This window comes from Ambystoma mexicanum, chromosome 9, assembly GCF_040938575.1.
Source record: "Ambystoma mexicanum isolate Mex_15411 chromosome 9, UKY_AmexF1_1, whole genome shotgun sequence".
Taxonomy (NCBI): domain Eukaryota; kingdom Metazoa; phylum Chordata; class Amphibia; order Caudata; family Ambystomatidae; genus Ambystoma; species Ambystoma mexicanum.
The window spans coordinates 1,371,959,060-1,372,031,148 of record NC_090931.1 but is presented as its reverse complement, the minus strand read 5'-3'; positions in this window follow the sequence as shown (position 1 = coordinate 1,372,031,148).

The following is a 72,089-nucleotide window of genomic DNA, read 5'->3' as shown; positions in this document are numbered from 1 at the left end:
AAGTCTGTTGGCAGAGGGAAATCTCAGACATTCTGCCGAGCGGCGCAACTTACAGATATGGGCCTCGGGTGTCCAAGCCACCGAGGAAAACAGGGAACCCCATGCATTTTCGAAAAGAGGACACCCGTGGGAATCCGCAGAGGTGTGATTTGCGCCCATCGCCCCAGATTTTTTTACCCAGACAGCCCTGCAAAGTCGGAAATGTGGGGGAAAAAACGCTTTTTCCGCACATTTCGCTCGCCGCACCCATCGAAACACGCCCCCCACAACACATGGCCTACCGTCCCGCGTTCCCACAGGTGTCCCGATGAAAACGGTACCTCACATGTGTGGGTGCACCTACCTAGCCGCCAAGGGGAAAGCCTAAAACACAAGTAACCCCAAGTCTGTTGGCAGAGGGAAATCTCAGACATTCTGCCGAGCGGCGCAACTTACAGATATGGGCCTCGGGTGTCCAAGCCACCGAGGAAAACAGGGAACCCCATGCATTTTCGAAAAGAGGACACCCGTGGGAATCCGCAGAGGTGTGATTTGCGCCAATCGCCCCAGATTTTTTTACCCAGACAGCCCTGCAAAGTCGTAAATGTGGGGAAAAAAACGCTTTTTCCGCACATTTCGCTCGCCGCACCCATCGAAACACGCCCCCCACAACACATGGCCTACCGTCCCGCGTTCCCACAGGTGTCTCGATGAAAACGGTACCTCACATGTGTGGGTGCACCTACCTGGCCGCCAAGGGGAAAGCCTAAAACACAAGTAACCCCAAGTCTGTTGGCATAGGGAAATCTCAGACATTCTGCCGAGCGGCGCAACTTACAGATATGGGCCTCGGGTGTCCAAGCCACCGAGGAAAACAGGGAACCCCATGCATTTTCGAAAAGAGGACACCTGTGGGAATCCGCAGAGGTGTGATTTGCGCCCATCGCCCCAGATTTTTTTACCCAGACAGCCCTGCAAAGTCGGAAATGTGGGGAAAAAAACGCTTTTTCCGCACATTTCGCTCGCCGCACCCATCGAAACACGCCCCCCACAACACATGGCCTACCGTCCCGCGTTCCCACAGGTGTCCCGATGAAAACGGTACCTCACATGTGTGGGTGCACCTACCTGGCCGTCAAGGGGAAAGCCTAAAATACAAGTAACCCCAAGTCTGTTGGCAGAGGGAAATCTCAGACATTCTGCCGAGCGGCGCAACTTACAGATATGGGCCTCGGGTGTCCAAGCCACCGAGGAAAACAGGGAACCCCATGCATTTTCGAAAAGAGGACACCCGTGGGAATCTGCAGAGGTGTGATTTGCGCCCATCGCCCCAGATTTTTTACCCAGACAGCCCTGCAAAGTCGGAAATGTGGGGGAAAAAACGCTTTTTCCGCACATTTCGCTCGCTGCACCCATCGAAACACGCCCCCCACAACACATGGCCTACCGTCCCGCGTTCCCACAGGTGTCCCGATGAAAACGGTACCTCACATGTGTGGGTGCACCTACCTGGCCGCCAAGGGGAAAGCCTAAAACACAAGTAACCCCAAGTCTGTTGTCAGAGGGAAATCTCAGACATTCTGCCGAGCGGCGCAACTTACAGATATGGGCCTCGGGTGTCCAAGCCACCGAGGAAAACAGGGAACCCCATGCATTTTCGAAAAGAGGACACCCGTGGGAATCCGCAGAGGTGTGATTTGCGCCCATCGCCCCAGATTTTTTTACCCAGACAGCCCTGCAAAGTCGGAAATGTGGGGAACAAAACGCTTTTTCCGCACATTTCGCTCGCCGCACCCATCGAAACACGCCCCCCCACAACACATGGCCTACCGTCCCGCGTTCCCACAGGTGTCCCGATGAAAACGGTACCTCACATGTGTGGGTGCACCTACCTGGCCACCAAGGGGAAAGCCTAAAACACAAGTAACCCCAAGTCTGTTGGCAGAGGGAAATCTCAGACATTCTGCCGAGCGGCGCAACTTACAGATATGAGCCTCGAGTGTCCGAGCCACCAAGGAAAACAGGGAACCCCATGCATTTTCGAAAAGAGGACACCCGTGGGAATCCGAAGAGGTGTGATTTGCGTCCATCGCCCCAGATTTTTTTACCCAGACAGCCCTGCAAAGTCGGAAATGTGGGGAAAAAAACGCTTTTTCCGCACATTTCGCTCGCCGCACCCATCGAAACACGCCCCCCACAACACATGGCCTACCGTCCCGCGTTCCCACAGGTGTCCCGATGAAAACGGTACCTCACATGTGTGGGTGCACCTACCTGGCCGCCAAGGGGAAAGCCTAAAACACAAGTAACCCCAAGTCTGTTGGCAGAGGGAAATCTCAGACATTCTGCCGAGCGGCGCAACTTACAGATATGGGCCTCGGGTGTCCAAGCCACCGAGGAAAACAGGGAACCCCATGCATTTTCGAAAAGAGGACACCCGTGGGAATCCGCAGAGGTGTGATTTGCGCCCATCGCCCCAGATTTTTTTACCCAGACAGCCCTGCAAAGTCGGAAATGTGGGGAAAAAAACGCTTTTTCCGCACATTTCGCTCGCCGCACCCATCGAAACACGCCCCCCACAACACATGGCCTACCGTCCCGCGTTCCCACAGGTGTCCCGATGAAAATGGTACCTCACATGTGTGGGTGCACCTACCTGGCCGCCAAGGGGAAAGCCTAAAACACAAGTAACCCCAAGTCTGTTGGCAGAGGGAAATCTCAGACATTCTGCCGAGTGGCGCAACTTACAGATATGGGCCTCGGGTGTCCAAGCCACTGAGTAAAACAGGGAACCCCATGCATTTTCGAAAAGAGGACACCCGTGGGAATCCGCAGAGGTGTGATTTGCGCCCATCGCCCCAGATTTTTTTACCCAGACAGCCCTGCAAAGTCGGAAATGTGGGGAAAAAAACGCTTTTTCCGCACATTTCGCTCGCCGCACCCATCGAAACACGCCCCCCACAACACATGGCCTACCGTCCCACGTTCCCACAGGTGTCCCGATGAAAACGGTACCTCACATGTGTGGGTGCACCTACCTGGCCGCCAAGGGGAAAGCCTAAAACACAAGTAACCCCAAGTCTGTTGGCAGAGGGAAATCTCAGACATTCTGCAGAGCGGCGCAACTTACAGATATGGGCCTCGGGTGTCCAAGCCACCGAGGAAAACAGGGAACCCCATGCATTTTCGAAAAGAGGACACCCGTGGGAATCCGCAAAGGTGTGATTTGCGCCCATCGCCCCAGATTTTTTTACCCAGACAGCCCTGCAAAGTCGGAAATGTGGGGAAAAAAACGCTTTTTCCGCACATTTCGCTCGCCGCACCCATCGAAACACGCCCCCAACAACACATGGCCTACCGTCCCGCGTTCCCACAGGTGTCCCGATGAAAACGGTACCTCACATATGTGGGTGCACCTACCTGGCCGCCAAGGGGAAAGCCTAAAACACAAGTAACCCCAAGTCTGTTGTCAGAGGGAAATCTCAGACATTCTGCCGAGCGGCGCAACTTACAGATATGGGCCTCGGGTGTCCAAGCCACCGAGGGAAACAGGGAACCCCATGCATTTTCGAAAAGAGGACACCCGTGGGAATCTGCAGAGGTGTGATTTGCGCCCATCGCCCCAGATTTTTTTACCCAGACAGCCCTGCAAAGTCGGAAATGTGGGGAAAAAAACGCTTTTTCCGCACATTTCGCTCGCCGCACCCATCGAAACACGCCCCCCACAACACATGGCCTACCGTCCCGCGTTCCCACAGGTGTCCCGATGAAAACGGTACCTCACATGTGTGGGTGCACCTACCTGGCCGCCAAGGGGAAAGCCTAAAACACAAGTAACCCCAAGTCTGTTGTCAGAGGGAAATCTCAGACATTCTGCCGAGCGGCGCGACTTACAGATATGGGCCTCGGGTGTCCAAGCCACCGAGGAAAACAGGGAACCCCATGCATTTTCGAAAAGAGGACACCCGTGGGAATCCGCAGAGGTGTGATTTGCGCCCATCGCCCCAGATTTTTTTACCCAGACAGCCCTGAAAAGTCGGAAATGTGGGGAAAAAAACGCTTTTTCCGCACATTTCGCTCACCGCACCCATCGAAACACGCCCCCCACAACACATGGCCTACCGTCCCGCGTTCCCACAGGTGTCCCGATGAAAACGGTACCTCACATGTGTGGGTGCACCTACCTGGCCGCCAAGGGGCAAGCATAAAACACAAGTAACCCCAAGTCTGTTGGCAGAGGGAAATCTCAGACATTCTGCCGAGCGGCGCAACTTACAGATATGGGCCTCGGGTGTCCAAGCCACCGAGGAAAACAGGGAACCCCATGCATTTTCGAAAAGAGGACACCCGTGGGAATCCGCAGAGGTGTGATTTGCGCCCATCGCCCCAGATTTTTTTACCCAGACAGCCCTGCAAAGTCGGAAATGTGGGGAAAAAAACGCTTTTTCCGCACATTTCGCTCGCCGCACCCATCGAAACACACCCCCCACAACACATGGCCTACCGTCCCGCGTTCCCACAGGTGTCCCGATGAAAACGGTACCTCACATGTGTGGGTGCACCTACCTGGCCGCCAAGGGGAAAGCCTAAAACACAAGTAACCCCAAGTCTGTTGTCAGAGGGAAATCTCAGACATTCTGCCGAGCGGCGCAACTTACAGATATGGGCCTCGGGTGTCCAAGCCACCGAGGAAAACAGGGAACCCCATGCATTTTCGAAAAGAGGACACCCGTGGGAATCCGCAGAGGTGTGATTTGCGCCCATCGCCCCAGATTTTTTTACCCAGACAGCCCTGAAAAGTCGGAAATGTGGGGAAAAAAACGCTTTTTCCGCACATTTCGCTCGCCGCACCCATCGAAACACGCCCCCCACAACACATGGCCTACCGTCCCGCGTTCCCACAGGTGTCCCGATGAAAACGGTACCTCACATGTGTGGGTGCACCTACCTGGCCGCCAAGGGGCAAGCATAAAACACAAGTAACCCCAAGTCTGTTGGCAGAGGGAAATCTCAGACATTCTGCCGAGCGGCGCAACTTACAGATATGGGCCTCGGGTGTCCAAGCCACCGAGGAAAACAGGGAACCCCATGCATTTTCGAAAAGAGGACACCCGTGGGAATCCGCAGAGGTGTGATTTGCGCCCATCGCCCCAGGTCTTTTTACCCAGACAGCCCTGCAAAGTCGGAAATGTGGGGAAAAAAACGCTTTTTCCGCACATTTCGCTCGCCGCACCCATCGAAACACGCCCCCCACAACACATGGCCTACCGTCCCGCGTTCCCACAGGTGTCCCGATGAAAACGGTACCTCACATGTGTGGGTGCACCTACCTGGCCGCCAAGGGGAAAGCCTAAAACACAAGTAACCCCAAGTCTGTTGGCAGAGGGAAATCTCAGACATTCTGCCGAGCGGCGCAACTTACAGATATGGGCCTCGGGTGTCCAAGCCACCGAGGAAAACAGGGAACCCCATGCATTTTCGAAAAGAGGACACCCGTGGGAATCCGCAGAGGTGTGATTTGCGCCCATCGCCCCAGATTTTTTTACCCAGACAGCCCTGCAAAGTCGGAAATGTGGGGAAAAAAACGCTTTTTCCGCACATTTCGCTCGCCGCACCCATCGAAACACGCCCCCCACAACACATGGCCTACCGTCCCGCGTTCCCACAGGTGTCCCGATGAAAACGGTACCTCACATGTGTGGGTGCACCTACCTGGCCGCCAAGGGGAAAGCCTAAAACACAAGTAACCCCAAGTCTGTTGTCAGAGGGAAATCTCAGACATTCTGCCGAGCGGCGCAACTTACAGATATGGGCCTCGGGTGTCCAAGCCACCGAGGAAAACAGGGAACCCCATGCATTTTCGAAAAGAGGATACCCGTGGGAATCCGCAGAGGTGTGATTTGAGCCCATCGCCCCAGATTTTTTTACCCAGACAGCCCTGCAAAGTCAGAAATGTGGGGAAAAAAACGCTTTTTCCGCACATTTCACTCGCCGCACCCATCGAAACACGCCCCCCACAACACATGGCCTACCGTCCCACGTTCCCACAGGTGTCCCGATGAAAATGGTACCTCACATGTGTGGGTGCACCTACCTGGCCGCCAAGGGGAAAGCCTAAAACACAAGTAACCCCAAGTCTGTTGGCAGAGGGAAATCTCAGACATTCTGCCGAGTGGCGCAACTTACAGATATGGGCCTCGGGTGTCCAAGCCACTGAGGAAAACAGGGAACCCCATGCATTTTCGAAAAGAGGACACCCGTGGGAATCCGCAGAGGTGTGATTTGCGCCCATCGCCCCAGATTTTTTTACCCAGACAGCCCTGCAAAGTCGGAAATGTGGGGAAAAAAATGCTTTTTCCGCACATTTCGCTCGCCGCACCCATCGAAACACGCCCCCCACAACACATGGCCTACCGTCCCACGTTCCCACAGGTGTCCCGATGAAAACGGTACCTCACATGTGTGGGTGCACCTACCTGGCCGCCAAGGGGAAAGCCTAAAACACAAGTAACCCCAAGTCTGTTGGCAGAGGGAAATCTCAGACATTCTGCAGAGCGGCGCAACTTACAGATATGGGCCTCGGGTGTCCAAGCCACCGAGGAAAACAGGGAACCCCATGCATTTTCGAAAAGAGGACACCCGTGGGAATCCGCAAAGGTGTGATTTGCGCCCATCGCCCCAGATTTTTTTACCCAGACAGCCCTGCAAAGTCGGAAATGTGGGGAAAAAAACGCTTTTTCCGCACATTTCGCTCGCCGCACCCATCGAAACACGCCCCCAACAACACATGGCCTACCGTCCCGCGTTCCCACAGGTGTCCCGATGAAAACGGTACCTCACATATGTGGGTGCACCTACCTGGCCGCCAAGGGGAAAGCCTAAAACACAAGTAACCCCAAGTCTGTTGTCAGAGGGAAATCTCAGACATTCTGCCGAGCGGCGCAACTTACAGATATGGGCCTCGGGTGTCCAAGCCACCGAGGAAAACAGGGAACCCCATGCATTTTCGAAAAGAGGACACCCGTGGGAATCCGCAGAGGTGTGATTTGCGCCCATCGCCCCAGATTTTTTTACCCAGACAGCCCTGCAAAGTCGGAAATGTGGGGAAAAAAACGCTTTTTCCGCACATTTCGCTCGCCGCACCCATCGAAACACGCCCCCCACAACACATGGCCTACCGTCCCGCGTTCCCACAGGTGTCCCGATGAAAACGGTACCTCACATGTGTGGGTGCACCTACCTGGCCGCCAAGGGGAAAGCCTAAAACACAAGTAACCCCAAGTCTGTTGTCAGAGGGAAATCTCAGACATTCTGCCGAGCGGCGCGACTTACAGATATGGGCCTCGGGTGTCCAAGCCACCGAGGAAAACAGGGAACCCCATGCATTTTCGAAAAGAGGACACCCGTGGGAATCCGCAGAGGTGTGATTTGCGCCCATCGCCCCAGATTTTTTTACCCAGACAGCCCTGAAAAGTCAGAAATGTGGGGAAAAAAACGCTTTTTCCGCACATTTCGCTCGCCGCACCCATCGAAACACGCCCCCCACAACACATGGCCTACCGTCCCGCGTTCCCACAGGTGTCCCGATGAAAACGGTACCTCACATGTGTGGGTGCACCTACCTGGCCGCCAAGGGGAAAGCCTAAAACACAAGTAACCCCAAGTCTGTTGTCAGAGGGAAATCTCAGACATTCTGCCGAGCGGCGCAACTTACAGATATGGGCCTCGGGTGTCCAAGCCACCGAGGAAAACAGGGAACCCCATGCATTTTCGAAAAGAGGACACCCGTGGGAATCCGCAGAGGTGTGATTTGCGCCCATCGCCCCAGATTTTTTTACCCAGACAGCCCTGAAAAGTCGGAAATGTGGGGAAAAAAACGCTTTTTCCGCACATTTCGCTCGCCGCACCCATCGAAACACGCCCCCCACAACACATGGCCTACCGTCCCGCGTTCCCACAGGTGTCCCGATGAAAACGGTACCTCACATGTGTGGGTGCACCTACCTGGCCGCCAAGGGGCAAGCATAAAACACAAGTAACCCCAAGTCTGTTGGCAGAGGGAAATCTCAGACATTCTGCCGCGCGGCGCAACTTACAGATATGGGCCTCGGGTGTCCAAGCCACCGAGGAAAACAGGGAACCCCATGCATTTTCGAAAAGAGGACACCCGTGGGAATCCGCAGAGGTGTGATTTGCGCCCATCGCCCCAGGTCTTTTTACCCAGACAGCCCTGCAAAGTCGGAAATGTGGGGAAAAAAACGCTTTTTCCGCACATTTCGCTCTCCGCACCCATCGAAACACGCCCCCCACAACACATGGCCTACCGTCCCGCGTTCCCACAGGTGTCCCGATGAAAACGGTACCTCACATGTGTGGGTGCACCTACCTGGCCGCCAAGGGGAAAGCCTAAAACACAAGTAACCCCAAGTCTGTTGGCAGAGGGAAATCTCAGACATTCTGCCGAGCGGCGCAACTTACAGATATGGGCCTCGGGTGTCCAAGCCACCGAGGAAAACAGGGAACCCCATGCATTTTCGAAAAGAGGACACCCGTGGGAATCCGCAGAGGTGTGATTTGCGCACATCGACCCTTGAATTCATTACCCAGACACCCCCGCAAGCGCAAAGTCCGGGGCACATTTCGGATTATTATGAATATTCAAGCAGGATTTTGAAGTCCAATATTTGGACTAGGTAGATCATTCTAAGATTTGGTTTCCATTTGAACATGCAAAAGAACATGAAATACAAAGAATGCCCTTTTTCATTACAGTTTTAATAGAGTCAATGGCAGAATATTAGTTTTCTTTCTATGACGTTGCTAGATGCTATATAAAGTATTATCAAAAAGGCAACCGGGAACATCAGAACACTGAATTCATGTGTGTATCGGGGCATGCTCAAAATCTTGAAATATTAGGTAAGGATATGATCAGAGGGGACAGGAAAGTGCTTGGGTTTGGGTTTTTAATTGCTATATCATAGTTAAAGGTTGCATTTTGAGGATAGAAATGTTGTCATATTGGAAACATTAGGTGACACAGATCACAAGAGAATTAGGCATTGAGGCATAGTGAATGGAGGATAGCACAGGTGGAAAAAAACGCTGGTCTTGGAAACTAGACCACACAGAGCAACCGAGTTTTGAATCCCTGATCCACGCGTACAAACCAAACTCAGGTACAGTGTTAAGCGCGTTATAAAAAACATTTAAATAAATAAATAGGTAAGTTGACAGGTATCAACCTCATAAAACATGGTATGGATTAATCTAACATTATACAGAGAAATAGTGGATATAATAAGGATTCTTTGGAGCTATATGGCTGTCTGTGCTATCAGGTCCACTCTTGAAATCCACTATTTAGGTGATATTGACAACATTAATTAAATGATTATGGAAACATTTACATCCATGAGTGATTGTTGGTTTTGCACATGGCAATCATTTATGTTTTTTTACATTTTTGTTTATTTCAGAATTGATGTGGGGTGACTATCAGGATTATGGATATGCAATTAAATGTTGAATTTGCCTTGAATAAGCTCACTAGAGGCCACGTGAGATGTTCTGTGACATTTAAGCAAAACACATTTTGGCACTAAGTGTATTTCTATGTATACCTAAAATATCTACTCAAGAGAAGAGGCATTTTGCATGAATGGTACCACTAAAGAAAAACTCTATTCAAATAAATCATTAAATATTGCAAATATATTTGATGTGAAAAGTTTTTGTTTTTGGTGCAAAGTGAAGTTTGTTGAGTTTTCAAAGGATCTAGACCAGGTTTGTTAAAGAAAGGGGTGATGGAAGCTGTTTTATAGGATAAGGGAAACGTGGAATTGTACAGAGATTAATTGAAAAGGAAAGTGAGATGTGGAGCAACACTTGGAGCTATGTGCTTCACATTTTGTGGGTACAATGGGTCAGTGGGGGCACAGGAATCGTTAGTATTGAGAAGAAAGGCAAGAATCTCATCAGGGTTGTTAGCACAAATGAAGACATAGGGCCTCATTACGACCCAGGTTGACGCTGGTACCTTACCGATTCCGCCATGGTGAATGGTGGAATTACCGCCCCATTCCAAGGTTGGCGGGGCGGTAATTCCCCATTCACCATTGGCCTTTCCCCATTCCCATTTTTGCCCCCATACGGCTCAATGGAAATGGGGAAGGCGGTAATTACGGTACCGCAAATTGCGGTACCGTAATTACCTCCAAGGTCCCTTTGCGGGTCTCATACGGCTGGTAAAACCAGCCATTGAGGGAGGACCCGCAAAGGGACCTCGGAATTGGGCAGTAAGAGATTACCAGCACCAGTGCCCTGACCGGTACCGGTAATCCCTTACCGGTCGGGTCGTAATGAGGCCCATAGTAGTTGAGAGGAGGAGAGGAGTGGTGGAGAAAAGTGAGCAGGAGGAGGGGATAGAAAGTAATCAGAGAGGGTGTTGTGAATGATTGAAATTTTGAAAGCAAAGTAGAGAGCAAGATAATTTGCAAAATGGAGGAGGAGGAAGCAGGAGTGGATATTGAAGCAAAGCTAATAGAGTGATTGGAGGGTGAAGGCGCTGTGGGAATATTAGAGGCAGAAAGTTAAGAAACGCTGAGAATAAGTTGAAGGGAGTTTTCTTTAGAATGGGTGGGTGGAGAGTGGACTGAAGATAGTGAGTGGATAATTAGAAGAGAGATAAAGTCGGTGGATAGATGTTAGGGGGAATTCTCCAGAATGGATAATTCCCCTTACCTACTGAGTCCCTCAGCAGCTTTGCTGGATTTCTAGGATTTATTTTTTTCACCTGGTCCCTCCTGTAAGCCCTTTTTCTAACTCTTACATGTGTTTTGCTGAGTGTGGATAACATTTGTTTGTGTTCATAGACTGTGGACCCTCACCTACTCCACAGGCATCATCTTTTTACTGTGTGTTACACAGCACCTTCAGTGCAGTGACACAAGGTTATCTTTTAGACTTCCAAACTCAGACTCCATTTTCTGGGACTGACTACTGTCTCCCAGAACATATACAGGCTGATTCATGGACTTAATGTGCGCTGAAATTTGCAGCGCAAGCGTGCGAAAGCGTGCGAAAGCGTGTGAATCGCAATGCCAGTGCAATAATCGCAGCGAAATCTGCGCACAGCGATTCATGGAAGCCCGTGCGCGTGTAAATCCCAGGATATGCGCCAAAATTCTGCATGGCGCACGCTGGCGCACACGTCTCCAAACAGCGTGCGCTACACGCACAGCAAAATCGCACATTGTGCGCCGCACACAACAAAAGTAGGAGGAACAGAGGGCGTGACACACGGAATGGGGAACAACGTGTGAAAATGTGGGTGTCACGGGGGAAGTACAGGAGGCAAATGCGCGGAACGCCCACACACACGTTCAAAACACGTATTCATGGATTCGAATGGGGCTAACGCGTGCGCCAAAAAAGACGCACTAATCCTGATCCAGCAGAAAGCAGGCGTACGTGGAACTGCGCAGCATAAAAGTGCACGCAAACAACAAGCAAGCTCAGACGCCAGGATGAATATAACGTTCCTAGCAGCAGTGGTTGTGGGATACCGCAGGAGGAGGAGGATAGTCAGGCCCAGAATTTTCACACCCAGAACCAGCCTTTTTGGGATGCCTGATGACCAGGTGTATGGGAGGTACAGGTTTCCAGCTCACATAATACTCGACCTGGTGAGTGAGTGGGAGGATGACCTCACATCACCCACACTGTGCTCCCAAGACCTCAGCCCCCTGGAGAAGGTCCTCAATGTACTGCACTTCTTGGCCACTGGATCATTTCAGCGGACAAGTGCTATAGTGGGGGGGTGTCACAGGCCACGCAGTCACGCTGCCTACACCAGGTCTTGGCCATCATGACTGCACGCCCATCAGTCCGCAGGCACATATACCTGCCCAGAACACCTGCAGAAAGGCAGGCTGCCGTCCAGGATTTCTACGGGTGGCACAATTCCCCAAGGTCCTAGGTGCCATTGATTGCACCTATGTGGCTCTACGTCCCCCCAGGGCATCAGAGCACATCTATAGAAACCACAAGCACTGGCATTCCATCAACGTCCAGGTAGTATGTGATGCCAAGGGAATCATCCCCTCAGTATATGCCAACTATCCAGGGTCCACCAACGACAGTTTTATTTACAGTATGTCAACCCTAAACCCGGACCTAGAAGCTGGGCGGCATGGCGAAAGATGGCTGCTCGGTGAGTATAAATGCCACAGCACATGCATGCATGTCAGATACTGAGTAATGTTACAACCCCACTAATGATACCCATCACCACCTCCCCAGGGGACAGTGCCTACCCTCTGAGCACCCACATGATGACACCAATTCGGAACCCCACCACGCCACCCGTGCATGCAACAATCTGAAAAACTGCGTGTGCGTCACAACCACAAGAGGCTGCACACCCCTGCCACACACAGTCAAATTGGGGGTGAAAACAGAATTCTCACTGCAGGAGCATGCCAGTGGGCACTGTTACATTTAACAAGAAGCAAGGCTGCAGAATTGGGCTAAAAACTGAAAATGCCTTTTAAAATGCAGCATTGCAACCTTCAAAGTGCTGTTTTGGCGCTATATCCATTCATTTTCCAGTGAACCATTGAAATTAAAAGGGTACTGAAATTAAAGATCATCCAGGTGGCTCAGAGGAGCCGGGCCTCATTCACTGACAGCAGCTAAGAAATGTATCTCATGGAAAACCAGCCCAGCAACATTTGTTTTCAGTTTCTTGGAAAGAATGTGGCTAAAAATTACAACATGTAACAATTTCAGCTGTGCAGAGACAACTCCAAGCAAAGGCTGATACATACATCCAGACTGCAGACAAATCCCAGCACTTAAGGGAAGAACTGGTGCTGAATAAAATGTATGTGCTGCAGAGGAAAATATGATGTAAAGGACTCAGTTGTATGTGCTTTTTCAGAAAGGAAGTACAAAATCACCTGTTTAAAAGCATGTTGTTGTGAAAGGCCTAATTCTTTACATGTCAAAATCCACCTATAAACTGTGTTCATGTATGTGTTTTAATGAAAGATGTAGGTAACTTAAAGTCAAAACCCAGTCTTGAGTTAATTAAATATTTAATTCTGAGCTGACAGCCTCATCCTGGGAATGGTTGACACCTCACTACTGGCAGGAAAGGACTAATTGCTACTGGGAGGTTTTCGCATACTCATGACAAGGAACTCATCAGACTTTGTCTGGGACTCAGCTAAAGACAATGGCAAGCTTGAACACTCATCCCTACAGGGGAGGGGAAGGACACTTCCCTCTCAAGGAGGAGGACCCCCACCCTGATCAAAGGAATTTGACAGCTGTTGCCAAGTGAAAGAGAAGTAAAACAAAACCTGCTAAGGATTTTTGGTGGTTAAATGCCTATTTGTAATTAAGCTTTACAAATCTGTAACTTTGCCACATGAAGGCGGACAAATCTAAAAGTTGGTATTTGTACAACTAATTTTATGCTCTTTCTTTGAAGGCATGATTGAACCCTGTATTACATAAGGAACAAAAGTTATACCGAAACACTAATTGTGCCAAGACTATTGATGTTGCAAATCGAATATTGTATACCCGTGTTCTAGGGATGATTGCACAGATATGTACCAAATTAGGAATTGTTAGGCCAAATCTTTATGATTCAAATTGACAAAATTCCACAGAAAGACAAAGCCAGGTCTCACTGGCGTGGGAATTGGAGGTAAAATAACCCACAAAATATGTAATGTATGTGTCCAATTTTATTAGAGGGCATAACTATAGAAATATGTATTTGTGGGAAAGTTAAATTGTGGTCCAAATAACTGTGGGAGTTACCAAGTCACAACATAAGATATGACAGCTCTTTCTTCCAACCAGAAGAAGGCAAGTGCCTTTGACCAATCACAGCCATGTGGTTGTGATTTGAATTCTTCTCCTACCATAAACTGAGTGATGTCACTTGGCAGGATAAATAAGGGAACTTCACCACACACAGACAGTGATTCCTGACTACATCCTGATTTCCGTGTGACGCCCTGTTCCAGAATTCTTCATCTTGTCCTGATCCAGAATACTTTGCAATACCAAGGTCATCAGCATTTGCTGAACTTTTTTCAGCTAGGCCCAAATCCTAAAACCATCCAAAAAAAAAAAACTTCAGGGAAATAATTCTGATCCAGTTTGGCTTGCTGCCATGCTTGCCTGCTGAAACTCGCCATCCCGCTACTCTACAGTGTCCAGCAACCAGAAGAGCCAATCCAATCCTGCCTGTAGACCCGATCCGTGATGACCAGAACCTGACAGTCCAATCTTAATTTACAGTGGACTGTAAGTATTAACAGGAATCATAGTCACCCATAGTAAATTTGCCTTGTCCTACCCTAATCTCAACCCATCCTCTCTTTAAATTAAGAACTTGTTATAGTGTCACACCAGTCTTGAAACTTTGCTTTGATTTCTTGTGCTAGTGATAATTTCTTTAAAATCATTTTGTCTTGTGAAATCCCAAACCCTTAAAATCATCCCACGGGTAATCCGATTGAGTCCTCCAAGGCAGACACGGAGATGCTGGGGTTGGTTTACGCGGACCACTCTGGAGCTTACTGTGTTTCAAACTGGTAACCAGCCTGAATACCCTAGTTTAGAGCATAATTGTCATTGTAAAAACTGATTTCTGTTTTCACGCCTTTATTTTCAAAAACGCCTTTCATTCAAACATGCATAACCTCTTCACTTTTATAGCTAGAGACTTAATTTCAACTCTTAGTTAAACCTAAGACCTGTAGCTATACCCACAACCAAAAACCACATCACGAAACAGTGTATTTGACTTATTAAAAATCGCATAGTGACATTTAGGTGGGAATTCACAATTTTGCAAAGGTTTTACATGTGTATTTTCCCATTCAAAGTATTTCGAAACTCACATTCCGATTTAAAGTGTGTTTTGTTGTTCATATTGTAGCTTATGTTTGTTAGAACCTTTTCAGTATTGCTCCCATAGGAATGTATATCAATTTAAGGATTTTTGCACACTTTTCCTTGTTTTTCTAAGCCATTTTTCAACTGTCATTTTAAAAGTGTAAATTTCCAAAAACGTTTTTCTCTCTTGTTTGGGGAGGGAAGCTTATATTTAAACACTGTATGCTGTTCTACATTCCTGAATACCTGCTGCTTACTTACATCTGTTTAGAATTTCTCATTTGTGAATTGAAAACTTTGCAGGGGGAATCTTAACTTAAATGGTATCTTTTCTACAAGCCAAAACTGTTTGTTTCCCTGTGTTTTATCTTCTGTATGGATATAAGTGAATTCAACTGCCTTGTTTACTTTCTTATTTGCATTGCCACCACATTGGTGATTGCTGCCCCATATATATTAAAACATATGTGTGATTTGAAATTTAAATAAATAAATAAATACATAAATAATACCTTTACCAACCAGCCTGATTCCTGGTCCAGTCATACCTGGGGGGTATTTTGAGATGGGTGTGATATGAGTTCTATATCACTCAGAATATTAAACCTATAGACACAATAAATAAGTATTTAATTTGTGCATTGCATGCTAGGCGAGACCTGGGTGCATTGCCTGATGGAAATCCTTAACAGTGCCTAGTGTTAGAGATATGTTGCCTTCTAAGAATACTTAGCACCGTTCTAATGGTGTTGTTTTGGAGTGTTTGCAATTTGTTGATGTTGTGTTTACAGGTGCCTAGATAGAGAGCATTGCAATAGTCTAGCTTAGACAGAATGAGTGCTCGAGCTAGCGTGATGCAGCTGTTTGTGGAAAGGAATGGTTTACAATCGTTTATAAGTTTACAGGTGTAACGAGTGGCTGAGGCAGTAGCGTTGACCTGTTTTTTCAGGTTCAGTTCAGAGTCCAGCTAGAAGCCAAAAGTCTTCACCTCTTTATAGACTGTGATGTTTAGGTCATCAATGATAAATGACTTAAATTGGTTGTTGAATTTATTCAATCTACCTAATGACCCAATGTGTTCTGTCTTGTCATCATTGAGAGAGAGCCCATGTATGGCCATCCAGGCTTCTATAGTACGGTAGATTTTGTTGATTCTGGCCGTGTCTATGTCGTAGTCTCCTGTGATGTGGATGAGAATCTGGGTATTGTCAGCATAATTAATGTATGAGACACCCAGATTGTCAAGGTAATTGAGCAGTGGCTTCGCAAATATATTGTACATAGTGGGTGAGATGCAAGAGCCCTGCGGTACTCCACATGTTACTGGTACTGGTTCTGCTGCAGACGTAGGAGAGAACACTCTCATGGAGCGATTGTCTAAGTAGGATTGAATCCATGCAGTGGCTTCCTTTGAGAAATGGGCAGCTGAATTAAGTTGATTGCAAAACACTTTATGATCCACCAGATCAAAAACAGCAGATAGATCCAGAAGGAGGAGACAAGCTAAGTCCCCTTTATTCCTCAGCTCATCCATTTGGTTTTTCAAGTCAATGAGTGCAGTTCCTGTTCCGTGTCTCAGTCTAAAGTCTGATTGGCGGAGTCCTAATAGATTATTAGACTCAAGATAGGTTTGAATCAGGAGTTGAGATGCTTTGTCTAATATTTTTAAGAGAAATGGTACAGTTGTTATCGGTCTGTAATTTGTCTGTAATGCTTGGGTCTAGATTTGTTTTCTTCTAGAGGGGAAGAACCCTTGCATCTTTGAGATCCGTGGGAACTGTGCATGTGTTGAAGGATCAATTGATTAATAAGGTAATAAAAGGTGCTAGGTCCCTAGCAGCCTCTTTGATTATATATGCGGGGCAGGAGTCCCCTAGGCATCTAGATGGTTTGAGAGAAGTTATTATGTTCACCACTTCAGGGATAGAGACAGATGCAAATATGGACTGATCAGTTGGTCTAGTAGGTTTAGCACGGGAGTTTTGTATCAGTGGATGATTAGTTGGGAGGTTCATTTTTTTTCTGCAATTTTATCTTTGAGCATAGCAAATTTGTTGCAGAGGGCATCTTGGATATTTTTGCACCAAGTTTTGTTTTTGATAGTAGTGTCAATTCGAGTTCTCTTAAATAGTAAAAAGTTCCCTTGTGCTAGAATTGGCTTTTGTAATTATTTCATTGAACGTGCCTCTCTTAGTTTGGAGGATCTCCTCTTTATAATTGTCTGATATTTGAGTGAGAATAACCTTATTATCTTCTGATGGGTTATTTTTCCAATGGGCTTCTGCCTGTCTTTTTCTGTTACATGTAACTTTAAGACTAGGAGTAAACCAGGAATTTAAGTGAACTTGTGGTTTCCATTTACATTGTTTTAGAGGGCAATTTTATCAATGGCTTGCTTAATGGTGGCATCGTGAAGTTGAACTAACTCTACTGAGTCTGTGATAAGATTTGCGAAGTTAGTGATAGGATGTAAGTTATTTACTGTGATGTTTTGTTTGTTTCTCGTGAGGGCTGCAGGGGCCATTTGCATAGCAGCATTGGGTTGTCGGTTATCTTTAATGTCAAAGGAGATAAGATGATGATCCGTCCATGCACAAGTGTTGATGGAGGTTATATCAGTCATGCAATTAATGTCTGCTAACCAATCTAAGGTGCAGCCTTTGACATGGGTAGGCATGTTGATTCTGAGGGTAAGACCAGCCTCTGAGATAGTGTTAGCCAAGGTGATAGCATTGGTGTCATTGGGATAATTCAGACCAAGTTTAAAGTCTCCAAGTATTATAGTTTGTGTGCCTGGTTTTGAGTTTGAATTAAGTAACGCAGTTATGTCTTCCTCAAATGTAGTGATGGGGCCAGGCGGTCTATAGAATAGGTGCATGGTAATTGTGCGAGAGGATGGTAGTGGTAATTTTACTGACATGTGTTCCCCACAGGGGAAAAGTGGGTGCTGGGTGATTCTTAATCCTAATTTGGATTTAGCGATGAAAGCAATGCCGACGCCTTTGGAAGTTGTTCCATATAGTTTAAGGATAGAGTAGTTCTCAGGAATTTCAGAGAAAGAGATGGTTCCGCTGCTGGGTGAAGTCAAGTCTCTGTTTTGGCTTGGAAGTCTAGCTGATTAGCCGTGATGAAGTCAGCAATATCACTGAATGGGAATCAGCAATCTGGCATTGATAAGTGCCCCTTTAATGGCTGGCAGTTTAGACTGGCCAGTTTATAATTGTGGTGCTGACTGGGGGACAAATTCTGTGTTGGGTTTGGGTTTGCACTTGCTGGTACAAAGTATTTGTAGGTTCAAAGAATGATGGGGTATAGGGTGGGTGGAGCGACTTTGTAGAGCCTAGATCCCAGTCTATAATTTATAAGACTTGTCGACATAACCACTAAATAACATTTCAACATAAACGTCAAATCCCCCGCACAACCCTTTATTCACAGCCACCCTGGATCCCCTTAAATAACCTTATCGGCCTACAGGCCACTGATAAAACATGTCCCAACACATAATCGCTGAGGTAAGCGGGTTTCCCTCGCCCAGGCCTCTGGGGGTACCTCCCGCTTACCTCTGGCACGGGTAGTCCATCCGGTGGCCCTCCCCGGGCGGGGGACGTGGGCATGGAGGGTTGGCCTCCCCCACCGTCAGGCACTTCCATCCAGTCCGGTTTGAGGGGAGGCTCAGTTCTGGGGTCCCCTAGCTTCTTGAAGAAGCTTACATTCCAGGTGACGGCCGACCGCCCGTCCGAGACCGTCACCATGGACGCCTTGACAGCCACCACATCAAGTGGCTCTGGTTTGTATGGGAGAGAGAGCTTTCCATTGGGGTGTCTGTTCCTGATGAGCACCTCATCTCCAGGCTGCGGCCGGAATCCTCTCCTGGCATTCTCCTGTTCGATCCGCAGTCGGCGCTCGACCTCCACCTGCCGGTCATCAATGACCCCGGGCTCCTTCTCTCCCACCCTTGGGGGCACCGTTTGAATAGGGCCTCAGCAAGCGCCACTCGTGTGGATCCATGGGGTTTAGTGTGATACACATGCAAGAATTGATAAAGGGCCCGCTGTAGACATTGTCCCTGGCCCTGGGCTATCCTGAAGGTCTTGTTTAGTGTCCTCATCAGTCTCTCAGCCTCTCCATTCACCTGCGGCCAGAGGGGGGTGATTTTCCTGTGTTGTACCCCACACCCCTCCATCAGCTCCGTGAACCGCTCGCTTTGGAATGGCGCCCTGTTGTCGGAGCACAGGGTGTGGGGGAATCCATGGGCAGGAAACACCTTCTCTACGGCCACCACCACATGGTCAAAGGCCACAGAGTCCACAAACTCTACCTCTGGATATCGAGAGTACTCATCCACGATGACTAGGAAGTGGGTGCCCAGCGTGGTGGATCCATAGTCCGCAGGTAACACTTCCCAGGGCCTTGTGCCCCGGGGCTTGGCCTCAATCGCCAACTCTCTTTGCAGAGGGGACGCTGCCTGACACCAGACACAGGCAGCAACAAAGTCATCAACCTTCCACTCCGGGAACCACACCTTGAGGTGCAGCCGGGCCTTGGTCTTCGCTGCGCCTTGGTGTCCATGGTGGGCCAGAGTGATCACTTCCTTGATCTTGGATTGTGGCACGACTATGCGGTTGCCTCTCAGCAGAAGACCGGAAGTGGAGAATGACAACTCCACAGTTGCTCCAGGCCTGTGTTGGCATCTTGTGTGCATCCGGCCAGGGACTCCTGCACCGTCTTCCATGAGCCCTGTTGCATAGCGTGTTTCAGGATTTGGAAGCACTCATCACCCACTGCCGCTGCCTCCAGATCTTCGAGTGGCATGGCACGTGGTTGTTGCCTCCTCAGCACATGTGTCTTGTTCCTCCCCCCCCGGTCACACCTGCATGCCTGGACAAATAGTCTGCTGCATTGTTCACCTCTGGCCGATATACAAGAGGAACCCCGTATTCCAGGAGGGCAAGCATCCATCGCTCTATCCTCGCCGGGGGTTTGGATGAAGACCCCGACAGAATGGGAAGCAGGGGCTTGTGGTCCATTACAACAGCCACTGGGCGGCCTAGAACATAGAGTCTGAAATGCCGGCAGCCCCAGAGCACGGCCAAGGCCTTATGTTCAATTTGTGAGTACTGCTGTTGGGTGTCAGACAGCGCTTTGCTGCCGTACGCCACCGGGCGGACACCACCATCCCGATTGACTTGTGTCAACACGGCCCCCAGGCCAAACGGGCTGGCATCGATGATGATTTCTGAGGGCAGGGAGGCGTCGAAGAATGCCATGGTATCCTCCGCCGTGAGTGCGCTTTTGATGTCGTCAAAGTTCGCCTGCTCGAGGGGGCCCCACTGCCAGGTGGTATCCTTCTTTGTAAGGGCCCTTAGGGGCTCAGATCTTGAGGCCAGGTTCTGAATGAAACGTCCACAATATGTTACCATGCCAAGGAAACTCCTCACATAAGACACACGACTCAGGCGGTTGGGCATCTTAATGTCCTGAACCTTTCTTGGATCTGGGGACAACCCTCCCTCCTTGAAGACGAAACCAAAGAATTCAATGGATGGGCGCAGGAATTCACATTTCTCCCTGTGGAGCGTGATGTTGTAGCGAGTGATTGTAGCCTTTCGAAAGTCCTTGCCAGCCTGCGCAGGTGATCCACTTCAGTTCTAGCAAGTACTAGGATGTCATCACTAATGTTTAATACGCCCTCCAAGTCAGCGAGGGTGCCTCGGATGATGTTCTGAAACACCTCCGCCACTGATGACACGCCAAAACTGAGTCTCTTATAGCAGTAGAGTCCACGGTGGGTGGTGAATGTGGTTATATATCTCGACTCCGGGTGTAGGGTGACCTGATGGTAGGCAGCCTGGAGGTCCAGTTTGGAGAAAAACCGAGCACCCTGCACCTCCGCAATTATGTCATCGATGGTCGGGCTAAGATGTCTCTCCCGCTTGATGGCCTTATTGGGTAGCCTCATGTCGACACATATGCGGATGGAGTCAGGCTGCTTAGGCTTTCTTGCCACAAAAATTGGGTGACACTCATGGAGTCGGACCCTCCACCTTCTCGATGATGTCTAAGTTCACGAGATTGTCCAACTCTTTTCCACCTGCTCCCAAAGATGAAAGGCACCCTCCAATGCTTCATGGCTATGGGTTGCACCAACTCGTCCATGTGAAGCCTCACCGGGTCACCAGTCATTTGTCCAATTCCATGGAATAGGGTGGAATACTTGTCCAAGAGATTGTTGATGTCTCGAGGTGTATTGAATAAGCAAAGCTGACAATGCCGAGAGCCTCAGCTGTGGCGTAACTCAGGAGAGTGTTTGTACTCACTGGCGTGACGTAGAAGCGGGTGGTGATTTGCGAGCCATCATGTTCCACTTTCGCCACAAAGGCACCGTCAAGCGGAATAGGTTCCGAGACCCTAAAAGCAAAGATGCAAGCCTTCGGGCTGACCAACCTGGGAGGTGTGTCCATAGCATCATAATTTCCACGGGCCATCACATTGACCGAGGCACCCGTGTCTACGAGTACTGGGGCCAGTGACTTATAAACCTCCACCACACACCTCGGCAGGCGTCTGTTCTTTGATTTAAGGACCCCTCACTTGACACGAAGAAGATGTCCTCTTCCTCCTCCTATTCCTCCTCTTCCGCTGGGGCACCCGCTTTTCCCTGGTCAACCTGGGCCACATTCGGGGGGCGACTTTGACAAAGGAACCCAGACCGAACTGGGCCTATGGGCACCATCACAGGCAGGGCTGCCTTACACACCCGGGAATAGTGATCTACGAGGCCACACCGTCCACAAGTTCTTCCAGCCGCAGGACATTCAGCAGGGTGGGGTAAGTCATACCCACACTTCTGGCACGACTCACTGGCTCTTCCGCCCCTGTCACGGTGGCCAGATCCAAGTCTTCTGACACCTCTGCCACCCCGCCACATGGCACATACCTCCTCAGTCTTCACTGGGTGCGAGCCAGCCTCCATCCGGGACGCCCAGGCTTCCAACACCTCATGGCAGCGTCCTAGCTCGAGAATGCGAGCGAGCGTGCTACCTGGCTCTCTCAACACTTGTGGTTGCAATTTGCCAGATGAGCATGCCTGAATGAGCATAGTTCGAATCATGTCATCCGCATCACCCCATGCAGATGCAATGGATAGGCATTTGAGGCATCCATAAAAGGTGTCTAACGTCTCCTCCTCCTTCTGCCGAGGCGACAACATCATGAACCTCTCATAGTCAGCATTGGCGAGGGGCAGAAAATGAGCCTGAAGAGCAGTTTTTGCAGCCTCATAGGTGCTGTCAGCTGTGTGGAGAGATTAAAAAATGTCCTGCACCGCAGGTCCAGCCTCATACAGCATGGTGGCAAGCTTGCTGTCATCATCTGTTTCTATGGTTGCTCTAAAATACATATCTAGATGGTCCACCCACCTTTTCCATCTGTGCCCCAGGCTGGATGGTGGGGCTGAGACATCAAATTCGGGGATAGGCTGCAGGGCCGCCAGGGGCCCGCATTTGCGCCATGGCTGGAGGGGGCTGTTGCACAGCTGGTTGCACCCCTGGTAGAGCTTGAGGCAACTGCGGGGCTTGAGGCGGCACCTGAAGTTGTTGCTGCACTTGAGGTTGCTGTAGGTCTGCAGGCTGCCCACCGTCCTGGTCACCAGGCACATTCATGGGATAGAGTGCACAGGCACCCCCAGCATGTCTTTCAGGTGCCGCAACTCACTCCCACCACCACAGTTCAGTCCCCTCCTGGGAACCACTTGCCACCGGTCCTGGCACACACAGGCAATACAAGCCCAAACCTGGTGGTGATGATGATAAAGATGATGAGTGGTGGAATTCCGCTGTCATGATGCCTACCCCCGGAGCACCAGGCCAGGCCCAGCACCCCTGGGAGCAGGCATCACGCCCCCGGGTAAAAGCCCACCGGCCCTTTATAGGGGCTCTTTGGACTCTGTCCTGGCGCCGTTGGCGCCAGGCTCATGTTGGACATCAGTCCTGGCGCCATAGGCGCCAGGTTCATAAGGGGAAGTGTTTGGTGCACTTACCTGAAGCAGACCATGCTGCACACTCACCTGATGCAGACCATGCTGAATGAAGAACCAAGCCAAATGAGGCTTAGGAGGGACTATTTTTCTGAAGGAACTATTTTGTTACTTGGGTGGGGCTGTGGAAGAATAGTCAACTCGAACTTCTTCCAAAGCTATTTAAGCCACGCCCAGACAGCCACACGTGCTTCGCATTGTTCTGCATCCCAGCAGCTGAACGCTCACCGTGTCTGCTCCTGCACCTGGACTCCAGCCACGCCCGCCTCGAACCTGGAACACCTGTAAGGGAATAAGAGAAGAGAAAGGTGAAAACCAAGAACTTATTCAACCTTCTTACCTACATCCGGAATCTTCACGCCAGCATTCCTGAAGGAAGACTTCCATTTAAAAGCACTGCGTTGCTCGCTGCAGCGCCGCGCTTCACTCACCTGTTCCCGAGACGCCGCCCGGTTCCATCGCGGCTCTCAGCACCGGTCGCCACATCTCTGCACCTAGGGGAGAGAAGAAGATACAAAAGGTGAGCAAGGGAACACAAGAGGAAAGCCGAATTTTCAGCCATATTACTTACCAGCTTTTCTTGGTGAACCATTCCACATCTCGGGTCGGCGCCGCATCTTTGGCAGGTACCGCACCCCGGCCCCTATGGGGAAAGGACAAAAGACATTACTGGGGAATTATAAAGACATTTAGAGGGGTCGCCCTCATCACTAACTCACCTGATTTTACCACCGGCAATTTAACCCCTCAACGCATCGCCTTTGTTCTGAACCCGAAATAAAGGACAGAAAAAAACAACATAAAAGGAGGCTCACACTTGAACTTTTGCATCTTCATACTTACGGCGTATCGTTCAGAAAAGTCAAGTGGATTTGCCAGCGCCATTCTGAAAACCAGTGAAGTAGCTGGACGAACGCGCGCCCCTGCACCAGAAGCAGGATGGAGAGTTCATCCTTCCAAACCATAAGAAGGATATTCCTACGGGCCAGACAAGCAAGATATGGGGGTCCTGTCCAATCGGTGGTCCAAATTCTGCGCATCACGCTTGAAGAGGCCACAGCAACCCAGACCAGACCAGCGCCCTCGTGGGAGCCAGGTGAGCGTTACATCCACACCCACAGGTATGATAATGAAGAGGATGATGAAGATGGAAGTCCTCAGCTGCAGCAACGCTGTGAGCAGGCACGGATGTTCCAAAAATTGAGCCAGGGAGGTATTGGGCTAAGCAGGCCTAGTCATCTCACCCCTTCACCTCGCCTTCACTTGATGTAGGAGGCCCAGAAATAAAAAAAGAAATCCAAAATCTGGGCATAGATGTGCAGGTATAACTGCCTGCAAACAGTTTTTTCAAAAATTGGGCCCGGATGCCTCTCACAGACCGAATCGGAGCTCTGTGAGTGTCCACGGCCCGAAATACAAGATGGCCACCTGCCGAGTGGTTACTGAATGGCCTACGGTGTGAAACGAAGTTCCTCAACGATCTCCGTTTCAGGAAGAAAAATTGAAAAGACTTTCACCGCCGGGCCCAGGCATTGGACCAACCTCGTCGCCACTGTTGGGATTCTGTGGAGACCCCCACTCGCGATGCCCATAAGCCCTCACGCACCAACAGACAGACACGGACACATCTGCTCTGCTCGGGCTTCCCGATCAAACTGCCGTGGCCGGGAAAGCCCCCTTTCTTTATAATGCACGCGGCGGCGTGCAACGTCATGCCGCCGCGTGCGCGTCTCTTAAAGGGGCAACGCCACAGCCGTTAACAAAATTACCATTATTTTTACTGCAGCACGAAATCCTGACTTTGTTGGAAAAGTGGCAGATTCACCTCCAGAAAAAAACCTAGTTTTCCTAAAAAAATGTGCATATATACAGTGGCAAAATTACTGCTTGCATTAAATCCCTCAAAACCTCATGGAGTGCTCTGGTCTCCAGAAATGGGGAATTACACTGCCGCTATCACCAGTGGCAGTAATGGTAAATGATTTTGTTGATAATTCAGCAGCTACACCAGCAAATTACCTCCAAACACGTAATAAGGCAGTGTGTAACCTACATATCACATTTAGAAGTGACAGCCCCTTGCATGTATCCATATGTATTTATTACCTCAGCAAATGAGGAAAAGATCAGTCTGAAAGGTACTGTTATGTATTCAATAGTTTCGCTCCCCTTCTGCAACCATTCCATTCTATGGAGAATTCACTGTACAAAGCAGCTCCTTTGTAAAAGGAAAGTAACTAACCACTGAATAATACATTATAGGAACCAAACTTCGTGCTGGGGAATTCAAGAAATGTATTTACATTCTCTCCAGACTAATCCTACACGTGTTACTGCTACTCTTGCAGTTCTTTTATTAGAACTTCCATGCAAAAAAAGGGTGTCTTCAACTGGGTGTTTCATGAAACAATGTCCATAGACTTTGCTAGGTCTTCTCACAGCTGGGGTCCAGTATGGTATTTTTCCTGACACCGTTCCCGCCCTGCGTCTTTGCTTTCAATCTTAGAGGGTAAATGTGCCAGAATGAGCATGCTGAGCTGAACGTACATGTCCATGCTACCTGCCTGTAAAGACTCTTTCATTCCCTAAAATGAGTTTGACATGTCATTCTGGGATTAGAGAGAAGAGCGCGGATGAACGAGTGGCTGGCACCGATTGTAACCTGCCTGCGTTTGATCACACCAATTTCGCAGACTCTTCCGCCGGCTGCATTATCTCCTATCACTTCAACTAACTAGCGTCGTCGGCTGAACACCAGAGCTAGAGAAATGGCTTTTAATTTACGGGCACAGACAGCTTTTTTCACAGTTTTCTTTTTTTTCACAGCTGGTTATTCGCTTGATCTTCTGAAGTTTTGGAGAGTTTTTTACGGTTATTATTTATTCTCTAATTTGCCTTAGAACTTTTGGTTAAGTTGCTCACCGAAAACCACATCCATTTTATTGGAATAATGAAGCAAAATGTCTCTTTCACGTTTGCCTTTCAACGAATAAGCTGTTTGCAGGAAGGCAATTACTTCTCCGCTCTCCAGAGGTGTGGCAGTAGGACGTTTACTCTCACTTGAACGTGTGCAACTGACGCAAAAACAATCAAAATACCGGGTCAAAGATTTTCTAAGAAATGCCTTTCGAATGGAGATGTCTTTGGGGAAGATTCATAAATGACGAAAGTGCTGAGGGTTGTGGCCGTTCCACAGTGTAAAACATGTAATGGTCACCCCCCCCCTCACGTGAATTAGGGTCAGGAGTATGGTCCCAACGCTAATGTATGCAGAATACTATGGGGGTCCTGGGAGTCCTTCTGCTGGTCATTAGTCCTGGTTACAAGATTCTTACCCAGATTCTTTAGCTCACTATCTTTCACAGATGAGAATTATCCAAAACATATTGTCTGTGGCCTGCCCTGGGGCAGTTCAGCACCGAAATGCTAGGCAATTCTCCTCTGAACAAGAGTACCAACAGCAAACCGAGACACGTGTTTCGGTCTGGTTAGACCTCATCAGTAGGGTGGAGCGTGGCCTCTCTAAGAATAGTGAGCAAGGGGCTCACGTCTGGATTCCCCTAGTAACTTAGGGTGGGAGCCAAGGTTACTTAAATTATGCTAATGTGTGACAGGCTCCAATATTCCACAAAGGTGTCAGGAATGCATTTTGCCTGTCACTGTGAAATGTAAACAGAACAATTGAAACATTTATATGACTGTTTAAGGGCTAGAAATGCAAGTGTAACAGTAGTGCTACAAACTGCTGCTGTCACACTTATCAAACAACGTATGACATGGTGAAACATGACAGTGTCATGCTTTTTACACCCCCTGCGTCAGTTTCCAAGAAGCACATGGGAATGTGTCTAATTTCTGCACATTTCAAAACACATCTATTTGTGAATTTGAAAAGTGTGTTGGAATGTGCTGAAATATCCACGTATTCATTCAAATGTGTAAATGGAGTGGGAAAGGGCATCCGAATTTGAGAATTTTCAAATAAACTTTGAGAATGGGAGGGAACTCTTTTTGGCATAAGTGATGAGAAGTGCCTGTGCATCCCATCAAGTTTGACCAGAAATTCTGGTCCATTATGTTCTTAAAATTCCTTGCAGTGCCATCTATGTCATTTTCGAACTTAATTTTGCAGCTTGCTATCATCTGCTAATTAACACCGTTTTAATTCGTGGTTTATTCTCTGTTGAACACAGACTGCTTTGTCTAGGAGAGTTTTCCTATTTGTCAGACAATTATCCACCTTCCCAATTACAGTTCTTTGCTACACCCCCATGCCTTACTTGCCTAGCCCACAGACTTTCTGCAATCTCACCGAGAGTCCTTCCCTCCATCACTCACCCCACAAAATCAACCTCTCCCCTCCTACCTTACTCCCTTCCAGCAGCAACTCTGCCTTTAAGCTCTCTTGCCTTTCTAGTACATTTTAAACGTGTAGATCAGAAAAGGATGATGTTCAGAGTGGAGAATCTCCATTGTCTCACATTTTTTGTGACAGCGCATCAAGTCGTGTATATAGGAGCACCGAGTTCACAGATGGGGGACTGTTCACCAAGCAGCTCTTTGATTCACAGCTTTCACAGTGGTGGACCCACCAAAGTCTACACCACTTAGACTGATTTTGTGTTTATGGTTTTTGCTGATAGAGTTTGATTTTTTTTTCTTTTCCTCTCACCATATGACAGGGCAAGAGGGGTAAGCAAGTTTATTAAGAAACAAATGGCATGGTAGTACCCACAGTCAGCAGCCAGTGAGCCTACATTTCACTGCCTGAAATGCAGCAGCCTGTATACCCCAGCAACCATGCCGGTTGAGTGCTACTTCTCCAACCTCTCTTTGCCTGGTGCCATGATGGCCTGGATGCCCTGGAGAAGTCTCTAAATAGAAGAAACAGTAAACATGTTTGCATCATGGTTCAACTGTCGGTTCTACTGCTCTTGACGGACTGGTTGGGGAACTCCACTGGTATCTGGCATGACCACAGGCAGGTCTTTCTGTGTGGCAACAGAAATCATGACCACTGAGGATGTACATGCTGCTTCTGGGGTCCTGGATGATCCATGCACCAGCATTCATTTGCCAGCACCACTGATTTTCATAGGGAGTTCTGTGGTGCCGAGATGGCTGGTGTCCATGGCCCAGAAGAAGAAAACAAAGACTACTGAAAATGAGGACAGAATGCTTCCATGTCCTGATAAAGGACAAAGAGAAAAATGTTAGCATTAATGGAGTGCACATATGATATGATATGATATGGCATTTATAACGCGCCTATACACAAGTGTTTCAAGGCGCGAAATATGTTTCAATATATCTTATCAATTGACAATGTATCAATTAATGAATGTAAAATGTGTTAAATGTTCTTCAATCAAGGATAATAGAAATGGGTTGAATTCATGCCAGTTGAAAATTCATTAATCATTAATTGTTTTTAAATATTGTGATAGCGATGGAATAAGAAGTGAGGCACGTATGCCATCCAGACATTTATCTGCAAACCAATGCATTACTATTGTTGGGATGCACGCACATCGTCCAAGCAAGGCAAAAAGGTTCAGGCTGCGAAAAACCTATTAGCACGTATCATGGTGTGTGCAGGGTGAGGTTGGTGCAGCAGAAGTCGCACGTATCACTTGCAGTTAGTTCTGACACATATTAGATACCCAATGTATTAATGTTGTAGTTGCAGAGGTTATAAAAAGGGCAGTATTATAGGCCCTGTGTTTAGTTGTATCCGAAGTTTTGTTTTTTTAGTGTGGTGTTTGGAAAGAGCTGAAAAAGTTGGTAGATGGAGTCCGAGAGGTACTGTGGTAGAAGAAAGGTCAGCGTGTTAACATCGCAGAAGTGTCACAATATCGAATGTTAAGGCCTTGTACACGATGAACAGAATAGAACACAGGACCTGACGTGGAGTTGCAGCTCTGTTCAGTTTCAAAAACAAATCCCCTTTTCTATTCTCAAGGAGAGAAGGCGAGGTCAGAGGCACCTGCAGTGCACAGATAAACACTAATCGTATCCAGCTGCAGAGCCTGAACGAGGTGGGAATGGAAGTTTAGCTGTGGGGAGAAGCAGGACAAATCCATGAGAATAGAGCCTACATTTCTGTGATGCCAACAGGCCAGGCAAAGATTTAGAGCACTATTGCCCTCACCCAAGGAGCGGTAACACCATTTGAATTACAAGTAGACACATAACTAAAGCAAATAAATCCATGAAATTCTGACTGAAGAGCAGTGCCACAGTCATATCATTGCATTTGCATTTTTTTTTAAAGCCCTTACACAGCCCGCAGGCATCGAGGCGCTGTTACAGGAATCGTTTTTTTTTTTTTAGTTGCATAATTGTTTTGTTTTAGTTGCATATTTATAACGTGCTTAAATACCCAGAGGTTTCTAAGTGCGGACCCAGAGATCTAACCTGTGTTGCTTTGTGTCGTCTTGCTTCCAAGGCGAGCACGAGGCTGCTGAGCTATCCTCCTGGGATCATTACTGGGCACCTGGGGCTTGAACGAGATGGAGATAAGGGGAAGCCGTGTCTGGAATGTTTTGTGATTTGGGATAAGAAGAGCAGAGGTAAAGCCTATTAAATCTGTGCAAAGTCATGGGCGCAGCTTTTATGTGCTGCAGCATCTGGTATACAGAGAAGGCCTACTGTCTTATCAAAGCAGAGATGGCATCACCAGTTTACTTTGAACGTGTCTGGATCAGAGAGGTGCACATATAACGTGACAGTCACAATTCACATGTGTCAATATGCCCAGCGCCCAATTCCGTACCTGGATTTAATTGTGACCATGTAGTGGGCCACATGTCTAGGGAATGGGTTTAGATAAGGTGTGGCCAATCGGTCTAGGGACTATAGAAGGGTATTAGCATTTTCTTTCGGTGGTAGTCAATGTGGGTGGTGGGATAACATTGCAACCTATGTATTCAGATTTTGTGGTTTTCCACTATATAACCTGTAATTTCTTGGGAAGTGACAAACTCGGTGTCAGTTTGTTTCTACGGGCCCATCTGAGACCTCTTGTAAGTTATATACTTTGTTTTCCCGTGCAAAGAGGTGCAGTGATTATTTGATCTGTTGGATTATTTTTATCATTCAGGTTTTGGGTTGCTAACCTCTTTACAATGTACCATCTTGTCCTGGGAGGGCAAAGTCTGAAGAGGAACTAGAAGGATTTTAATAGGGGATGTGAGGTAGTCCCCTGCCTAACTCTTAAGAATATGGAAGTGGTACGAGCAGGGCACTACTCAGGATGATGGCATTTGTGTAGCATGGTGAGGATCGCTAGACATACTATTGTGGTCTCTGTTACTTGGAAGAGAACTATCAGTGGAATACAAGCAGATACCCTCCAACCATGGGAACCCCAAAACAATCTCTGTGTCTATCTCTATATCTCGCCTGCCACCCACCCATTGAAAAGCTATCTGCTGATTGAAATATGTCTGCTGCAGATCCTTGGGATATGGGTCTTCAGTAAACCAACAATAAAATAGAACAAGTATAAATAGAGTTTCTGTAACCACTAATATGCCCTCCACCTAAGTTACATTTGTGAAAGGGTTCAGGAACACCTAACAATTCTGCAAAGCCCACAGAGCCAAAAAGGTTTTTTTTTTAGACTCGCCATTCCACAGTTCAATCATGATTTTTTCAACCTATCAGGTGCAACTAAACTCTTCTCAATTTGCTCTCACGGGAGTGTAAATTATGAGGCTTTGCAGGCTAGTCAGTGAGCACCTTATGAAAAAGAAGTCCTTGTGTTGTTTGGCAAAACCTGGAAAATGTAACTGTACCTTTTGCTTACAAGGCTTAAATCATTTGAAGGCAATATTGGTTCTGCCATCATTCCAATTGGGAAACAAAAGTGTTGAGCTCTTCAATAACCGTATGCTACCAACATAAATAATCTGAAGGACTGATAATTTGGACTGTTTTCTTACATCACTGGAAAGAGATACAGAGAGGTAACCATATCTCCATCGCTTTTGGATATTGCCTCGAAACCCAAGAGTATTTAATGGAAGTGTGTATTTACTAGTTTAGTAAAAGGATTGACTAGATATGTGATTTTCTCGTTGTTCCATTGCAAGTTATTCTCAGCTATAAGGTGTGGCGTGCAGTTCAATTTAAGGGGGAAGCACTCAGTCTCGTTCTTTAGTTAATAGCCGGATGACAGACTGAGGGAAAGGATTATGTTCGGTATAATTGAGATGGGGTTTTCAGGATTGTCACCATACGGCATGATATTGTCAGAATAAGTCAATAGTGTACTTAAGAGGGAGGTTTAGATATGTTGCTCTATTTTCTTACTGGAAATGGTCATGACTTTAACGTTTCACAATTGCTGTGCCTCCAAAATCTCTCTAATGCATGGCAAATAATTCAGTGCAAAAAACTGACTTTCGTTTAGCCACTAGGGGCCCGATTCATGGAAAAGTGCACAGAAATCCTGCAAATCCCATGTGCCGAGAATGTCACTGTGTGAGTCTGCACTCAGACCTTTTTCAGCACGCTCTGGGTATTCATGGAATAGTTTGCGCAAAGTAACCGTATACGCAAGTCATGGCTGGAACGCCCCCGACATGCCCCCATGCAAATCCAAAACAGCCAGAAACAGCTACCTTTGTGTGCTCCCGGGGCACACATGCATGCACCTTGCAAACAGTGCCTGGTGTCCCCCAAAAGCAGGTCTGCACCTCGTGGACCCTGCTCAGGGTTCCCCGCAACTGTCAGATATACCCCGACAACATGCCTATTATTTTTAGTAACTCGGGTAAAACTTAGAAAATATGCTGCAAACCCCTATAATCTGTTCCTACACCCTGCTACACTTTGTACTTTCACCCCGAAGTTACATCAGGACCCAGGCTGCATACACTCACCACCAAATCCAACATGCGGTTCCCACCTCTGCGTGGTGATTCCTATGCTGAAGTGCCTCTATGTCTGCGTTCGCGTGACGGATGTCATGAGGGCGTTGTATGGCCATTTCCCTGCCGAGAGTCTGCGTGGATGGATCCATGAATACGTGTTGTTTCGCACAATTGTGGGTGTGCAATTGACCGCTTGCGGGCCCTCCCTTTCAATGCCCACTTTTCTGCATGTTCTTCTTCCCCATTTTCTGTGTTCCGCCCCCTTCTCAGCCCTCTGCTCATGCCATGCCCATGCTCTACGTGGTGTGTCGTGCAAGGCACGCGGCCATTCGCAGGGGCGTGCCTGGCTGCCGTGACATCCATGCAAGTACAAGGAAAAAAATCCAGCGCATTTGATCCCTTGAATCGTCGGACGGGATTCTGCACGCATTTTGGCGCACAAGTTGCCGATTTTCCATGCACATCATTCAATGAATCGGGCCCTAGGTGTTAATTCCATTTGTTAGGGGTTATAACGCCTCCACATGCATGCTCTGTTTATGGTTCAGGTAACAAAATAAGAATGTATTATCATGTTTAACACTCTTTCCAAGAAAGCAAGCATTCATAGATGAAGAGTTCGAACCTTATCACTCTCTGTTAAACGTATTCATGTTTTTTTTTTAAATTACAGATATTTAGAATAATGGGTCTTCAACAGAAAAAACGGAATCTTTTCTAAATAAAAAAAATAAATGTGTCTCCTTTTATAGCAGTGCACTAAACCCGGCGGCATCAAGGCGCTCGTTACAGTGACAAGATGAGTTCAGTTACAAGATTAACAGGGCACAGCATGGCAGTGCGTTGGCTTTTGCTTCTTATACCTGATGCATGGTTGACGTGTCTGGAGTCATGCAGGTTTTCACACTGCACGCCAGTTTTTGGCGACAAATGACCAGGTACTCACAGCTCATGTCAGGTATTACCATTATGCCGCTAGATACGGCTGCCACATATCAGGTATTAGCATAATTGAGGGCAGTTCCTGGAATATATACATAGTATCTGGCTGGATAATGGAAATACTTTGCATATACGGTGGTCATTGACACTTTGTGCATAAATGAACCATGTATGGAACCACGACGCAGCCAGTCTGATAGCACAGCGAGTAGTGCGCTCGCTTTGACATCTGTGCAGAGCCTGCTAAGGCAGGTTCGAATCCCCGGAAGGCCAAAACTCAACCTAACATCCTTCAAGGTCGATAAATGAGCACTGCACCATGGGGAATAATAAATAGCGCTTAGATGCCTGAGGGTTTGTAGCGCTATATAACTGCCAAATCATTATTATTATCCACCAACAGAATTGAATCACCCAACGAAAAATCGAAACACATAGCAAACCGCACATCCATCCACTCCCCCTTACCACGTGAGTGCACCCAAATATACAATTTACAATAAACACATTTAAAGCAAGCCAGATAAATGTGCTTTGCCCACGCTTTTTTCAATTATAACTTAATTTCAGCTGTGCTACTGCATGAATCAGCAGAGTTAATCAAATTCCTTTTTTGCCAGTGTTGGTTAACTATTACAATGGCATGGTTGATGAAACATAAATATGTCACGACACCTGCCGTAAAGCTGCATGCCCGAATAAACAGCAGCAATACTGCGAGCAAGCCTGGTATTCCTGGTCAAATAGAACTTGGGAACATATACATGTGCCTGATTGAAAGCTGCCACCACCAGTTTAACACAAAAAAATAATGAGTTGAATAAGCCATGTGTCCAAGTTCCACATACCACAGTGCCACAAAGTAAACATCACTGGAAGTTCACGCCCAGTTCAGAGAACCTTGAGCAAAGCATGCTGGGTATGAAGATTAGACCAAATGCAAGCCTTTAGGCCACACAGTTATCTTTGTCATCCGAGAAAGAAAAGATGTTGACAAGTCTTTTACCTGTCTTTTTATAAACCTGGTGAAGTTTAACACATTCACAGTTACAGCTGCAGAGGTGTAAAGGATCATTTGATTTATGCATTGTATCACTTTTAAAGCAACACATTATTTGCTGGTGTTTGCTACCTGCCAATTGAACTAGAAACCTAATATTTAATGCAGAAAAAGGAGCTCACTTGAATTAACCCTTTGCAGTGTTCTGCAGAAGATGTGTATTCTGGCAGTTTATGTCTGTGTGCTGTGTTATTCCCTTGCTGATGAAGAACAGATCAAACACAGAAAGCAGTTTGTAAATGTTGCCTTACTGTCACATGCAGGTGAGTTATTGTGACTCGGAAATTGAAGACATAAGCTTTAGTGCTGTCAGTTTCAAGGCTGCCAATATCCAAAAGTGGTGCTGGGCCAATTTTCGGACTGGCCCTATTGACTCATGATGTAACCTCCCAAAACTGATTTGAACTTATCCTTTCACCGGCATCGTGTGTGGTGTCAGGCACATTTTATTGCAAAACTAGTGCCCACATTTCCCCCAATATATACAGTATAAATTGTATTTATTTATTGTATTTATGTATCTATTGTTTGCTTTGTAGGTGCTTATAGAATAAGAACATATTGTTTCAAAGCACCCAAAGGGCAGGAAGGGAGGGAGAGTGGGAAATACATTACAAAATACAATACAATATTCAAGAGCAGTGGGGGAAGAGGAAGGGGAGATGAACCTACTATGCCTTGTAAGTATTAAGAACCTGCAAGTGCATAAGGAAGAGGGAAAAGGGGGTAAGTGATGGGGATCCGAGCCCTGGGTGAGCCAAGGATGAAGTGCTAGGAATTGAAGAGTGCTACACAGCCTGGGCTGCAGGAGGTGTGAGTGAGAGTCTCCAATGCAAAGGGTGTGCAGGTGCAAAGTGCTGTGGAAGACAGGTGCTGGTAAGAATTGGTGTGGGAGGTCAGGGCCCCGAAGATGCATAAGGGCCCAGGGCACCAATTCAGCAACTGTGGGATTAGCAGAGGAGAGAAGAGGGAAGGATGTAGAAAAAGAGGAAAGTCTTAAAGAGCTTTCAGAATTTGAGAAGATCCTGCTCGAGGCGCAGGGGGAGGAGAAGGCTATTCCATGGGAGGGAGCCCTTAGAGGAAAGTGAGCACCCCCTGCCCTCTGTTTAGCAAAGCCATTTACACACAAAGAGGTGGTGCCAGAGGAGAGAAGTATCGAGTGAGATCAAGTTGACCCCAGCCTTGTGGATGATGCAGAGGGATTTGAATTTAATATATGCAGCAACCGGGAGCTAGTGAAGACTTTTTAGTGCAGGAGAGATGCCGTCTCTTGGCTTAAGATCAAGGATAAGTCTCGCTGCTCAATTCTGGATAAGCTGCAGGGGTTGAAGAGCGGAAGAAGGAAGATTTGGGAGGAGGCTATTACAGTAGTCAAGTCTAGATAGAGCCAGAGCTTGAGTCACATTGAGCTTCTGAGGGTAAGTGAGAAAAGGTAGAATTCCTTTAAGAAGGAAGAGCTGGTAGTTGGACTTTGCAATATCCTGAGTGTGATGGATGAAGGAAAGAGAGGTGTTGAAGATGGCTCCAATGTTCCTTGCTTCAGTTTAAGGTACAGGGGTGAGACCAAGGAGGAAGGCCAGAGTGAAGGGAAGAAGGAGGGAGCAGTGGTCCCAATGGGAAGTATCTCAGTTTTACAGGCGTTGAGGCAGAGATCATTGGAGGCGCACACAGACTGGATGGCAGATAGGCAGTCAGGGATGATGGAGGGTAAAAGAGGGCCAGAAGGGAGTCTGAAGAAGAGCTGTGTGTTGTCTGTGTAACACTGGAAGTTGGAGGAGGAAGAGGAGATGAGGCGTGCAAAGAGAGCAAGATGGATGTTAAAGAGACAGGGGGAGAGTGTACAGACCTGGGGGACACCATAGGTGGAAATGGAAATAGGAGAGGGAAAGGGGCCCAGGATGATTTGGGAAGAGTGGTTAGTGAGGAAAGAGGACAGCCAATCCAGTGCCCGTTCAAAGATGCCAAGAGTATCACGGAGCCTTTGTATGAGGATGGAATAGTTAACTATAAAATGCAGAGGAGAGATCGAGAAGGATAAGGACAGCTGGGGAGCTGGAGTCAGAGATGCAAGCAGTTCTTCACGGGGGTTCAGAAGAGCAGTTTCTACAGCTCTTGGTGCTTGGAATCCAGATTGTTGGTCGTGGAGGACACCAACAAGTTCAGTGTGAAAGTTAAGTTGGGGCAAGGCCAGCTTCTAAAGTAGCTTCACCAGGAAGTGGGTGATAGAGATAGGGCGATAGTTTCAGAGGATGTTTGTTTCAGGAGTGGACACACAAGGGAGTACTTAAGGGGGAGGGGAAAAATCTAGCCAGTGATAAAAGAGTGATTGCAGGACTCTGTGAGATCAGGGCCAAGAGAGCCAATACTATCCTTGAGGGTCCTGGATGAACAAGGGGAGACCTGTTTAGAAGAGACCTTCATGGAGCGAACAAACCTGTTAACTTCTTCATGTGTGAGAGGAGCGAAGGAGGAAAATGAGGACAGAGGAGGGAGGGGGTGTTTGGGGGGTGTGAGTGGGATGGGTTGTGAGGAGTGTAGAAAGGGTGGTAAGAATGTCCTGGGTTTTGGTGGCAAAGTGTGATGCCAGTGCATTGCAGAGGGTCTGGAAAGAAGATGGGGAGGTGGAGACTGCAGAGGGGTTGGCTAGTTCCCTGCAGATTTTGAAAAGTTCAGCCATGTTATTGGATGTGCCTGATACCCGTGCATGAATGTGGGCTCTTTTTTTGCAAGGATGGTGAATCTGTATTGCCTTTGGAGCAGGCGGTAGGCCAGTTTGTCAGAGGATAGGCCTGAGGAATGCCACTTCCGTTCTGCTGCCCTGCACTTTTGTTTCAAGGCTGCAAATTCTGTGTCGTACCAAGTGTTACGCTTTGAGGCAGGTTTCAGATGGATCCTCATGACTGGGACAAGAATGTCAAGAGTGTTGGTGATGAAAGATGGAGGTTTCTGAGGGCAGAGACAGAGTTAGAGTCAAAGGTGGGAGGGAGAGAGGGCTGAAAATGGAGGCAAAGGCAGCCACAGTCACTCGTTTTTTATCAGGCGGCTGTTAGTGAACGAGGTTGGTGCGACTTTAGGGACCCATATGGGAGCAGAGGAGAGACTGGTCTGACCAGGAGAGAGGGGTGACTAGTGGGGAGGCGAGAGAGAGGGTAGAGTGTGTCCAGCTGTGTGAGTTGGCCCAGAAGGGAGAATGGAGAGGGAAAGTGAAGAGCAGAGGTCAGTGAATAGAGTCGATGCAGAGCCAGGAGAGTCCAGTTGAATGTTGAAATCACCCAGGAGGAGAAGGTTAGAGGTGGAATAAAGTAAAAAAGAGCAGAAGTCAGCCCATTCAGAGAGGAATCGGGATGTGGCGCCTGAAGGCCGGTAGATGGTAGCAATGGTCAGGATGGAGGTGGGAGAGGTGACCAACTTGCAAACCACGCTTTCAAAAGATGAATAGGTCTGGGTAGGTAGGATGGAAGCAGGAACCCACTCAGGGAAGATTAAGGCAACCCCCTGCCGGTGCGATGGGGTCGAGGCTTGGAGATTCACGTTAAACAACTATATGCATTGTGAGGAGTTGCCATTTGGTAAAGGTGTAGGAACTTTGACTTTTTTGATTTGTATTAATTAATACAATGTTGCAGATAATTCCAACTCTCTAAGGAAAATCTGCTTATCAGATTCCCCTTTCATATGCTCCATGCCAAAAAGCATAGTGTGTATTTGTGCCCTGCTGCATCATGTGAGGCCTGCTCTACCAGTGGTACAGAGCAGATCCAGAGGTCACAAGTGCCCTCTTGACAGCTGCAGTGATGGTCAAGTCTCTGCTATGCAGGGGCTTCATTTAAGATATGCACCCCTGTTATAAAAACTGCTAAATGCTAAGGATACTGCCCTGGTGGTATGGTAAACTGTAAATATAAGATATACTCAAGTTAATGTATGGTGGCATCTCTGTTAGTTATCCCAGCCACATTAAAGGCGTATGTCAGTCCTGTGGGCCCAGTTCAACTGGGGAAGGCTTGTGTGTATGTATTCCAGTCAAGGCTCACACTGCCAACTGGCAGGACTTTAGCCTTACAGGGATTTCCTCTCTGTGTTCCTTTGTACGGGCAGGTGACATCATTTCCCCAGAAACAACATCTCCACAGAAGATGGCCTGAGAACAGCAATCAAAGGGAACACCCATTCACTCAACGGTAGGCCTCAAACCAGGGTGCTGCCTTTCTCAAAGCCTTCCATTCTATTGAGCGGGGAAGGGGCAGGCACATTTTATTGCAAAACTGGTACCCACATTTCCCCCACATATACAGTACAAATTGTATTTATTTATATATTGTATTTATTTATTGTTTGCTTTGTAGACGCTTATAGAATAAGAATATATTGTTTCAAAGCGCCCACAGGGCAGGAAGGGAGGAAGAGTGGGAAATACATTACAAAATACAATACAATATTCAAGAGCAGTGGGGCAAGAGGCAGTGGGGACAAACCTACTATGCCTTGTGAGTATTCAGAACTTGCAAGTGCAGAAAGGAAGAGGGAAAAGGGGGTAAGTGATGGGGATCTGGCCATGGGTGAGCCAAGGATGAACTGCTAGGAATTGAAGAGTGCTACACGGCCTGGGCCGCGGGAGGTGTGAGTGCGAGTCTCCAGTGCGGAGGGTGTACAGGTGCAAAGTGATGTGGAAGACAGGAACTGGTAAGAATTGGTGTGAGAGGTCAGGGCCCCAAAGATGCATAAGAGCCAAGTGCACCCATTCAGCAACTGTGGGATTAGCAGAGGAGAGAAGAAGGAAGGAGGAGGAAAGAGGAAAGTTTTAAGGAACTTCGGGAATTTGAGAAAATCCTGCTCAAGGCGGAGGGGGAGGCCATTCCAAAGGAGGGAGCCCGCAGAGGAAAGTGAGCGTCCCCCTGCCCTCTGTTTAGCACAGCCCTTTACACACAAAGAAGTGGTGCCAGAGGAGAGAAGTGGTCTGGAGGGAGAGTATTTAGTGAGATCAAGTTGAATATAGTGTGGTCCCCAGGACCAGACAGCCTTGTGTATGATGCAGAGGGATTTGAATTTAATCTGGGCAGCAACCGGGAGCTAGTGAAGAATGTTTAGTGCTGGAGAGATGCAGTCTCTTGGTTTAAGGCCAAGGATAAGTCTTGCTACTTTAAACTGCAGGGGTTCCAGAGTGGAAGAAGGCAGATTTGGGATAAGGCTATTACAGTAGTCAAGTCTAGATAGAACCAGGGATTGAGTCACATTGAGCATCTGAGGGAAAGTGAGAAAAGGTAGAATTCCTTTAAGGAGGAAGCGCTGATTGTTGAACTTCTTGGCAATGTCATGAGTGCGAGGCAGGAAGGAAAGAGAGGAGTTAAAGATGTATGGTGGCATCTCTGAAAGTTATCCCAGCCAAATTAAATTGATATCACAGGTATGTCAGCCCTGTAGGCCCAGTTCAACTGGGGAAGCGTTATGCATATGTATTCCAGACAAGGCTCACACTGCCAACCGGCAGGATTGTAGCCTTAGAGGGATTTCCTCTCTGTGTTCCTTTGTAAGGACAGGTAACAACATTTTCCCAGAGACAGAGGCTCCACAAAAAATGGCCTGGGAACAGGAATCAAAGGGAACACCCATTCACTCAACGATAGGCCTCAATCCAGGTGCTGCTTTTCTAAAGGCATTCCATTCTATTGAGCAGGGAAGGGGCACGCATGGTGCAGCCAGGGAGACATCTGTACAGTTTTGGAAAGATTAAGCCATTTTACCGATCTTTGCTTCTCTTTCTCATTCCTGTCCCCTCCACTTCCTGCAGCACAAAGCAGTTTTGTGTGATGTCAGAAGAGCAAAGTCAACTCCTTTCAAAACAGGATGGGACTCCTAAATTAGGCTACAATTAGTCTAATCACTTGTGGGCTTTCGCTTTTAAAAGAAGTGAACTGAGCCCAGCTCTTAGAATCATCTCTGAATCCAACCCTAGAAGAAGATGTTGCTGGACCCTGCTGAGAGAGCAGTCCTTTCAAAAGTCCTACAGTTGTGAGATGAAGGCAGTTTCCAAGGAAGAGGTAAGCTCCATCCCATACCCACCCCCATGGACCAGTGGGGGTTCACTCTTCTGCTGGACCAAGACCACATGTCTGTCAGCCACTCTGTGTCCTGGGACCTCAACTTCCTTAATGACCCCTGAAGTTTTGTGCCAGCTTCCCCCTTATGTTTGGAAGCTCCAGAAAAGGGCTAACCTTGCCCTTGAGAACCTGGAGTAGTACCCACAGCTACTGAAGCTATTGATTCAAGCATGGTCAATGTTGAGCAAACCTCCAGGACCCTTTGAAGATGTCTTTGGCGTTCATCACTCTCTGAAGTCTCATTTTCTGTTCAACACAGCTAAAGAGCATCATTGACATGACTCAATCCAACAAAGTACTGCTGGCTTGAATTTTGTGGAGTTCAAACTACTGTTCAATGTTGCTGGAAGACACAGTGCAACAGGTGAGTGGTATTTATTTCAACCACAGTAATTGGTACCTTTGTCTTAAAACCTCTTCTTTCTTATTTCTCCCAACCGTTCAGAAGGAACACTCACCCACATTCCAGGAGCAACATCTGAGACATTTCCTAGGCTGAGAATCCATAGAATGGATAACAAATGAAACAGCTTTATATGTGATGCATTGCATGAGTACAATATACCACACCTCCCTCTTCTAACTGTCTTCACCTACACATTTTCCCAGACACAAACACACAGACACACACACACACCTAGACATTCACTCACACACAAAGCATCACTTGGACAACTTCCCTTTCTTCTGTACTCTCTCATTGTCTGTAACAACCACATCTTCTATCCCCCTCACAATCCTTTGTGGACACCAGAACTGAGTCTCACCCGTTCCCACACCTCTTCTCTACCTGACACAAACCTCATCCCGCACTCTGAACTCCCCTCTCCTGACACATATGAGCAGATTGTACATGTTTTTCATGTCATCAGCCTTCTCTTGAATCAAATGATACCGAAACCTGTTGTCTCGTGGGGAGAGAACCCATATGCAAATATTTGCCTCAGCACAGCTTCCTCCCAATCCTGTCCATATTGCTTAGCAATTTGAAAAGCTTGCCTGAGGGTGAGGTTGAAACATTCTACAGCACCATTTATCTCAGGGTGATACAACTGCACATTATGGTGAAACACACCCGTGCCTCGCAGAAATTCCTCACCCAAATTGGAGATAAACTGGACATCATTATCAATAAGCAACTTTGCAGGAAAATATCTCTCTCTGAAAAACTTCATCTTGAAAATCTACCACCACTCACGAATTGGCTTCTTCTACCACCTTCACTGCCACCCATTTGAAGTAAAGATCTAATAACACCAGTATGTTCTTCCTCCTTCCTCTCTGATCATGACAAGGACATATTGCATCTACTGCACCATACTCCCAGGGCATAGATAGTAGTTCCAAGGGCAGGAGAGTTGAACATGATTCCTTACACTCTTATCTGACTCACTACAGGGTGCACAATTCTTCAACATCTCCAGGACCTCGACATGAATCTTTGGCCACCAATAGTCACTCAAAAGCCTCCCCTTACACTTCATCATGCCAAAATGCCCATCATGTGCTAATTCCAACAACCTCACACGCAACCCTAATGGAGGCACAATTCTGCCCCCGTGTACAAAAATCCTCCTTCCACAATAAACTCTTGACAAACTTTAGAGAGAACCTTGAGAGCCTCATCATCATCTGCTCACTCTCTACAACCTCCCTGCACTCTCCCCATGGCTTGTAATACAGTGACATCTGTTGGGAGGGTTGATAGTAGTTTCAATGGTAAAGAAGGGTTTGCGTTACGAGCACCATATTGGTGACTGGGGTAGATGTGATGTTGCAATCTGGTATGTATCTAGTATAGTTAATGAGAATGGGATGAGAGTTACTATTAGTGTTCTTTTGTGCATCGTTGATACATTTTAGATTTGCATACATGTAGCAATGTGTTGACCAGTATGCAGATACAGTGTGAACACAATGTAGTTGTGTGACATGAAATGTAGTGCCTAAAGATGGGAAGAGAAGAGCTTTATAAGTGCAGACGACAGAAGAGATTCAATGAAGGGATGCAGTAGTCTTGAACACATGTGCAGAGACATATATACACAGGGATATTCAGGGGAATGTGTTTGGGAAAGTTGGGGAACATTGGGTGCATGGTGAATGCATGGGAACGTTGCATACCGGAGGTCCCTCATAGCTGGGGTTGGTGTAGGCTGAAGAAACCAGGGTTGGTGAGAGAAACCTGGTGTGACCTGGAGAGTTGGTTGACTGAGGTTGAAAGATGGGGGAACGAGGCAAACTGCATTTGGCCAGTGGAGATAATATCAAATGGCCAGTTGCAGCAAGGAAGAAATGAAGTGCTAGTAGTTCATAGGTGTACAGATTGGTGCTGATGTGGATGAGAGATGTAATCTTCCTGCGAACATTGGAGTTTGTTATTCACTGACCAGGGAATTTTGGTCACATGTCAGTGTTTACTTGGGGTCAGGTAATAAATAGAAAAGGTGCTTACGGGCAGGAGTGGCAAATGGTGTATGGGATTCAATTAGGTTCTGAGGGAAATGTCCAGGATTTGGCCTGAGCCCTTGGCCTTATGAGCTGGAATGGTAGTTGTAATAGATTAGCGTGAAATGAGAAATACCAAGGATGCCAACAGGTCTGGGTGGATAAGATGTTTATCACTGGTTCAAAGGAAAATTGTTAATTTCTCTCCATCCTCATATTGATGAAGTGTTCTTGTGAATGGCATGTGCATCGCACCTGGGCTCAAGAGGTCCCTGACCAGATGTAACTTGTATTAAATTAGGATTGGTGAAGGTGAATATGTAATCAAGTGATGATGTCATGAGCAACTATGGAAAGAGTCCACAAAGGAGTTGTACTTTAAATATGAGCTAATGTAAATGTATGTTGAAGGGGATTGTGGTTAGGTGAATGTATCCAACAAAAGCTTTGGAACTTAGGAGGATATGCTTTCCTTGTATAGGGTTAGCCAATCATATTTGGGGGGGTGACTTTGTGACAAAATATGTGGGAGTGTGTTAAATGTTGGAATCATGTATATACAGTGTAACTTTTGAGTGCTTTGAGGAAAATTGAGTTAGTACTGTCTCTTAGGAGTCGTCTAGCCTCAACCCCCGGTCCCACTCACCCCTGTTAAGCCTTCCCTCACACACAAGAAATACCTCTTCCACAGACTCATCATTCTCACCACTGTCACCACCACCAATTACTGCAGTTCTCTCTGTTCACCACAGAAAGTCTGCCACCACAGTGTTCATCCCCAGGACATGCTTAACCTCGAAGACATGCCCTTGTGTGGACACCACTCACTTCATAATTCATCACGATACCCCTTTGGACATGAACACACCCACCAGGGGCTTGTGATCAATATGAACTTTGGAACTCCTTCCCCACAAATCCACTCAGAAGGTTTTCACTGCCCAGATCTCAGCCTCCTTTTCTATAATGGAATACCTCCTCTCTACCGCTAGCAACAGGGGTGTTGCTAAGTGTCATGCCTGCGCCATGGGCGCATTCATTGGCGATCAATATGGACAAGTTGTTATTCATTTATCTGCAGAAAACTCTTTGATCAACCGCTATTCACTTCTTGGACCTTATTTCCCATTTGCGAGACTTTGGTGCTTTTCTATTTTTTCCAGCAAACTACACTTACCACAATGCACTTGGCTATAACTATCTATTCCTGGCTATTCCTATTTTTCATCATCGGAACTACAACCCCCAGAAGCCCTAGGGATCAGCTCTGCTTCCACCAGCTCAGGAACAGAAAGGGAGGAGGCAGATTGTATGCAGGTGTGCTGATCCAGGTGTGACTAATTAGCCTGCCTCTGTGCTGGGCAGGGCTGTATAAAAGCTGCTGCCTGCAGGGGCTCAGTCTCTTGCATTAAGGGTCCTTCCAGCACCTTTTTGCTTCGAGCTACGAATTTTGTATGCTGTTCCTACTTACTCCTGCTTTTGTTCCTGCTTTGTTCCAGTGCCCTGCCGGGCTTTCTGCATTGCAGCCGATCACGCTCTGCTGCCTTCGACCTTCTGCCCTGGCCCTTCCAGGCTCCAGCCGTGCAGCCGATCACGCTCTGCTGCCTTCTACCTTCCGCCCTGGCCCTTTTGGGCTCCCTGCCTCAGCCCTGCTCCACTGGGCGTACTGACTTACAGCCTGCTTCGCCCTGCTGCCTACAGCCCCAGCCATTTGGGCTCCCTGCCTCAGCCCTGCTCCTCTGGGCGTCCTGCCTTGCAGCCTGCTACACCCTGCTGCCTACAGCCCTAGCCATTTGGGCTCCCTGCCTCAGCCCTGCTCCTCTGGGCGTCCTTCCTTGCAGCCTGCTACACCCTGCTGCCTACAGCCCTAGCCTTTTTGGGCTCCCTGTCTCACAGCCCTACTCCTCTGGCAATCCTGCCTTGCATCCTGCTACACCCTGCTGCCTACAGCCCTAGTCTTTTGGGCTCCCTGCTTTGCAGTCTGCATCTCTCCGCTGATTACAGCCCTTGTCCTCTCGAACCCTTGTCTTGCAGCTTGCTACACCCCTCTGCCTTCAGCCCTTGTCTTTTGGGCTCCTTGCCTTGCAGCCTGCTTCACTCCGCTGCCTACAGCCCTTTTCCTCTGGGCTCCCTTTCTTACAGCCCTGCTCCTTTGGGCTTGCTCCTTGCTGTCCTGCTCCTCTGACCTCTCTACCTTGCACCCTACAGTCCTCTGCAATCCACAACAGTTTACCTGCATTTATTACTTTCAGTTATTGCAGCCCCCTGTTTCCTGACTGCTGCTTCTTTGCTTTCTTCCTCGTTTTCAACCCTCAGTTCTTTATCCCTGTCTAATTCAGTTATACTGCTTTCCTTTCATTTCCATCGACTTCCTTTTTCCTGGATTTGTCTGTTATAGTCTTCTCTTGTATCGTTTGTAGACCCCTTTGTACAGGGCTTGTCTGTTGGTTTCTGGCAGGCAACCTCTGCCCCTTCCCTTGTCTAGTTTCTGTGTTACAGACACCCACAGCTGTTGTTCCCAGCCATGAGCAAACAGCGTGGGCCTCTGTTATAGCAAACTGTGCAGAAGGCTAGAGTTTTTTCCTAAAGTCCGTGGAACACTCTTCCCCATATCTGCATACACCCCAAGAGGGAATCCATTTTGTTGTACCTTATTTCCTTGCTACACTTGCCTACTCTTTGTTCTCTTTTACTTTCAGCTGTGTGTGTACTTATCTGTCCACCTTACTTTGGCACAACCACCCAAACCCTACCTGGGTGCCCTGTGCCACTCTTAACAGAGTGCCATCCTTGACACTAAGTCTGGAAAAGATCTGGGGCTACACTAATGTCAGGATTGTGAGGATTCAGGGGTAGCTAGAATAGAACAACCAAAAGACCCGGGGCTATAGCCCCCTAAAGTCCCCCCTAACAAAGCCTCTGCTTGAGGCAAAGGATACCATCTTCTCCACTCCATGATGCTTCTACAGGAGGACAGCCTACAAACCCATGTCACTCCCAACCATCATTACCCAGGTCGGAAACTTAGGATCAAAACGTGCCAATGCCATAGCTCTAGCAATATCTCCATTGATGTCTTCAAACTCCCTCTGACAGTCTCCAGTCCACTCAAAGTTGGCCCAATTCTTACACAAAGGCCAGATTATTTTCACATCAGTCTGCAAAATGTGGAACAAACTTGGCATAGTATTCAACCAAGTCAAGACAACACACAACTCCTTGTTTGTCTTTGGGACTACTTACTTAGGGTTCTAATCCACTTCTACTAGGAGTTTTTGCCAAATGTTCAATTGACATCCTTCTGAGACTATACTTTTCTCTCCTCAAACTCAACCGCCATCACTAATGATTATAGCAATCTTCCTAAACCGCTCTGTCGTACCCGTGACAAGTATGGCATCCTGGGAGCAAACCACCTCACTCTCTTCATTAAACAGCACCTGCATCATTCTCTTAAAAAAATTGCCACAGAAATGAAGTCAAAAGGCATCCTACGGAACCTAAAAGTCCCTTCAATAGTTACAAAAGTCGCCAATTCTCATGACGCTAGATGTACATGTATTTGGTTGTACGTGGAGGTCAGGTCCAGAGTACTAAACAAACTACATCCACCCACTAAACTCACAAGTACTCCTATGCTGGTCCAGGGGAAACCTATCTGCCACAACATTACAGTTGATCCATCTAGGATCCACTCAGAGTCTAATCTCTCCACTGGAGACACACTCTGAAGTTTCAACCTTCTCTGTCATGCCCTGTTGAACAAGTTTGCATAGTTCCATCCTAACCTCCTCTCTGAGACAAATAAGTACATGTCTAAGCCATCAAACCACTGGAACTGGTCCCGACTTGAGCCTCATCCTATGTTGGTACCAATTCAAGAACCCACGCCTATCTTCAAAAATTCTCTCAAACTCATCCTTTGCTCGCAAAGCCTTGTTCACAACTAACACCATCCCAGGGGCACTGGGATCTATTCTCATGCCCATCTCACTCTGCTCGTACCATCATAGCTGGCAACCACCACTGATTGACAGAAAACATCAGCCTTAGTGGACTTCCCTTTACAATCCAGTTTTGCCCTGAATGTTCCCACAATTTCAATGTTGGCACCCCCATACGCATTGTCTCTCGCTTTTGGCCAGTTAAACTATTGCCTCTTACCCCAAGCTATCTACCCCACATCTCCCAATCTATTATGATATAGTCTGACCTAGAATCTTTGAGCATGGGCACATCTCACCCATTCACTCAAACTTCAGGATGTGGCTTAGTTCCCTTCTTGGCACTTTCCCCACCTTGGCCAAATGAGAAACTCACTTCTAAGAAATCATCAATCAGGTTGGCTCCCCTCATATCCATCTTCCTCACACTGGGTGATCTCTTTTACTCCCTCAGTGGAGATGTTACCACAATATCAGATATAGAGCACCCTACTTGCGGATTTCCTGCATTCAGCATTCAAACCCGGGGACTTCTCGGCATTAGCAAAGTGGAAGGTACTGCCACATCTAAAAAAAACTCTTGCACTCTGTACCCTGTGCCCCTTTGAAACAGAGCTCTGCTTCTCGCATACCTTATTTATCGTCCACCCCTTTGCTCCCAAGAGCCCACCTTCTTTCCCTTGGGACCTGATTATCGCACACTCCTTCCTTTAGTTTACAATTCTCTCACATAATTCATCACGTGCTAACCTTCCTCAAGAACTTCACCCAAACTGGGATCCACTTTACTACATATAGCTCCTGGTACGTATTCTGTGCTTCCGCACAGGCAGCATAAACTGGTCTTTAACATGTTCATTAAATGAGCTGCCAACGTTTCAGCTATTGGGCAACTCTCTCAGCTCAGTCAAAAAATCCTCCACAGACTCCCCTTCTCCTTGTTCACACATGCCAAAGGAGATGTGCTCCAGTGTAGGACTGGACTTCTTCTCATAGTGCAGTTCCAGTTTACCCAAACTTGTCTCAAACAAATTCAAGGCCCTCCAGAGTCACCACCTTCTTGATGATCTCCGCTCCCTACCAGTTCAGGTAAGCTCTTCAACACCTTTCGCCCCTGATCACCTAAAGCTGCATAAGCAGTCCCCTCTTTTGAACCACACCGTAGCTAAGACCATGAATGGCGAGAACATGTCCTAAAAATCATCCTTCCACACTCCATTTCAACTGCCCTGCACATAACTGAGCTCCACACCATCGATGTCCCAGCCTGTGCTCTAGAGCAGCCTACTACCTCGGAGGAGCCGAGGTCTCATGTTAAGATGGCCGACACAAAACTCGACATCACTAGGCAGCATCCAACCTGCCTTGGAAGCACCCAGCAACATCCAGCAATCCGATTGGAAAATATGCAATATGAATGGTAAACCCTCCCTTAGCTGGCCCCTTTTAAAGGCCCTGATTCACACTTGCCAGTGTGCTGGGCTGGCTGGGGAAACTGCTGTTCCACGCATACCCCCACTTTCTTCAAGGTCCTCATCTGAGCCAGATTTGCAAAACAACCCGACATGCTTCGTTGAGCAAACTTTAGGTAACGGGTGACATGGCCCATCTACCGCATCCGCTGTCACCTTCCTATTCCAGTGCCCTCCTAGCCCTACCTGTCCCGATCCACTCCCATCTCTGGGCCCTCACTCTTGCAGCAACTTGGCTGCATCCGAGTATTCTCTGCTTAATCCACACAAGCTACTCTGATCTATGTCACACCTCCTACCTCCTTCAAGATTCCTTCCTGCCCTGCTCAAAGCCACCGCCCTGGAACATTTGTCCATTCCCCCCATACTACATGCACCAATACCACCAACATCTGATGGTCCATATCTCTCGTGGTTATCCACGTACACCCCGATCTCCTCACCCAGCGCCATGAGTTTGCTGAATGCGGGACCCCTGCCTTCAATTGTTGCCGCAAATGGACAGCCTACATTACTATCTCCCTTGCTAAACGTGACTGACTATTGCACATTCCACTTTCTTTTCCATCCCTCACTTGCTGATTGCCCTCATGTCCTAGGTTACTCACAAAATGTAATGTTCATTGTGATGCACAACTTTGCCCTGATACGGTTTCAACAGTACTTCCCTCTGATGTGTGTTGAACTATGTTTTGTGGTTCTCATATGCTTTTTAAACGTCCTGCACCTCACACATGGTATATCATGCTTGATGCATCATCTAACCCATGTGTTACTACTTCTGCTTTTAACATTGCCCAAAATGATCACTACTTGCTTGTCAAACCCCCCACTTGCTCGCCGTATTGCTCTGCATGAAGTGCAGGGGCTTCCTGTAACTTCAATAACTTGCATAATCCTGCGTCCAACACTCTTAAACACCATTGCTTTCCCCTGCCTCTTGTCATTTGCAAAAAGGCTGTGAACGCGAGAATACAGCTTGCACGTGTGCCTTCCTTGATGACTACATGGGCACAGCACCTCACTCTGCTCCCGGGGCTGCCCCCACCACCAGCCTCAGTGCTCCATGTCTGACTCCAGCTCTTGTCAACAACCGAAGAATTGGGCATAACAGTTTAGTACACAGTAAGGGATCACCTTGCAATTTGCCCTCTTCACCCACCAAGTCTGCCTGCCCATCAATCGCAATGGGCTTAACTCAGAACACCGACAGTGAGGCATTGCACACTAGGGCTCTGACCAACAATTACACCTTGGTCGTATGCCCCCCTCTCCATTTTTGCCTATACTAAAATGGATTGGTGCAGGACCACTCTAGCCAGTCCCACTGGGTTCTGATAGGATATCGCTACTTGACCAATCATCACCTATCCAACCCAAGAGAACACCGCCCATTGCTCCATGCCATGTGACTAGCCGACCTCCACTTCTGTGTTTTAAAACTGTGCTACTGCCTTCACTCTCCAAAGCCCAAACACATCCTTCAGCCCACCAGCCTAGCTAACTCCCACTCCTTTACTCTAGGAGACATTCCAGCCGGATCCCACCACACCCATGGCCCTGTTACCACTAACCACCCAACGCATGCAGTATACAGCACCTATCACCATCCACCAGTGCCTGGATCCCAGTCCACTCAGCTCCCTGCCTGAGCAAACTCTGCCAACACAGATTTTGCTCCAGAACAGGCCCTCATAATACCACCATTCTCTACCTCTCACCAAAAGGCCCCAGTCCTAGTCCGATGACTTCTACAAACCTTACTACACCCCCCTCCAAGACTCAGTATTCGTCAAACAATAGTTCCTCTTATCAATGTAAGGTCTTTAGGCGCCCACACAGTGGAAATCCATGTCCTCATCGTGGAGTTGCAGTTAGACATTTTAGCCACTACAGTGTCCTGGTTACACAGCACGCCTGGGCCACTTCTCTCCGAGGCCATTCCACCTAATTATACCATCCATAGATCTGATCACATAGATGTGCCGGGAGGGGGAGTTGCACTCATATGTAAATCTACACTATAAATCAGGACTTGCCTTCTGCCTCCCCCACACCAGGGTATGACATGTTACTCCTGAAACTGACCACAGACCCCCAATCAACATTCTCAACATTCTCCTAATATATAGACAACCCAACGGTCCTAGCCTCCTGATCTCGATATTCTGTTCTTATTCACACCTTTTGTGAAACCAGCCACTAAGTGCATCATACTAGGAGATATCAACCTGGGTTTCAATGACACCTCCGACCCCAAAGCAACTGCACTTTCAACTGCCCTCAGTGACATTTGTGTCACCCAACTTATTTCTTCCCGATCCATTCCAAAGGTCGCTTTTTTGACTGGATTCTTAAGGTCAATGTCCACAACAACATTGATGCCATTGATCCCGTACCTTGGTCTGATCATTTCATTTTTCACTTCACAACACTTGTAACCTGAAATACAAGGACCTACAACCATCCCTCCTCACTGCTTTGAGATCTCATACACTAACCTCTAGCCCTTCAGCCCATGGCTCGCTTACCCAATATCATGCATGCCTGCTATGGGCACTGTATATACATTCTCCTCTCAAATCTAAAATTCCAAAACCTCATAAAACTAATAATCAATCTGCCTGGGTTACCCCTCGATTAAAGAAACTCTTGCTTTACCCTTCATCTGTACTAAATACTATCCCTTCACCACCGTCCCTTGCTTATTAAAAATCCTGGACCGCCCCGTCTATGCTCAAATCCAGCAATTCCTAGAAATCAACCATTTGCTAGGCAAAGAAAAATCTGGTGTCCGCCATAAGCACAGCAAAGAAACCGCCTTACTGCACTTAAAAATACAAATGGACTCAATTCAGGACACTGGCAACCTAGCGATCCTGCTCCTACTTGTTCTCTCTGCGGCTTTTGATTTGGTCAACCATAATTTTCTTTGCCAGCACCTCAACTAGCACTTCCACTTTTCACTGGAAGCTACTATATAGATCAAATCCTTCCTCAGCAATCGGATCACATGGGTGTTAATAGGGAATTCAGCTGTGGATGCCATCCCAGCCCCACTCGGTGTACCACAAGCCTCTTGCCTTTTACCTACCCTTTTAACACCTATACAAAACCCCTGTTTGACCATCTTGACTCCAGAGGAATCATCTACACCAATTTCACGGATGATACTCAGATTCTCGTCCTGCTCTCTGGTGACTATGACACTGATACCTTCCAAATGAATGCTGTCTATAGCACTATCCAAAACTGGATGGCCACCCACAACGTATTCCTGAACAATGAAAAAACTCAGCTGCTCTTCATCAGCTCCCCACGTGACCAGACAGATTAATGCCCTCCACTGCCTGCAATGCCAGACTAATCTCCCTGAGCAGGCAGCTACTCTTGCCGAGTAATTACATCACACTTGCTCAAGCTCTAATCCTCTCAAAACGTGATCATTGCAATGCCCTTCTTATGGGCACTTACAATGCCAACATGACAGAATTGTAACTACTCCAAAACTAAGCACTTCGCTCTGCCCTCTGCCTCAAACGATCTGACCAGATTTCTGCTGCCAGACATGATGCCCATTGGCTCCCTGTGAAAGCTTGTGTCGAATATAAAACACTATGCATTACACACCACTTTGTCCACAAGGATTTTTTTGTATTTATTGTTTGCTTGTTAAATGCTTATATAATAAGAAAACACTATTTCAAAGTGCCCACAGAGCAGGGTGGGAGCAAGGGTGGGAAATACATTAAAAACACAATATTTAAGAGCAGAGGGGGAAAAATGGTAGATGTTATGAACCTACTATGGCTTGTGAGTATTCAGAATGTGCAAGTGCAACAAGGAAGAGGGAGAGGGAGTAAGTTCTGGGGAGTCTGAGTTCATGGGTGAGCCACAGATGAGAGTGCTAGGAATGTTGAGTGCTACATTGACTGAGGCTGTGTGAGATGTAAGTGCAAACCTCCTGGGTGGAGGGGGTGCATTTGCGAGTGCTGTGGATAGACAGGAGATGAGCAGAATTGTTGGTGGAGGTCAGGGCCCTGAGGGTGCATAAGGGCCCAGGACACCGATCGCAGCAACTGTGGCATTAGAAGAGAAGAAGTGGAGGAGGAGGAAAAGAGGAAAGTCTTAAGGAGTTTCCGGAATTTGAGGATATGCTGCTCAAGGCAGAGGCAGGAGGAAAGTAAACAACCATCTACTCTCTGTTCAGAAAAACGCTTTACAAACAAAGAGTTATTGCCAGAGGAACATAGTGGTCTAGAGGGAGAGTATTTAGTGAGATAAAGTTTAAGATAGTGTGATCCCCAGGCCCAGACAACCTTGTGGATAATGCAGAGGGATTTGAATTTAATCCATGCAGCAACCCGGAACCAGTGAAGACATTTTAGTGCAGAAGAGATGCAGTCCCTGGAGTTATGGCCAGAGATTTTTGCTGACCTATTCTCGATTAGCTGGAGGGGTTGCAGAGAGGAAGATGGAAGATTCATGGAAAGACTATTGCAGTAGTCAAGCCTAGAGAGAACCAGGGCTTGGGTCACATTGAGCCTCTAAGGCAAAGTGAGAAAAGGTAAAATTCCTTTGAGAAGGAAGAGCTGAAAGTGGGACTTCTTGGCAATGTCCTGAGTGTGAGGGAGGTAGGAGAGGGAGGAGTCAAAGATAACTCCAAGGTTTCTGGCTTCAGTTGAAGGTGCAGGGAGAGAGCCCAAGGATGAAGGGCAGAGTGAGGGGAAGAAGGATGGAGCAGGGGTCCCGATGGGAACTATCACAGTTTTACCGGCATTGAGGCAGAGATCGTTGGAGACGCACCAGGACTGGGTGGCAGATAGGCAGTCAAGGATAATGATAATAATAATAATAATTTGGCATTTATAAAGCGCTACGAACCCTTGGGTATCTGAGCGCTGCTTATTATTACCCACAGTGTGTGGTGCTCATGGAGGGTGCAAGAGGGTCAGCAGGGAGTTCAGAGCTGTGTGTAGAGGGTCAGCTGGAAGTTCGAGAAGAAGGAGGTGACGAGGCATACAAGGAGCGCAAGGTAGATTTTAAAGAGCCAGGAGGAGAGTATAGAGCCTGGGGGACACCACAGATGGAGGAGAGGAGAAGGATCCCAGGATGACTTTGGAAGAGTGGTTCATGAAGAAAGATGTCAACCAGTCCATTGCCCATTGCGAGATACCAAGATTATCGTGGAGCCATTGTATGGTAATGGAAGGTTGACTGTGTCAAATGCAGAGGAGAGATTCAGAAGGATAAGGACTGCTGGGAAGTTGGAGTCCAGAGATGCAACCCGTTCTTCACGGGTGTTCAGAAGAGCAGTTGTTGTGCCTCTGGATGCTCACAATCCAGATTGATGGCTGTGGAGACCACCAACAGGTTTGGTGTGAAAGAGGATTTGGGGCAAGTCCAGTTTCTCAAGGAGCTTCCCAAGGAAGAGGGTGATGGAAATAGGGTGGTAGCTGGAAGGGAAGTAGGGTCTGAGGATTATTTTTTCAGGAGATGGCACACGAGGGAGTGCTTAAGGGGGAGGGGAAAGATCCAGTGGCAAAAGAGTGATCGTTGAAATCGGGGAGAGCAGGACCAAGAGAGTTGATGTTATCAATGATGGTCCTGGATGAGCAAGGGGTGACCTGTTTAGAAGAGGCCTTCATGGAGCCGACAACTCGTGTAACTTCTTCAGGTGTGACACTGGAGAAGGAGGGGAAGGAGGAAGGAGGAGGGAGGAGGATGGAGATGAGGGGATGTGGGATCGGGTGTGAGGGAGAGTAGCAAGGGTGGTCACGATGTCCTGGGTTTTGGTGCCAAAGTGTGAGGCCAGTGCATTGCAGAGGTCTGGGAAGGAGAAGTGGAGGTGGAGACTGCAGAAGGGTTCGCTATTTACATGCAGATCTTGAAAAGGTCAGCCATTTTGTTTGATACGCCAGTGACTCATGTCTGTATGTGGGCTCTTTTCTTTGCATGGATGGCGAGTCTGTATTGCCTTTGGAGCATGCGGCAGGCCAGTTTGTAAGAGGATGAGCCTGAGGTTAGCCACTTCCGTTCTGCCGCCCTGCACTTTCATTTCAGGGCCACAGGTTTGGTGTTGTACCAGGTGTTATGCTTAGAGGCAGGTTTGAGGCGGATCCACATGAATGCGGAAGCAATGTGAAGAGTATTGGTGATGGACAGGTGGAGGTTGCTGGGAGCAGTGTCAGAAGTAAAGTCAGAGGTGGGAGGTGAGGGGGTAAGGGTGGAAGTGAAGACAGCCACAGTCACTCGTTTCATTGGGCGGATGTTAGCGATCAAGGTTGGTGGGACTTTAGTGGGCGGTGAGGGGCCAAAGGGTCCTAGGTGGGGGGAGAGGAGATAATGGACTGTCCAGAAGAGAGGGGTGACTAGTGAGGGGGGGAGAGAGAGTTCAGAGTGTATGAAGGCATCCAGAGTGTTTTCACCTTAGTTTGTTGGCCCAGAATGGTCAGTGGAGGGGGAAAGCGAGCTGCAGAGGTCAGTGAAAATAATTGATGCACAGCCAGGGAAGTCCAGTTGAAGTCACCCAGGAGGAGGAGGTTAGAGGTGGATGTAAGTAAGGAAGAACAGAAGTCAGCCCATTTAGAGAGGAACAGGGTGGTGGCACCTAGAGGACGGTAAATGGTAGCAATGGCCAGGGTGTAGATGGGAGAGATGACCAACTTGCAAACCAGGCTTTCAAAGGAAGAATAGGACTGGGTAGGTAAAATGGAAGCCGAAACCCACTCAGGGAAGATTAAGGCAACACCCCACCAATGTGGTGAGGTCAAGGCTTGGAGATTATCTTGAAGCTTCAGGAAGGAGGGAGTCAGAAGCAGTGACGGTGCTGGTATTTAACTAAGTCTCGGTAAGAGCAAGCATGTTGAGGTCAAGGGGCCTCATTACGACCCAGGCGGTAAGTTACGGCCTGGGTCGTACCCGTACCACCATGGTGTAAACTATGTTTACACCATGGTGGATGGCGGATTTACCACCCCATTCCAAGGTGAGTGAGTCGGTAAATCCCCATTTCCCATTTTACCCTTCCCCATTCCCATTTTTGCCCCATAGGGCATAATGGGAGTGGGGAAGGCGCTAATTACGCCACCGTAAATTACGGTGGCGTAATTAGCACCATGGTCCCTTAGCGCCATGGATTTTAACGCCTGCAAAAAGCAGGCGTTAAACTCACCATGGCGCAAAGGGACCTCGGAATCAGGCGTTAAGGGTCAGCGCCGTTTACGGCGCCGTTAACCCCTTAACGCCTGATTCGTAATGAGGCCCAATGTCTTCAAGAAGGAGACACATGTCAGTTGAGTGTTTGTTGGCTACGTGGACGTTAAGAGTTGCCAGGTGGAGGCCTGTGCCTTTGAAGTTTTTCTGAGGTGGAGATCAGGGGCGTGGTACACCAGTCAGAGGAGGGAGAGAGAAAGTAAATGGGGGAGATGCAGGAGAAGGAAGGACGTTAATGAGAGAAGGCAGGAACAGGAACAGGAGGCCCACCAGTACCTCAACTACTCCATCACTCAAATCACATATGTACTCAAACTCATCTAACATGAGCATTTCACTGTTCACCCCACGTTTCAAGAGAAACAGGGCAGATGGAGTCAGCTTCTGCGTAATGGCTCCCACGCTCTGGAATGCTCTACGTGCACATATTCAAATTGAACAATCGTTCCTTGCTTGTAAAAAACATACCAAACTTGTTTGTTCGACAAATACGAGTAACAATTGGTCCTACATACATTACTGTATTGACCTTCCTGTAATAGCTTTTTCACCGTTATGCTGCACTTACGCTGTGTTACCCTCTGGTCTGGGCACTGTCAAAAATGGAAAAATAAAGAAATAAATCCCACTTAATTGCAAGCTCCCCTGATTCAGGAAGAAACTGAGGAGGCAAGTTGCTCATCGTAAGTATTTTGTTGCACTAGTTTCACAGACTGCTTACCACTCAGGCACCAGCAACCCCCCTTTTTTCATTGGCAATCAATTGACAAGACAGTTCCAGGAGAAATCCAAGACAGTTGTAGTTCCAGAGTTCTAGGTGGACACAAACTGCAGTTTGCATCTGTGCCTGACCCAGTTACAGCTCCCTCTTTCTTGCGAATGATTTTGTTCTGCTTTGCCTGATCCTAAGATGGCAGCACAAGATCTTGTGTGCTCTTGAAGGGCACTGACTTGCTGTGCCTATTCTCACCTGACCACATCATGGTGGTAATGAGATGTTGCGAAACATCCTTCAGGGCAGATACTTCCTACTCACCCTTCGGTCTGTTCCTCACTGAACCGCTCCACTACACACCTCAGAGAGTCTCCCATGCAGGGTGCCACATCTCCACTTGCCCGCCTCCACTCTCAACACCATCAAGTATATCTCCCTGGCTGACCGCATACTTCTCGCCTACAACCGACAGCATCTGGAGACCTTTCAGCGACCAGTCTCGCTGATGCACAGTGAATTCTGGGAGTAGGTCCTCAAGGTGTCTGGACCTCTGCCCACCCCTACTCATGCCTGAGCTTTATAACTGATCATTAGCAGTATTGGGGAGTACAAACAACTCTTCCATGATGCTTGAGGACACAGTGGGTAGAAAGACCCCCTAGAGATTCTGCCTCAAAAGGTACCACTGCCTTGAATTTCTCAAGTCACCGTTCAACACACCAGCTTCTTCATTGCCACTCCTGTAAATCGATTGATCAAAACCTGTTGTCCCCCAATCAGTGACCTTTGACCCTCCACATCAAATCAACTCACCTGCGCATACTGGTACTAGCTCAAACGCCTTTGACCCTAGTCCGCCGACCGAACCTGTTGACCACTGATCTGCACAACTCGAGTAGATTCTCTGAGAGCACAGCTACCTTCTGTTAGACCCTGACTCGATGCCAGCTTGCCGCTGGACCATCATGACTGCCACACCATGGATCTGAGACACAAACGACCCTGACAAGCCGGATTCAATTCGGGGGTCATTTGCAATAGTATTATTGACTAATATCTGCACCTCTGATCCATGTATTGGCATTGAAGACTGAATAGATCATGTTACTCCCTTTTTGCAACAACCTCCAGAACATATCCTTTGAACATTGTGGCCTTTACTTGCCTTTTCTCCTCTTGGCTCATATCCCAGAGTGCTGCATCTTTGCAAAGTGTACCTTATTTCTACAGAGGTGGGTTTTTACAGTTTATATTTTTATTTTATTTAATTTATATATTTATAGAGCGCCACAGCCCACAGGCATCAGGGCTCTTAAAAAAGAGACCAGGAAGACAGTGAAAAAGAGTAGGCACATTCAAGTACTAGCAGTCAGTAGTGAGGGAGGATCTTATCGTAACTAGCTCATTTGAAGAGTACAGATTTCAGTTTTTTTTTTTAACTTAAGGTAGTTCGGTTCAGCTATAAGTAGAGGTGGGAGTTCGTTCCATTTGGCAGTTGCTCTGGTGGGGAATGCCCATCCCAGACCATTGGCTTTTTCTGTTTGCCTAGCTTTGACTAGCCCTTTGTTTTCGATCCTTAAAGTCCGAACAGATACATATGGGCTGATTTGTTGTTTCAGTTTTTATGGGGCTGCTGCGTATAAACAATGGTGGACCAAGGACATTGGCTTGAAAGTGACTCGATCTTTGTGTATAGGCGTGTTACAAATGCCATATCATATCATATCATATCAATAAAGGGCTTTTCTCTCACTGGTAATATGCTCCTTTTTTGATTTGCCAGTGATTGTCCTTAAGGCATTGTTTTGGACGATTTGGCATTATTTAATGCATTTACTGCTGGCCCCTATCATTAGAGAGTTTGCATAATCTAACCTAGATAGGATTATGGCCCTAGCAATAGTGGAACTGTTTTGCTGACTTAGGTGGGTCCTGATTTGTTTGAGCAGTTTTTGTTGGTACTGGCAAGTTTGTTTAAGATATGCAACGTGCGCATCAGCTCCCAGTGAAGCCGGTAGATATACACCAAGGGTCTTTACTTTGTCTGAGACCTTAACCGTTGAGCTTTTGATTTTAAATGTCGTATAGGCTGGGTCAAGTTTGGCTCTGGTTTGAGGAGAACCAAAGACCATGAGCTCGGTTTTCCCTCCATTGTGGCACATCCAGTTGATCTTCATCCATGCCTCAATGGAATTGAGTTTGTTGTTGTCTGTGGTGTGACAGCCAGTTTGTTCCATAAACAACTGTGTGTCATCTGAAAAGTTTGTAAAACATGTTCCCATGTTGGTGAGGAGGGTGCAGAAACAACACATGTAGATGTTAAATAAAAGGGGTGAGAATCTGGCTCTTTGAGGCACACCACAATCTACAGGCTGCGGGGCTGATGAATGATCGCCCCATTGGATCTTGGAACTCCTAGTTCCAATAAAAGAGGAAATCCACTCAATGGCTTCCTAGGAGCAATTGCCTGTCTTATCTAGGGCCTCTTGGAGCTTCTGATGATCTAGCAAATCAAAAGCTGCCGAGAGGTCCAACAAGATCAGCAGTCCGGATCCACCCTTATCTATTATACTTAGCATTTTGGTCTGAAGGTTTAGTAGTGCCGATTCTGTACCATGGGTTTCTCTGAATCCAGATTGTTGGGGGTGCAATAAGTTATTTTGGTCGATGGATTTGTGTAATTGTCCTGTAGCAACTATGCCCATGAGCTTAAGCAAAAAGTTGCAGTTCGTGATGGGGCGAAGGTTAACTGGGTCGCGTTGATCTAGGTGTCTACAGTGTTTTCTTCTTAATTATTGTTGGACATGGCGTGTTTGATTAAAGTTTATATTTTTATAGAACATTGATTGGAAATTCCTTTTTTTGGACTGTGATGCTCCACTGTTTGGCTTGCTACTGCACCACCTTCAAACCCCTCTTAAGAGTTTAGCCTTTCCTCGGCCCTAGTTACCACAAAAGGTGAAATAGGTATATATCTCTTGACTGTGTCTGTTTTAACTTTATGATTGTGTTGGCTTTTGGATTGTAGAATTGTAAGGGCTGAGTGGGTGCTTTATCCTCTACTCATCCGTGTACTCCTGCAGGGCAGAAGTGAGTAGATCGCAGGCGTAGCCGCACATTTGGGATTTTCGTTTGATTATTGCATTTTACATATATAGACATGCATTTCTATCTGCCCCAATAAGAATAGGCCATCTCAAACAAGTATGCAAGCTGATTGGTCAGTCACCACATGAAGTGTTAGCCTGTTTTGGCTGATAACATACTTCGAATCAGCAACTGAGGTACAAAGAAAAAGGTGCAGGAGACACACTAAAACAAAGGGGAAGCAGCAATGTGGCATGGACTGCGATGATGGGTAAGGACAGTGAAGAAAAGGAGAAGGGTTTTGACAAAATATAACAACTTAGACAACGGTGAAGTAGAAGTATTAGGATCAAGGAAGGAGAGTACTGAGATGAAGAAGAATGAGAAGGACTTTGACAAAGGAGGAAAGGACTGGGACGAAGGAGAAAGACTGAGAAAAAGGAAAAGTGCCAGGGCGAAGGTGTCGTACTGTGATATAGAATTAGAAGGACAGGGACAAAAGAAAGGGGATGGAGTGGGATGAGGCAAAGGCACAAAGGGGAAGAGGAAGAACTGTGACAGTGAAAGGAGAATGCATGAGACTAAGTGGAAGGATATTTAAAAGGACGTGTGGAATAAAGAAAAAGGGGATGAGACAAAGAAACAATGGAGCAGGGGAAGAGCTTTGACAAAGAATAACTGTGACAAAGGAAAACACATGAGACTAGTAGAAGGATAAGTAAGAGGAAAGGAGTGTAATGAAAAAGAAGAACAGGAACTGGAATGAAGGAGATGGATTAGGATAAAGGAAAAGAATTACTGGCAACAAGGAGAAGTATTAGGGCAACAGAAAATGACTAGGATGAGGAACTAGGACAAGGGACTAGGGTTAAAACTGGGATAAAGCAGAAAGAAAGTGAATAATTGGGTTCAATCTATGGGTGATAGATATGATATGATATGGCATTTATAACGCGGCCATACACAAGTGTTTCAAGGCACGACGAGGCAAGGGAGGGGAAAAACAGTGGAAGACAGACATTGATCCTACTCGGCCAGGTGTCATTCAGATCGCGCAAGTGCGAGGGTAGGGACAAAGGGAAGACTGCCAGGGGGAAGGGGAAAGGGGAAAGTGCAGTGTATGGGAAAGAAGAATAAATATGATAAATAAAACGGTCTGATGGTGGCAAGTGCAAGGTAGATAGGAATGAAGGGAACGGATGGGATGAATTGAATGACTTGGATGATCAAATTAGTGAAATACTGGGGTAAAGGAGAATAAAAATGATTGGGACAAGGAAAAAGGAGAAGGAGTTGGATAAAAAGAATGTTTGGGATTTAAGAGATGGACTAGGACAGTGTTGAAGCCCTGGTTCAAATAAGACAAAGAAGGACTCAGAAGAAGAAGAGAAGGACTGGTACAGAAAAAGTAATGGCCAGTGACAATGGAGAAGGCGAAGAACTGGGACACAGGAGATAGACTGAGGCAAAGCAAAATGATAAAGAGTATGGGGGATTAGATGTATTGATTGAAAAGTTGGTGGATTGGGGTAAAGAAAAACTAGATATGGGGATGAAGCAGATGGAGTGGGGGATGAAAAAGGAGGTGGATGAAGGAGAAGTAGAAGGACTGGAATTAATTAGTCATTTCTAAACTCCTACACAGCTCACCCTACTACTACATCAACAGTGATCCCAATCCTAAAGCTGAAATCAACAGAAAGAGACAGGTAAAACTCCTTTGCCTTTTGTGGTAACATGGGCTGAGGGCAGGCTTTGCCCTATAGATGGGATATATGTTAGCAAAGAAGCCTCAAAACAACAGTAGTAAACTGAGGCAAAAATAAAAGAACTGTCCAATCAAGTTTGATACAAATTAGGAGCATTGATTTCAACTAAAAATACAAACATACTAATAAAAGCTCAGACAAACTATCCCTGTATAGAAAGATACATTATAAGCAGGCTTCTGGATGAAAAGGGTACTGTGGGTATGAAGACAGTGTTATACAGACATTAGTCTCTGTAAAAATTCAAAGTATTCTTATTTTACAAAAGGTAGAGAGTGACTTCTGAAATGTCCCTAGGACACTTAAAATGTTATGGCGGGGCAAACCACTGCAGATGGCTTTCTGTCTAGTTCTTAGGACACACCATCATCTGTCAAGGATTCTGAGAGTGAACGTGTCCACCATGCAGTTCAACAAGCCACAGAAGAACATTCCAGGAAGAAGTTTAGGACAGACAGCCAATGAATAGATTAGCATAGCTCAGAAGCGGTTTGAAGAAGTAGCCTGAACCCAGAGCTATGAGATGTATTACAGGGTCTTAAGGTACAAAGTAAGTCCCATCTTCACCTCACTGACTGAGCACCTGGGCAGACTAATACCCCAATAAGGCTCCAGTCAAGTAATTCTCTTTCTGGTGTCCAAAGACGATTCAATTAAGGCTAGTGGGAAGTACCAGGACAAAGAAGGAGACAGCCAGTAAAAAAGCATTGGAAACACTGTGATCAACAAGGCGAAGGACTGGGATGAAGAAAGAAAGGCTGAGTAAAAAAGAAGAAGGACTTTGTCAAAGAAGACCAACTGAAAAGTAGGAGGACTGAGAAACACTGGGCGGGGGTTGAGAAGGACTGGAATTAAATGGACGAAGAAAAAGGAAAAGGACTGGGACCAATGAGCCTTACTGGTTAATAATAATAATAATTCACATTTATATAGCACCAGGAACCCTCAGGCATCTGAGTGCTGCTCATTATTACCCACAATGTGTGGTGCTCATTTATCAAACTCAGAAGGATGAAAGGCTGAGTTTGGCCCTGCCGGGATTCAAACCTGCGTCAGCAGTCTTTGCACGGATATCAAAGCAAGAACTCTTCTTGCTGTGCTATATGATTGCCAGTTTTAAGGAGAAAGATGTGGACAAAAAAAAAGGAGAAGGACCTGTATGAAATATTAGGACTGTTTTAAAGGCAAAATACTACGTCAAAGGGGGAAAATAAGGGATGGGGATAAGTAGAACAATTTGGACAAAAGTGCAGAGTTGTGGTGACGGTGGAGGAGAACAAATTAGATTAAAGAAAAGGAGAAGGCAGTGATGAAGCAAGAGATGAAGAACTATGATGAAGGAGAAGTACGTCTGGTATGATGGAGAAAAACTAGGATGAATAAGAAGGACTGAAATGGAGGCATGAGGCTGGGCAAAGGAGAAGAATCAGAAGGATTGCGGTGAAGGATAAACAAAATGACTGGAATGATGTACAATGAGATGGGCTGGAGCAACAGAGAACAAGATGGAGACATACTTGGACAAAGGAAAAGGGGAAGGAGAGGGTCTGTCATGTTAGGAGAATGACTAATAAAGGAGAATGAGAAGGACTGAGATGAAGGAGAAGATCTGTGACTAAGGAGATTGATAGGGAAATCAATTAAAAGAAGGAGGCTAATATCAAACAGAATCTGGTATCTAAGAGAAGAAGGACTAAACAATTGTGATTTCGCCAAAGAGACTGTCACCAGAAACAATATACTGGGCGGGCTTTCAAGGATTAAGGAAAATGAACATTAGACGTTTTTAAGTGAGGTAGGCAAAAGAGGGACAGAGGCAGGTTGCTAGTGAAGGAAACACGTTAGCATGAAGCAGATGAGACATAGGTTAAGAGAGTGACTTACAAACAAGGAGATATGCTTTCTATTTGGCTTTAAGCAAATCAGTGTCGGCAGTTTCTGGGATGTCTGGGTAAGAAAATGCCATGGAAGTTGAGCAAGAAGAGAGAAAATGAGAAGTAAGAGGAAGTACAGGAAGGGCGAGCTGCCGCATGGGTTGTCAAGGAGGAATAGCAGACTATGATAAGGTTTGTGGAGTTGGATAGATACTGTGGTGATATGGATAGATTTGTGAACCAGGACACAACATTTAAAGTTGTCCATTTTATGTATCATCATGCTTTCAGCCTGATGATGGCAAGAGGAGGTAGGTGTGAAGTAAGTTTAAAGAGAGTCCTGGTAGGGAAGGTGATGATCTCACTGGGAGGACAGAAAACATAGTTTAGACCAAACACTTGCACAGTAGTCTAGTTTAGAGAAGGCAAGAGTGATTGCAAAATGCTTGGCAGTGTTGAAAGGAAAGAAGCACCAGATTTTCCTAACATTTATGAGGTTGAGGTGACCTACTATTGCAGTTATGGAGATAAAAGTAGAGAAGGTGTGACAAGAATCATAGGTGACACTGAGGTTTCTGGCTAAAGAGGAGTAGGGAAGCATGTCAAGTGGGAACTGTATTGGCAGGGCAGGAGATGAAAGAGTGCATTTGGCAGGAAAAAAGAACACCTCTGCTACGGAAGAGTTTAAATTCATCAAATCCAAAGCCATCTAATTTTGTATGGCAGTGAGGTATTTGGAAATGTTGATAGAGACAACAGAGTAGAGTTCGGGAAAAGAGAAGAAGATTTGGGTGTCAACTGCAAAGAGTTCGTACAAGAACCCAAAGGAGGAGATGTGTGCTCCAAGAGCAGAGTCGTGGAGTGTAAAGAGGAGAGGACCCTAGACGGAGCCTTGTGGAACACAAACAGTTAGAGGAGTCAGTTGAGAGGTGTTGTTGTTACAGGACACAGTGAATTGCGAGTTGTAAGTTAGGGTTCCTTTTGGGTAAGTGCTTGATCACGAATCCCAAGATGAGAGTATTAAGGTGATCAGAGTAATCGACGGTGTTAAAGGCAGCAGATCAGTCAAGGAGAATTAAGATAGAGGATAGTTTGCAGTGCTTAGCAGAGGTGATGAAGTTGGATACCTTCATGGGAGCCATTTCTTTGGAGTGACAGGAGCAAAAACCTGCTTGTAAGAGGGGCCTGAAGGTTGCGGATGTCTAGTAATTGGTAAGATGGCTGAATACAACCCTTTCCAGCCCTTTAGAGTAGTGCAGAACGAGAGACACAGTTAGCCGACATGTTCTGGTCAGCCCTTGCTTTTTTAGGAGGATGATGACCATGGACGTTTGGAAAATAGAGGGAACTCAAGGGAATTTGAAAGACAGGTTGGAGAGTTGAGTGAGGAGCGAGTCCACTAAAGTGGTAATAGGCTTGACTAGCTGAGGAGCAAAAAATGGTTTGATGGGGTTTAAGAGGGGTTAGCGTTATTCAGTAGAGATAGGACTTCTTCAGTATCACTGTGACTAAAGTGAGAGAAAGAGGCAGTGGTTGATGATAGAGTAGGCTGAGTGTAGAATCAAGGAGGAAGGAGTGCAATTCACGTCGATTCATCTATAGGGTTGATTATCACTGCTGGTTAAGACCTCCTAACTTTGTTTAATGCTTTCTGCATAATCTTGGTTCGCCCTTCATAATTATTTTAAACATATTCTAGCATTGAGCATTCTTAACACCATGGGGGTAATTCACAGAAATCAGTACACAAATGGTACACGCGGCTGGCGCACAGTGTGCGCGTGCGACAGTCTGCACCAGCCGCATGCGCCAAAACCCATTTCAGCGCACAGCGTATTCATGGATTACAACATTCATAACCAGCCGTGGCGCAGAGTGGCCAGTTACGCCCCCAACCCAGTGCTGTGCGCCATGAACAGCGCACAAATCCAGTACATGGCGCAAAGGCCAGTGGACCAGCATACAACCACCCAACCATGAAAACGCGTGTAAAACTCCCCACACACGCCCCAGAATACACGTACCCCGCTCGCGGCAGCAAAAATGCATGCAAAACCCCCTGCGCACCCCTCTGAATACACGTACCCCGCTAGCACCAGTGAAAATGCGTGTTAAACTCCCCGTGCACGACCCAGAATACACGTACCCCGCTAACGCCAGGAAAATAGCATAGAAAAAGCACCCCCGCTGTGGCGTGGGCTGCCTGTGGGGCATGCCCAGGGTGTATGGGGTGCCTGCGTGTAATTGGTGGGTGCGCGGGAAATTTCACACGCAATAGGCCCTGTGCGAGCGGGGTACATGTATTTGGGGGGTGCGAGGGAGTTTCACAAGCGATAGGCCCTGTGCGAGCGGGGTATGTGTATTTGGGGCGTGCGCGGGAACTCATACACGCGTTTTCACTAGTGCGAGAGGGGTATGCGCATTCCGAGGGGTGCGCAGGAAGTTTCACACGCGATACGGCCTGTGCAAGCGGGGTACGTGTATTTGGGGGGTGTGAGGGAAGATTCACACGCGATAGGCCCTGTGCAAGCGGGGTACGTGTATTTGGGGGGTGCGCGGGAAGTTTCACATGCGATAGGCCCTGTGCGAGCGGGGTACATGTATGTGGGGGGTGCGTGGGAAGTTTCACACGTGATAGGCCCTGTGCGAGCAGGGTACGTGTATTTGGGGGTGCGCTGGAAGTTTCACATGCGATAGGCCCTGTGAGAGCGGGCTACGTGTATTTGGGGGGTGCGCGGGAAGTTTCACACATGATAGGCCCTGTGCGAGCGGGGTACATGTATTTGGGGGGTGTGCAGGAGGTTTCACACATGATAGGCCCTGTGCGAGTAGGGTACGTGTATTTGGGGGGTGCGCGGGAAGTTTCACATGCGATAGGCCCTGTGCGAGCGGGGTACGTGTATTTGGGGGGTGTGCGGGAAGTTTCACACATGATAGGCCCTGTGCGAGCAGGGGTACGTGTATTTGGGGGGTGCGTGGGAAGTTTCGCACTCGATAGGCCCTGTGCAAGCGGGGTATGTGTATTTGGGGGGTGCGCGGGAAGTTTCACATGCGATAGGCCCTGTGCGAGCGGGGTACATGTATGTGGGGGGTGCGTGGGAAGTTTCACACGTGATAGGCCCTGTGCGAGCAGGGTACGTGTATTTGGGGGTGCGCTGGAAGTTTCACATGTGATAGGCCCTGTGAGAGCGGGCTACGTGTATTTGGGGGGTGCGCGGGAAGTTTCACACATGATAGGCCCTGTGCGAGCAGGGGTACGTGTATTTGGGGGGTGCGTGGGAAGTTTCGCACTCGATAGGCCCTGTGCAAGCGGGGTACGTGTATTTGGGGGGTGCGCGGGAAGTTTCACATGCGATAGGCCCTGTGCGAGCGGGGTACATGTATGTGGGGGGTGCGTGGGAAGTTTCACACGTGATAGGCCCTGTGCGAGCAGGGTACGTGTATTTGGGGGTGCGCTGGAAGTTTCACATGCGATAGGCCCTGTGAGAGCGGGCTACGTGTATTTGGGGGGTGCGCAGGAAGTTTCACACATGATAGGCCCTGTGCGAGCGGGGTACATGTATTTGGGGGGTGTGCAGGAGGTTTCACACATGATAGGCCCTGTGCGAGTAGGGTACGTGTATTTGGGGGGTGCGCGGGAAGTTTCACACACGATAGGCCCTGTGCGAGCGGGGTACGTGTATTTGGGGGGTGTGCGGGAAGTTTCACACACGATAGGCCCTGTGCGAGCAGGGGTACGTGTATTTGGGGGGTGCGTGGGAAGTTTCGCACTCGATAGGCCCTGGGCGAGCGGGATACGTGTATTTGGGGGGTGCACGGGAAGTTTCATACGCGATAGGCCCTGTGCGAGCAGGGTACGTGTACTTGGGGTGGGCAGGAAGTTTCATACGCGATAGGCCCTGTGCGAGTGGGGCACGTGTATTTGGGGGGTGCGCAGGAGGTTTCACACGTGATAGGCCCTGTGCGAGCGTGGTACATGTATTTGGGTGGTGCGCGGGAAGTTTCACATGTGATAGGCCCTTTGCGACCGGGGTACGTGTATTTGGGGGGTGCGCGGGAAGTTTCACACACGATAGGCCCTGTGCAAGCGGGGTACGTGTATTTGGGGCGTGCGCGGGAACTCATACACGCGTTTTCACTAGTGCGAGAGGGGTATGCGCATTCCGAGGGGTGCGCAGGAAGTTTCACACGCGATACGGCCTGTGCAAGCGGGGTACGTGTATTTGGGGGGTGTGAGGGAAGATTCACACGTGATAGGCCCTGTGCAAGCGGGGTACGTGTATTTGGGGGGTGCGCGGGAAGTTTCACATGCGATAGGCCCTGTGCGAGCGGGGTACATGTATGTGGGGGGTGCGTGGGAAGTTTCACATGTGATAGGCCCTGTGCGAGCAGGGTACGTGTATTTGGGGGTGCGCTGGAAGTTTCACATGCGATAGGCCCTGTGAGAGCGGGCTACGTGTATTTGGGGGGTGCGCGGGAAGTTTCACACATGATAGGCTCTGTGCGAGCGGGGTACATGTATTTGGGGGGTGTGCAGGAGGTTTCACACATGATAGGCCCTGTGCGAGTAGGGTACGTGTATTTGGGGGGTGCGCGGGAAGTTTCACATGCGATAGGCCCTGTGTGAGCGGGGTACGTATATTTGGGGGTGCATGGGAAGTTTCACATGCAATAGGCCGTGTGCGAGTGGGGTACATGTATTTGGGGTGTGCACGGGAACTCATACACGCGTTTTCACTAGTGCAAGAGGGGTATGTGTATTCTGAGGGGTGCGCAGGGAGTTTCACACGCGATTTGTCAGTTTGCATCCTCCTGGGTGTGCCCCATCCCCAGGCCTTGCAAGCAGCCGACACCACAGGGGACTACCCTACACCCCTGGCCATGCCCTGCAGGCAGACCATCCACCCTGGGCATGCCCCGCAGGCAGCCCATATGGCACCATGCACTCGTGAGCCCCAACACATGTCCCACCCAGCATTGATGGGCACCTGCCAGCAGGCCCCGACTCATGTCCCCCTGCACTCCCACCCACCCAGCATTTACGGGCACCTGCCAGCAGGCCCCGACACATGTCCCCCTGCACCTCCACCCACCCAGCATTGACGGGCACCTGCCAGCAGGCCCCGACTCATGTCCCCCTGCGCCCCCCACCCACCCAGCATTGATGGGCACCTGCCAACAGGCCCAGACTCATGTCCCCCTGCACCCCCACCCACCCAGCATTGATGAGCACCTGCCAGCAGGCCCAGACTCATGTCCCCCTGCACTCCCACCCACCCAGCATTTACGGGCACCTGCCAGCAGGCCCCGACACATGTCCCCCTGCACCTCCACCCACCCAGCATTGACAGGCACATGCCAGCAGGCCCCGATGCATGTCCCCCCAACACGTCATCAACATCCACAATCATGGCCCTTATGGCCACCAAAATCCCACCCCACACCACCAGAGTCCAAACCCTTAACCAAGTATTCCATCCACCCCACATTGAAATCCCCATTACAAGAAACATCCAAAATGGCAAGTAAGCTGTTAGGGAGAATTCTCTGTTTAGGCTGAATTTCCTAACCTAGTGAGTCCCCCAGCAGCTTTGCTGGATTTTTGGGGTTTTTTCTCCTGCCAAGAGTGAGACTCTTTTACCCTTACTCTTGGACATGCTTTGAGTGTATTCCTTTGACTCTAGATGTGTTTAATGGGCTATGGGGTCTTTTACTCCATAGGGCTTCATGTGTTTTTGTGATGTGTGTTACACAGCACCCTCAGTGCAGTAACACAGGGGTGTCATAGTGACCCCCCAGTATAGACTCCATACCCTGGAACTGACTACTGTCTCCCAGGGCATGTAAAGTCACCATTGACTTTACTAGTCTTGAATTCTGAACAGAACCAGTACAAACCATCATATTGTGGACGTACTGGCTGGGGCAATTCGATTGCCCCGGGGTCTGTTAGTCGAGGGGGCACGTCTCTGTCCCCCCTGATTGAGTTTTGGCTGTTGGCAGTGGATACTACTTTTTATATTCAACCGCAAATATTTCTCTATGGGGTTTTCCCATTGTTCGAGGCTACTATCTTTATTTATTTAATTACGATAGCCTCGAACATACCGCCGGTTTATTTATTTATTATTAATTCTCTGGTCGGTATTTTTTGCCAAAACTCGGTTCTAAAATGGCGTTTGTGTTCTCTTCTATGACTCCAACCCAAGTCGAGACCTTTGTTCCACTTTTTTGGCGGGCTTCTCCACAGAAGCCCTCCAAAGTGGTGCCACTCTGTCTGGGGTACTTAGGAGGGGTGGAGGGGGATTTAGGCACCCTGGACTGAGTTGCCTAGGCAACTCAAGTCGCACTCCGTCCTGATTGGCCCAAGTGGTGAGCCGGCCGGGTGACAGCTAGGCTGAGTGAATGGGGGTTTTCTGCATAAAAGCAGGGCTTTGGGGACTGGAACTTCAGAAGTCGCCACAGGACCTAAGAATCTGACGAGGGAGAAGCTGAGCCGACCTGCTACGGCGACACCACCGGTGGAGCCCTGCTGAACCGTCTCACCACTTTTCCCAACGACAGAAGAGATCTCCCGCCGGAGAGTCTTCTTTCTTTGACTGGTGGGGATAACCAGTTTCACTGTGTTTCACCTTCCCGACGCATCTCGCGGCCGCCTTGCCTGTGCCAAGCACCCCGGCAACCAGAATACCATGTTTTACCACGACCGCGAAATAAAGGGTAATACCTTTAACCGGAAAGCTCTGCGGCTGGTTTCTTCCCTGGCAGTGCAACGACCTTCATCTTTCCTCCAAGTCGAGATCTTCTCTTCCTCTGGACGACGCCGAGACTTGCACCCGCTGCCAGGAACAACTGCCACCACTGGAGGATCCTTCCCACTTAAGGTACCGTGTTCCGCCTGGCTTCCCTTGCCACAGACTGTACGGGGTAGATTTAGCCCCCGGCTTTCGAACCTGGGTTAGCCTGGGACACCCTGGCTAAACTTTTCTGAGCCTCTCTAGACTCTTTTCGAACTCTCTGCAAGACTTTCAAAGCCTAGTGTAACTGTGTGATCTTGGGTGCATTTGTGCTCTGCTCTCTCTAAGAGTGGGCCCAGCCTATGAACTTTGGCTCACAAGCTCTTCTGCCTTGCTAAAAGTGTTCCTAAATCTTAGAGTGGTGTATCTTCACATATTCTGCCTTTTTCCCTCCCTTTTTCATGAACTTATTGGAGTGCCATCTATAGTTAAATGCTAACCTCTGTCTGGAAATAAGTGGCGTTAACTAAGACTTGTCTGATAAGGAATAAGGGTTGTATATATCATAATAGTAACTGTGTTTAGAGTGTTTTACAATAAGAGGCTGGAGTGTTTCAAACAGTGTGTTTTTAAATAAATAATTATATACTTTGATACCAAAGCTCTGGTCAGTGTTTGCTTGTGCTATTGTGTCTGAGTGCCTATTGTGTATACTTTGCATACTGCCTAACTCTTCTTGAGGGAAGGGAAGTCTGACTGCTCAGCCACGGCTACCAGGTAAATCTGGGTGGTATAGACTGCTACCAAGTGGGTTTACTGCTAACACCTGTAGTCCTAAATCTTTTGCAGTGTTCCCAAAGGGAACTGCACAGGTTTCTGCCTAACATAAGCACATCAATACATGTCCGTCACACACACACAATGGGTGCAAGTGAATGCGAAAACCCACATTGTAACATGCATGAAACCAATTAGAGAATACCACACAATTGAATTATGAAACCAAAATGTTTTACATGAAAAATCCATGGAATAAAAGGAAATCACACAAGAGAAAATGATTACAAACAAAATGCTGGATGTCCCAAAAAAAAGAATCCAAATAAAATGAAATGAAAATGGCACCAAAGTGTTGGTCCATCCAACCAAATCCAAAGGATGAAAATAGTTAAATCCATTGCTCCATGGAAAAAAAAATAGAGGTCAAATCCAGTCTTCAACTATATACAATTAACAAATCCAGGGTCCATGAGCCCAACAATTAAAAGGAAACCTACAAAAAACACTACCTAATAATCAACTATATACAAAAAGGTGGGGCATAGTCCATGCGCCCCAAAAGAAAAAACAGACAGGAAACCTAATACTAATCAACTATATACAATGGCGGCGGGCAAGTCCTACGGCTCACTCTGTGATGTCCTGGGCCAGGGCATCATCGAACTCCATGTTGATGTCCCGGAGGCGGGCCTCTCCCCTCTCCCCGAGGTCTCGCAGGGATGCAGTCATGGCCTTTTCCAAATCCCTGCGAGTTGTCTCGAGGCACTCAGCCCACCTCAATGCCCTGCGCATGGAGTACTCCGCCCTGACCATAGTGAGCCGTGACTCTTCCACCCGCCGGCGATCCGCATCTATCTGCTGGCCCAACCGCTGCCACACGGAAGACACTCCCATTACAGGGTCCTCCTGCCCTCCGGCCGATGCCTGCCACTCTGATGTTGATGGTCCTGAGCCATCATCGCTCCCACCTTGAGCCTGCTGCTGCCGTCCATGTGCCCTGCCCGATGATGCCGGCACATCCTCCATCTGCTGGTCTCTGGTTGGTGGGGTGTCCACCTCTGCTGGACCTCCGACTCCCTTCTGTGGCTGGCTGCATTGGTCAGGGCAGGTCCACAGGGGACCCTGGTGGAATCAGGGCCGGAAGACGGCACGGAGAACGACTGGCGCATAGTCTGCACAGAGGAGGAGAGGGCCGTCAGAGTGCCCGACACATGTAGGAACCCTCCGACCAGGGCCCCTCCCAACTGGGCCATGTTGCCATGCAGCTCTTTGTGATGACATGCGTGGTCCCCCCGGAAACATGCACGTCATCACAAATGTCACATGTGTGCAATGCGACACCAATCAGGATGGACTCCATACGGTCATGGGTCTCCACGTCCTCAGGTAGGCGAGTCCCAGATGACGTGGCCTCCCCCCTACCTGCGGTCGGGCCTGGGACGGGGCATCCCTGCTGGTGAATGGTGGTGCAGTCACATGGTCAGGGACAGTGACATGCACAGGCCCCTCCGCAGTGACCTGTGCTGCCTCCTGCCCCTGGACTGCACCACTTGCACCAGTGGTACCACCCCCGCCAGGCCCCATGTGCGGCTCAGTAGCGGCCTCCACCTCCTCTGTGTACACCACCGACCAGCTAGGCTTGCACCATCATCCGCCATCATAAACCCCTGTGGGGGCTCACCTGCCCCTTCTGCTGCAGCCGCAGTGGCAGACGCGGCACCAGTCCTCTCGCTCCCGGATGATGGTAATTCCTGAGAGGGTGGCTGGGCCTTGCGTCATCGGCCGGTGGAGGCATCCCCGCCACTTTGCTCCACAGCGGCATCTCCGCCATCTTCTTCACTCGACGCTGTGTAAAGGGAGACATAGAACACAAGCATTAGGGTACTGTACAATAGTCCCCTAGACAGGAAGCAATAGCACATGAGTGGCACTGTCAAACGTCACTTCCATCATGTCCCTCCACAGCACATGGTTCAATGCAGGCAACACACATGCAGAAACAGGCACAGCGCATGCAATCAACATTGGCATCCATGTCCAAGGGCCTCTATTAACATACAATGTTGTCTTCAAACTCACATGAATCATGGGTCATACTGATCCCAGGCACACACATCACCGGAGGCTCAT